This window comes from Euleptes europaea, chromosome 8, assembly GCF_029931775.1.
Source record: "Euleptes europaea isolate rEulEur1 chromosome 8, rEulEur1.hap1, whole genome shotgun sequence".
NCBI lineage: Eukaryota > Metazoa > Chordata > Lepidosauria > Squamata > Sphaerodactylidae > Euleptes > Euleptes europaea.
Genome location: NC_079319.1, coordinates 78,683,598 through 78,755,686, shown reverse-complemented (window position 1 = coordinate 78,755,686; position 72,089 = coordinate 78,683,598). Strand labels below are relative to the sequence as shown.

At 42.7% G+C, this 72,089-nt stretch overlaps 1 protein-coding gene across 1 annotated transcript; it reads left to right on the top strand.

The window, feature by feature from the left end:
- Positions 1-30,530: 30,530 nt before the first annotated feature.
- Positions 30,531-70,692, top strand: CAP2 (cyclase associated actin cytoskeleton regulatory protein 2). The gene is made up of 12 exons (XM_056854805.1): positions 30,531-30,658; positions 33,488-33,588; positions 42,198-42,275; positions 49,637-49,780; positions 50,046-50,131; positions 51,250-51,355; positions 60,689-60,887; positions 61,966-62,141; positions 64,367-64,490; positions 65,426-65,508; positions 67,731-67,871; positions 70,480-70,692. Exons 1-12 carry the CDS (start codon positions 30,535-30,537, stop codon positions 70,561-70,563), a joined length of 1,446 nt encoding a protein of 481 aa, XP_056710783.1. The 5' UTR covers positions 30,531-30,534; the 3' UTR covers positions 70,564-70,692.
- Positions 70,693-72,089: the final 1,397 nt, after the last annotated feature.

The following is a 72,089-nucleotide window of genomic DNA, read 5'->3' as shown; positions in this document are numbered from 1 at the left end:
AGTCGCTTCCGACTCATGGCGACCCTATGAATGAAAGTCCTCCAAAATGTCCTATCTTTGACAGCCTTGCTCAGATCTTGCAAATTGAAGGCTGTGGCTTCCTTTATTCCAGTATTTTTAGGGGTATCAAATGTCTGATTTTTACTGTAAAGCAAGGCCAGAAATGCAGCAAATTCTTTATTCCCAAAAGAAGCAATATACCTTTACATATCCCATTGAATTTTTAATTAATTCCACAAGCAGCACAAGCGTGTAATTGGTGTCAGTGCATAATGGTAAATAACACATTGCTGCTACATTTACAGTGCATTCCTGAGATTTGGCATGGGGGAACGGCAGGGAGGAAGCGCAGCTGCTCCATGGGGGCCTTTTCACCCCATAGAGAAAAGTGAGGCTGTGCCTGCTAAAAAGCAGGCGCAGCCTTGTCTTTTCTTGCCGGTGTTCACGGGATGAAAGAGGATAGGAAGCTGCCTAACAGCAGCTCCTCCCCCTAGCCCCCCCCCCAGGAATGCCTTCCGGGACGCTGGCGGACGGCCCCACTGGCGTTCTGGGGTGGCGCTGCACCCAGCAACTCGCGTCCAGGCCTCCATGCTGGTGCTGGGCCACTAACGCCGATGTAAGTAGCCTGGGCGCTGGCACAGAGGGGCTGAACACCAGCACAGCACCTTCCTGGCCTCCTAAGGGCTTTCGCCCTCAAGGCTCAGGAATGTGCTGTAAGAGATTAAAAAATACTGTTTGTTCATAGTGTAAATACTGGTCCACTGCACAACCTATCTGAAATGGTAAGACTGGTCAAGTTCCAGCAATCTTTTAGAGAAATCTGCAAACTTTATGGATAGAAGGGGCTAACATAGAGGGTCACTGACTTGCTCAAGGCCATCACCAGACTCAGCTTGTTTATATCCCCCTCCCCCCAGAGAATCTAACGGGCGCCAATGAGATCTGTCCCCATTCCAATTTGAAGAGCACTACCTGCAGTATAAGTTCTTGATTAGGATAAAGTAAAAAAAAATAAAAAGAGCCCAGGAATGGATTGATTGTGTGTGTGTATGTTTAGAATATTGAATGAAGATTTTAATAATATGGGAAATTATCCATAAATAGAGCTATAATTTATTGATATAATCCATTGGTTTATTAGGAAAGATTTCTGAGGACCTTATAATGGGAGACAATGTTTAGATTTACAGCAAATATATGATGCTAATTTATTAAAAACATTTGGAAATGGTTGGTAATTTATGTTTTCGGTTACTCAGACATTATTATCCTCAAGTTCAGTGTAAATAGGTTAATAGGGTGTTTTTTGGAGGAAACATCCATTGTCCTTTCACCGTTTTAAGTAAGTGAAATCCCTACAAAAAGTCCAGTTGAGTTCAGTGCAGAGTGATCTTTTAGACCCCCGCATGAATCTAGTGACCCTTTTATAGGATTCGCTGCATTACACCCACAATGTTTTTCCAAAGCTCAGGTTTCACAGTTCTACTCAACTCTTTATTTATTGGAGGGGGGGATTGTGAGTATAATCATCTATGACTTGATTTTTGCTATGATGATAATTTGTAGCTCTGCCAAACTATCAAGTGCTATCAAATAATCCATGACAACATGAAGAACTCTATTAATAAGAAATGCTGTTAGGTGGAAAAGATGAAGCCAATGGTGTCCTAGTTCCAAAGAAACTGAATACTCACTGTAACTCAGCATCTTACCTTTCCACATTAGGTCATCTAATATATTTGACACAGACAAATTAGAATGTGACTCAAGTTCATGCTAGCCAAAATGTGGAGGGTTGTTGAAGTAGTAATTGTGGGAAACATATAGTAGAAATAAGTTAGTAAAAATTTAATAAATACAAAAGTAATATATTCACAAGGATGCAGAATACCTCAGATAAGAAATAACTTCAGGAAATGTTTGTGATATTGAAAGAATTTTTTTAAAAAAGGAGATAGCATGTTCTGTATACACGATGCATACAGGGAAAAGTATAAAGTATAACTCCAATTACATTTCCCAAGTGGTGGAATCAAAATTATTCACGTAACAGAAAAGGGGCATCGAAAAAGGTAACTATAAAGAACAAATCTAAATTTCATATGAACATTAAGACAATCGTATGCGATGGTATTTTATGCACGGCTGTTTCCCTCGCTGTCACCCCACCAATGACTCTGGGTCATTGTGTTGATTATGCATGCTGTTTCTGTCAGATGTTGTCTCGCTCTCCCGCTGCATTTCCCCGTGTTTTCAAATTCGAGATAAAACAGCTCTTTGAAAACAGGTGCAAACCCGGGGAAATGCAGGGGGTGAGCACAGGGAGAGCAAGGTGACCTCTGACAATCGGAAACAGCATGCATAATCAACACAAAGACCTGAAGGTGTTGGAGGGGTGACAGTGAGTGAAACAGCCATGCATAAAAGACCTATGTTGAATGAGGAAGATATACATTACATTTACTTGAGGTAAATCTGCAGCAAGGCATCAGTACAATTGGAGGAACACAATGGAAAACTCCAACACCCTCCATTATTACAGCAATAGTTAGATTTTCATGGATTGTGTATTTCATAGCAATTTACACATTTCTTTCAGGTTGTGAATCCAGTAATCTATCCATTAAAACAACCCAAATGTTTGTTGTGAAAAAAATACATCTCATCCCTTACAACCTTTGACTTAAATATCAACTGCCAGGTGTTAATGTATCTCTTTGCCCTCCTATTCCAGAACTACAAAAGTGCAGAACACCCTCAAACACAAGTTTCTCATTTTAAAAATTGATGACACATAAAAGGAAACGTCATAAATCAGCTTGGCAGCCCTTCACTTGTCTCACCACTGACCTTCATGTTAATTGGATTGTGTTTATCTGTGGCAACTTGCAAAACCCATGAATAAAATGTGTGTTTATTAGTAATGTTACACAGAATCGCTAGGTTTTATCCTATTGCTCCACTCAGCAAAAGGTGGTGTGTCCATTGGTCCAAGTAATATCCCACCAGCCCGCTTCTGTTGAGGCAGCTTGTTCTAGGACAATGGATTGCCCATAGATGTGTGAAGTGGTGGTAGAATCCATTATTTTATTACAATTTGTCATTGTAAAGGTTACGTTTTATGCTTGTTGTGAGATATTAATTCCCCACGTAACTAGTAGCCATTATTCTAGGGAAGAATGAACAGGGTGAGATTCCTAAGCAGAGCCTCCGCTCCTAGTCTTCATCAGCTATAGACCTTTTCTTCACACAATCATTGGGAGACAGCAAGCTACTGGCATACAAATTAGAGCCATGGCAACAAAGCCTATTTATGTAGTGAGAGAATACCAGTCAGGCATCAGTGTCTTCGCACAAGTGGATTAGAATGCATCTACAAAGGAAAAGGGGCCATCAAACCTAAACTATTGGTCTTCTTTATTTTCTTAATTAACCCCATGTAACAGTTTAAGTGAATACGGAGCATCACCAAGAAAAAATGGGCTGGGGGGGGTTAGTCTATTTTTTTCCACCCAACAGGGCAGCAACATGTATGCTGCTCAGTTGTTTGTCCATCACTAGTTGCAGTGTGTTGTGTGCCAGACAAAATATATCAATGTGCATATATCTGCAAGAAAAAGAAGCTCTGGATTAACTTCTGGTTGACAATAGCTTGCTGACATCTGACTACTGATAATAATGTGCTGTTGATTCCTATGCAGACCAGCATGAAGTACCGTGTCTGAGCTGTTGATCCCAACAGATTACCCCAGAGTCCTTTCACATTTGCACTGACGCACAACCCCAAAACAGCTATTTGGGGGGAAAATCTTCCTGAAACCATTTGCCCACCCCTTAAATATACTATGTTGGATTACTTATGACCAGGTTTTTAGAAATATGATCTATAAATTGTGTTTTTTTCATCTGCCAGTATTTATGTAGAAATTTAATAATGGGAACACATGGCCACAACTTCCCTCTTTACAACCTCCTGCTCTTCTCATTGTGTGCATGGGGCCACAACTAACCTGTCTTATGAAAAGAAAAGAAAAAGCTTTATAACCAGCCGTACTGGCTCATGTAGAATCTAAAACAAAAACCACAGTTCATGAAATACCTTTTATTAGGGCCAATCAAAATTACACAAAATATTATGCAGGCTCTCAAGTTTTCCAGAACTCTTCATCAAGCACTAATTCAAAAGTCTGCACAGCATCTCTCGCCACATCCTGGTAAGACCAGGCCTTAAGATTATAGGCTAAGACATCTGCCTTTTTTCGTCCCTCAATTTTTTTAAAAAAATTGTAACATCTGGCCCAATAAAGAGTTCTGGTGAGTTTTAAAGCTTGCACAATTATTTATGTAATTTTGGTTGGTCCTAATACAAGGTATTGTGTGTGTGTGTAAAGTGCCATCAAGTCGCAGCCGATTTATGGCGACCCCTTATGGGGTTTTTATGGCAAGAGTCTAACAAAGGTGGTTTGCCAGTGCCTTCCTCTGTATAGCAACCCTGGACTTCCTTGGTGGTCTCCCATCCAAATACTAACCAGGGCTGACCCTGCTTAGCTTCTGAGATATGACGAAATCAGGCTAGCCTAGGCCATCCAGGTCAGGGCAATACAAGGTATTATGTGGATTTATTTATTTATTCGTTCATTCGTTGTGAAAAGAGAACCACCCTAAATGGCTAGGGATTTTAAAGAAGCCCTGTGCTTTTTTGCAGGAGTTCCCATATGAGTGGGACACTACTGTAGTTTGCAGTTTACACAGCATAATATTTAATCCAGCTTCTGTGCCAGTGAAACCATACAGAGAAAGGAGAACTCCCCCATCCATCTTGCATAGATGGATCAATATGAAAATGGACTGTTGCTAACTAAGACTAGATGAGAGTTTCTCTTTCCACAATAAACCATTAAGCGGTGAAAGAGCATCTTAAGATCCAGTCCAACACCCTTTCGTCCCCCTCAGTGGAGACACTGAACCCTGGGAAAAGATTAGCTTGGGAAATGTGCTATCTCAAATCAAAGAGATTAATCAAGACACATTACCGTATATACTGGAGTATAAGCCGACCCGAATATAAGCCGAGGCACCTAATTTTACCACAAAAAACTGGGAAAACTTACTGACTCGAGTATAAGCCTAGGGTGGGAAATGCAGCAGCTACTGGTAAATTTCAAAATAAAAATTCTTCTGCTCTTGACACAACCTTAAGTTTGAAACCAGCTTCGTATGACCTGCGTTTTTGTTTTAGTCCAGGATTAGAAGTATTGGGATCCATTTGTAACAGGATAAAAAAAAAAAAAAGACTTTGAAAAAGAAGTGCTAACGCGACACATGCAATAACACAGTGCGTACACAACGCAGCGTGTATATTATGAGCCCTAACACAGGCTGCTCAATGCAAGCATAGTCAACACTGGGTCCAGATAGGGGTTAATAAGAAAATAAAAAATAAAATATAGCAGACTAAGTACTGGGTGTATGGCGTGGCCTTGGTGGCTGGCAACCCTAGCCCCTCACGCCATACTTGGGGCAGGTCGAGGAGAGCTTCCTCGGCCTCAGAGCAATCCGACGGGGAGTCTGAACTGTCCTCCCCGTCAGTAGCAGCCAGCTTGCCCTCTTGTCGCCGCACAGGGTTTGGGCTGCTGCTGTCAGTGCTGCTGCTCTCCTCCCCGGCCTCAGCTCTTTCCCGCCTTTATTTCCCCATCTGCCCCTGTGGCCCCTCCTCCCAAGCCCTTAAAGGTCCTCCCTGGCTCGCTCCACCCTCTCCCTCCTTCCCCTGTCTGTGGCGGCCACGGGGCGCGCCCCCGCCCCGCCCGTGCTCGCCCGCCCGTCAGCTGGGTGGCGCTGGGGCCTCTAGCAGCGATGGAGACCCGGCCCAGAGCCATTGTCAAGGCGGCACGGGGCTTGACGGCCCCGCCCTGCCCGTCGGCCCCAGACGGCGCCGTCTCGCCCCCACATGCTCCGGGCGGCGGCGGTATCTCTGGCGTTGGGCGGCTCCTGGCGACCCCGCCCCTCCCACGGCGCAGAGTCTCCATGGTTCCGCCGGGTTCCCGGGGGGGCACCTCTCCTCCCGGGGTGTCCGCGTCTCCACGGGCGTTGCAGGGAGGCACCCTGCCTCGCCAGGCAGCGGCGTTATCCTCCTGCTGGCCCTGCCCCCAGCTGCCGTGTCCGGGCCTCCCGTGGAGCTGCTGCCCGGTAAGTGCAGCTGGAACAGGGTGTGTGCCGGCCGCCGACCCAGGACAGTGGGACCCTCACTCGAGTATAAGCCGAGGGGGGCTTTTTCAGCATAAAAAATGTGCTGAAAAACTTGGCTTATACTCGAGTACATACGGTACTTCCTTCTGAGGTTTATACTTAGCAGTTTGCAACATCCTTAAATAACCTTCAATAACGTACAAGCTGTGTTGCTAAAGGACCGCAGACAAAGCTTTCTTCTGGGCCCATTCTTATAACCAAAGCCCAACCCAAATAGACCAACCTCGTTTTCTTCTTTGATAGAGTGACGAGCTTACTGGATTGAGGGAATGAAGTTGATGTTGTTTACATGGATTTCAGTGAGGGTTCCCCATGATGTTCTAATGGGTAAACTAGAGGACTGTGGACTGGACCCTAGGATAGTCAGGTGGATTGGGAACTGGCTGGAGAACCGCACTCAAAGAACAGTTGTCAATGACATTTCATCTGAATATAGGGAGGTGTACAGTGGGGTGCCACAGGGTTCAGTTCTGGGCCCAGTACTTTTCAATATTTTTATAAATGATCTAGATGAGGGTGTGGAGGGACTACTCATTAAATTTGCAGATGACACCAAATTGAGAGGAGCAGTGAACACACCAGAAAACAGAGACAGAATTCAACAAGATCTGAACACACTGGAAAAGTGGGCGGATGTGAACAAGATGCAATTAAACAAGAATAAGTGCCGAGTTCTACATCTGGGTAACAATAATGAGGGACATGCATACTGGATGGGGGATACACTTCTGGGCAGCAGTGTGTGTGAACAAGATCTTGGGGTATGAGTGGATCATTAAGTTAAATATGAGCAGACAGTGTGACTCAGTGACAAAAAAAGCTAATGCGATATTGGGGTGCATCAACAGAGGCATAACATCCAAATTGCAAGATGTCACGGTTCCACTGTACACAGCATGGGTCAGGCCACACCTGGAGTATTGTGTGCAGTTCTGGAGGCCTCAGTTCAAAAAGGACAGATTTGAGCAGGTGCAGAGGAGAGCGATAAGGAGGATCAGGGGCCTGGAGACCAAGCCCTACGAGGAAAGACTGAGGGACTTGGGAATTTTTAGTCTGGAGAAGAGGACATTGAGGAGGCTCTCTTTAAGTATTTGAAGGGCTGTCACTTAAAGGAGGGCAGACAGCTGTTCCTGTTGGCAGCAGGGGATAGGACTCACAATAATGGGTTTAAATTGCAGACAGAGAGTTACCGGCTGGATATTAGGGGAAAACTTTTTACATTGACAGTGGAATCAGCTACCTAGAGAGGTGGTAAGCTCCCCCTCAGTGGCAGTCTTTAAGCAGAGGCTGGAGAATCACTTATCAGGGATGTTCAAGGCTGATACTGCATTGAACAGGGGGTTGGACAAGATGGCCTGTATGGCCCCTTCCAACTCTATGCTTCTATTATTCTATTCCATGATTCTATGATCATGTGAAAATAAATAATATAACTTGCCTGGTCCCATGGGTATCCATAACCTCCATAATTTTGTCCCCCTCTCTTGACTGCCTTGTGTATTAGTGATAACCTACAATCAGGTCTGATGAGGGAAAATGGGCCTGACTTCTCAAAAGGGAAGTCGTACCTAGGGTTGCCAGCTATGGTTTGGAACATTCCTGACAAAGCCTAAGGAAGAGTAGTTTGAGGAGGGGAGGAAGCTCAGCAGGGAGGTGGTGCCATAGAATCCACCCTCCAAAGCTACAATTTTCTCCAGGGGGACTGATCTATGTAGACAATTCTACCAACTATTTTGTCAGATTGCACAGAGAAGGCATTGAAATTCATAAACATCAGCACAACTTTAACAGAAGAGAGTTTAAGAATGAATAAGGCTTGGCTTCCTTTCCTGAAAACCTCCAGACTAACAAAGACTACAGTCCACAATAGCCATGCGGGTTAGCTTTGGATTTCACACATTAACAGATCACTTCAGGATACAATGGTTCCATATTAACATACCACACCCTCATTAGCACATTATCTAATGATTAGTACATTACCTTTGATACTTTTTTCAGGACAATGATTCAGCTCAAACCCAACCCCTTTCTGACTATATATTACTCTTCCTACACTTGACACTGAGAGACACTGTCCTTCAGTGTTACTCCTCTGAAGATGCCTGCCACAGCTGCTGGCGAAACATCAGGAAAGAAAATACCAAGACCACGGTCACACAGCCCGGATAACCTACAAGAACCAATGAACTCTGACTGTGAAAGCCTTCGACAATATCTCAATGAAAATGTTGACCTAGTGTGCAGTAGCCATAAAAAAGGCAAACTCCATGCTAGGAATTATTATGCAAAGGACTGAAAACAAAATGGCCAATACTGTAATGCTTTTTTATAAAGTAGGGTTGCCATACTCCAAGTAGAGACTGCAGAACTCCTGGAATTCCAACTGACCTCCAGAGATCAGTTCCCCTAAAGAAAATGGCTGCTTTAGAGGGTGTCTATAGCATTATACCCCATTGAGATCCAGCACATCAACAATCCATGCCCTCCCCAACCTCCACCTCCAAATCTCCAGGAATTCCCCAAGACAGAGTTTTGGCAACCCTAGTATAAAACTATGGTGCAACCTCCTTTGAAATACTTTATGCAATTCAGGGAGCTGTATCTCAAAAAGGATATTGTAGAACTGGAAAAAGTACAATGGAGGGCAACCAAGATGACGATTAGGGGATTCGGAGCACCTTTCCTATGACGAAAGGCTGGAGAGTGGGATTTTTCATTCTAGAAAACAGGCATAAGGGGAAACATAATGGATGTTTATAACATTATGCATGAGATGAAGAAAGTGGATAGAGAGAAGTTTTTCTCAGCAGCAATCCTCTGAATACCAGTGCTGGGAGGCAGCAGCAAGAGAACATTGGGGTCATTCTTGATGCTTGCAAAATTCCAGGCACATTCCATTAACAGCAGGTGGAATTTCTGATAAAAATACCTCTCTGTGACCAGCTGTGGAAATAGCCCCTCTTTCTTGGTGGTCCAGTTCGACTCTGGCCCAGACCTGCTGTTTAAATCTTGCCACAAGTCTTTCTCTGAGGGTATATTCTGCAGGACCATCAGGATTGATCTGCTTAAGACAGGCCATAAACCTCTTCCCACCCTCCCAGGCACATAAACAGGACAGGATTCCAAAACAAACCAGACTGATTCCTCTTTTGGCCACAAAACTCACAGGAGTCTAGATGGCTCCCAATGGAAGGATCTAGGGTACATCAGCTGTAGGGTCTTAATCCCATCTTCTTTGGCAGGGGTCTCCAGCCTTTTTGAGTCTCTGGGCACCTTTGGAATTCTGGCACAGCATGGTGAGAGCAGCCACAAAATAGCTGCTGACTGCAGCAGGCAGATCCAGCCACAGAAAGGCTGCCACAGCTTACCTTCAGTCACCTAGTGAAGATCCTTGTCCTGTGATGGCAGCTGCTGCCAAAGCAATGTTTTAAAAAATCTACTCAGGCAATCAAAACTCCAACGGACAATGAGATCAGAGGAGTATGCCTATTATCTTAGGTGCGGTGGAACACAGGCAGGATGGTGCTGCTGCAGTCGTCTTGTTTGGGGGCTTCCTAGAGGCACCTGGTTGGCCACTGTTTGAACAGACTGCTGGACTTGATGGGCCTTTGGTCTGATCCAGCAGGGCTTTTCTTATGTTCTTATGACTTGCTGGGCAAAAGCCCCACCCACTTTCTAAAAACATTTGGCAGGTGCCAGAAATAAGGTTGCCTGTAAGCTCTAGTCCCGTGACAGTTCCATAAACAGACTTCAGCAGACAGGCAGTCCAACAAAAGCTGATTTATTAGAAAAATCTACAAGTATCAGAAGCCATAAGTCAAACGGACACTAGTAAAAGCTATGGGTACAGTACAGGGCATATATAGACGAGCAAAGGGCAAATCTGGGTAGATCTGGATACCATGGCAACCCCCCTCCCTGGAGCTGTCAGGGTGCTAGGAGAGTTCCCACAGCAAGGAGTCTAAACACACTGTTCACAAGGCACGAAGCTGGCCTTGGCCGGCACCTGGGGAAACCACAACATTCCTTTCTCAGGCCCATGCCTGACATTGCCAACCACCAGGTAATAGCAGATCTCCTGCTATTACAACTGATCTCCAGCCGATAGAGATCAGATCACCTGGAGAAAATGGTCACTTTGGCAACCGGACTCTATGGCATCAAAGTCCCTCCCCTCCCCAAACCCCGCCCTCCTCAGGCTCTGCCCTAAAACCTCCCGCCAATGGCGAAGAGGGACCTGGCAACCCTAGCCAGGAAAGGTGTCAGTGCACATTGGGGACCCCTGCTCTAAGGTAACCACCCCGTAAACAAAGTCTGCCTTGGAAATGTCAGGATGTGACGTCACCCCATGGGTCAGGAATGACCCAGTGCTTGCACAGGGGACCTTTACCTTTACCTTTTTAATTGCATTGAATCATGTGTAAACCTGCTTCTGAAGGTTTCCTGTTTTGCAACCATGTATAGACGTACCTCTCTCCAGGAGCAGGTGCACGTGTTTTTCTGTTGTGCATGTGAGCTTTGTTGCTTCCTGACTTCCATTCTCTACCCTCCCAAGATTCGGGAATGCTTTTGAATTTTTAAACTCTGCCTTCCATGTCTTCACATAACTTGCCAAGACCATTCAATATATGCTTCATTACGGAGCAGGATTCCAAAGCAGAGTCTCTCATCTCCTGTCTCAGGTCTCTATCCACTGCACTACTTGTAAATCAGCAATATGTTTTCAACGTTTCTGACTGGGACACTAGTCAAGGGAATCTTTAGAGATCACAGTAATTTCCTACCTAGATGCACTTCCTTTGAGTTTTTGATTAATGCATATAAACAAACAGAAGCAACTCAGTAAAAGTTCACTTTGCTGTTTCTCCTCCTTATTTCTGTTATGTAAAGGGAATAATTGTGAGATTTCTTTTCAATCAATTTCCCCCCCTTAATCTTCTTTCATGAACACTGTATCCTAATGAAATTACACACAAATGATAAATGAAATAGCTGCCCTTTTTGCTTTGTTGCACTTGTAGATTAGTAATTATTCCTATAGGAGATAGCTATGTATCGATAGATTGTGACCTGGCCACAGTCCCATTGAGGGAAGGAATGCTTTATTTTGTTTAATGCAAATTGTTGGAAAGCTGATGACTAAGAACTGGCTGGCTTCCAAAGAAGTCCGACATCTAGATCAAGTGAAGTTGAAAAATATCCTTATGAGATGTGCTTTCTGATCCCTACAGGCATATCCCAGCCAAAATTAAACAATTTGTAGTCCTATTGCTTACAATGGGAGAGTTAGTCACATGCTTATTATCTTCTACTGAAACCAATTTTAAAATACTTTTTTTTTGTTAATTTAATTGTATTGCGAGCTGCCTTGAGCAGGTCTCTGAAGAAGAGGCATATACATTTTCTAAATTAATGAATGAATGGTCTATGTTGGTCCACTGATTGGGGTCAGAGCTGGTGGTGGTGACTAACCAGGAAAGTTGTGGTGGTGGTTGATAACTCAGTGAACATGTCAGCTCAGTGAAGGTACATACCACATAGTAATGATTAGGACTTATGCCAATAAAGGAGATTGTTGTTGTTGATTAGGAATGCAAGTGTAAATAAAATGGACAATATTGTAAGGGGAGGAATCGCCTCCATTTTCTGATCATGGGATCTATGAAGAGGTATGTTGTGGGTGTAACAGGACATTGTATGTCTAAGGTGGTGAGGGAATGATGTAAAGAGGAGGAGAACATGACGTTTGTAACGACTGACATCTTGGCAAGTATATAATCTTATGTTGGACTAAAAGTGGTTGCTTCTGCCTTTGGACTAAAGCCTGTTATACAGCTGAATAATAGATTTGTAAACTTTCTCCTGCCTCGGTGGCTTTTATTGGGCTGCAAAGACACCAAGGGACGGACCTGTTGATTGTAAAACTGTCTCCAGTCAACACCTTTATGTATCCTAGGGTGTGGCTGCATTTGGAATACCGTGTTCTGTGCCATCTCACTTTTAAAATGAAATTGTAGAGCTGGAAAAGATGCTAGAAAAGGCAATTCAAAACTTTTTAGTTTATGTGGTGGAACGGGCCAGCTCAGACTCGCAGGCCCTATTCCACTCCTGCCTGCTCCCAGGGATTCTCAACCTCTCCTGGAGGGGGTTGCCTCTCTCTCTCTCTCTCTTTTCCAGTAACCGCTGCCACTATCTGACCCTTGTAGGACTTGCCCACTGGGGCAGGGGCAGGGTCCCCCCCGCCGCCAACGTCCCTTTCAAATCCTGAGGCCTTGCCTCGGTGTCTCCCGCTTACCACACTTCTGGGCACCACAGGGACAAGCTACTACCTGGGGTTGCCACTGGAGAAATAGCTGTTTGCCAGTTACCATCCTTCCTCCTTCCTGCCCCCCCCTTTTTACAACAGCGTGTTCCAAGCTGGTGGAGGTCTATGTGGTACCGAGAACTACGGTCGTCACTCAAAGTTAAAAAGTATTTATTAAAAATAAAATGTTTCCATGCATACTTTTAGCACAGCAACAGATTGAGCACGGGATTCAAAAAGAACTGAGAGAAACGCAACCCCTCTGTCCCACTCTATGTGCCCTATGAGATGTTTGAATGTAGGACAGGCTCTAAAGATTAGGATATTCTAAGTCTCCACTGAGTTTCCATTACCTGGAAGTCTTCTTCAGCGCCTGGGGCCAGCACATGGTCAAAAAGGCTACCTCCTCCAGGCCTCAGATGAGCTCTGTCTTCCCTGAGTGCCCAAGCCAAAGAGCTCTCTCCTGGCTCTCAGCAGTTTTAATCCTTCCCTTTCTCCACCCACTGACCAGGTCAACCTGGGTCAAAGAGGTTTTTCCTGGGGCCTCCAGATATTTTCTTCCTGGAGCCCCTTCTAGCATTTTAAAACCTCCAAGTCCATGATCCCTGCTTGGAGGGGGAGGGGCTTGACCCACTTCTTTGTCTCCTGATACCTCCAACTGCATTTCTAAGAAGGTGGCTCAGGTAGGGCCAGGAACTGTTTGCCCTGCCTCCCACCTTCCTCCTGCCCCAGAAAAAAAAATGGTGAAAAGGTTCCCTGTAAACCTCACGGGCAAAGAAAGCCGGTTTCTTCACAGTTTAATTTAGCAAAAGAAAGTTTGCTTGTGGTGTTGAGATTCTAGATATTTATCAAATGATGAATGGTGACGAGAAAGTTGAAAGAGATCCCCCCCTGGGGCAGACTGGGAGGCCCCTGTCCTCTCCTGCCACATCCTGCTGATGGCAGGAGAACTACCCCAAAGCTGGGTACCACAAATCGGTGGGCCAGCCGGACAGTCCCATAACTGAGCTGGGCACCATCTGGGCTGGTTGACCTGGTGGGGGGCAAGAGAGGCAGCCCTCCAAGCCATTGGCTCACTGGAATATTTCCTTGTGGCCATAATGGCCACTTTGCCCCTGTTTGTCACACACGGTAGAATTAAGAGGTTTGTGACAGACCATTTAAATTGACTGGCAATAAATTCAGGACACATACAAAAAATACATATTTCAAAGCCCCGAAGTGGTCGGCGGGGTGACCGTGAGGAAACGGCCATGCATAAATGGCCTAAGACAGTCTGTGTCCCACCATTCCAAATTCAGATCTGTACCATAATTCTCCTTCCCACAGTGAAATTCCAGCTTCTTTTGTAAATAGACTATTGACCCAGTTCTTTCACAAATAATAAAAAAAATGTTTCCCATTTTTACATCTCCCCCAGAGACCTACCATTATCACTTCATGCATTTACTCAAGCACCTTTTATGTTTCCTTTAGTGCAGGGGTGTCAAACATAAGGCCCACGGACCAGATCCAGCCCCGTGACAGCTCTTATCCGGCCCGTGAGCCAGCCGAGGCAGCCACTCTCTCTCTCTTTCTTGCTTTTGGCTGGTACGGCATGGCCTGACCAAGTGACATTTATGTCATACCCGACCCTCGTAACAATTGAGTTTGACACCACTGCCTTACTGTGTCTATCATGTAGGATACAGTTGATCTTACGGTAAATTGTTTTCAAATCAGATTTAATTAAAAGCGTGCAAAAAGATGCAACTGGGACACATTTTTCTTGGCCGTAAATAAACATAACCTTAGATTGGTAAGTGCCTCTCCTCCTGCATTACTACCACTTTCTTCGTTCTGACCTTAATTTTTAAAAGAGCAGTTACTGTTAGTGGCTTAGTGCAAGCAGCCCTGGGCTGAAAAAATGCTGTGCAAGAAAAGCACAAAGCAAAGTGATATGCTGATTTTTTCATGCACATTGAGGTCCACTGGCTCCGTCAGAGTTTAAGGTTATGAATGACATTTCACAGTTGGATTTCTTGAAAGCATGTCTTTCTAACCCGACAACAAACCATCTCATGGAACTGGGGATCCCTTATTGCAGAAAGATCACTACAGAGTACATGACAGATTCCCACAGAATCTGAATGGTGCTCCTGACACTGTCAAAAATCTAGTCTCCGTAAAAGGCACCTGCATAACTTGGTGAGGGAGTGAGGCGGGCAGTGCAAACATATGCAGAGAAAGATGCTTCGGTCTAAACCCATCGAGTGGAACTTAGACAGAAGCAAGCCCGTATTCTACACATAGGAGTAATCTTTGGGGGGGCTCGGGGGCTCGACCCCCCCCGAACTTGGCAGGGGGGGTCTTAGCCCTCCCCGGCAACCAGTGCCCATATGGGGGGCTCAGTTACAATGGCAGCTAAAGCACAGTCCTATCCTACCTTCCTGTTATATCATATTACAATTTCCATGATTCTTTGGAGCTTTGTTCCTGTTTGCTAGCATGTATTTGTTCCTATAATATGTCAAATTGCTGACCCCAAAGGAGTTACATTTTGCTTGCATCCGAGAGGAGCCAAGGTGAGAAAATGCCTGGGGCTCTCTGAGACAAGATAAATCTATTTGCAATTGCAAGACCATCCTCCGTTACCTTGACAACAAATGGCTTCCTGAGAGAAGCAGGGGGGTTACCTCTCTGCAGTTCACACACAGATGTAAATTGAGGGGTAGGTGGTAGACCTGGCAGCTACAGGGTTTTTTTCCCTCCTAGAAAGCCAATAGGTAGACCTGGCCTCCCAATGGGACTCAGCCGGAGACCAGGTCTACCAATAGGTTTTTATGGTGGTAGACCAGGCCTCCAGATGAGGACTCCAGACGGGGGTGGGGTGGGGGATGGCAGGGAGGCGTGCCAGAAGCCTGGCAGCGCCCACGAAACGACGGGGGTGGGTGGAAGAGAGGGCGGCCAGACCCCGCCAAGCCTGGAATGCCTGGGAGAGGAACGGGGCAGGTGGTGGAAGGGAGGGCCGCCAGGCCTTGAAATCCATTAATCTATACTTTATGATGATTTGCTCTACAAGACAAAGAAAAAATTCTGTGGTCTTCTATATTGTAGAACATGTGCAGGTTTCCTATTGTTCCTTGCATACCTATGTCACTTTGTGAACTTGTACTCCAGATCTTCCCCACCTCTCCTGTCTTCCCATTCATTAGATTATTCAGTTCAGGACTACCCTGGGACAGAAAGGGGTGCTATTTTGAATCATCCTTATGTGCTAAGGAGGGCACCTGAAAAGGCCTACTGGTGATTTTGTAATATTTGCTGAACTGGATGCTGAACCAGTTCCTTTTAAAAGTTAATTAATGGCCCCAGCAAGCCTATTAAGCCTTCTTTTTAAAATGTCTACACTCTAAAGAGTTGTTCAAGTAGGTTCTGCATTGGCAATTGTTCACCACTTAGGCAGCTACAGCTAACATTAACTGGTTTCAAGCATATACGAATATTATTACACTGTGGCTTACTTTGCATGGTGGTTGTTTGGATAAAGGCTATAAAATACTTTGGTGAATTTGAAATGCTATTACAAAAGGTTAGAAGCTGCAGGGATTACACCTGCTTTCACAACCCAGGCAAGCTTTTCATAGCAGACGTTTTCATATATTTGCCAAGGACCTATATATAGCATCTAATGTGTACATGCCAGAATATTTAGACTGTGTCCAAGGTTCTTTTGTATTTTAATTTTAGGTATGTTTGTTTTGTTTTATTTCAAACCTTTACCCCCTTCACGATGAGGTGGTAAATCTCTGTTCTCTGATACTATGATTAACATAGTTACCCCCTCCTCTTTTTAATATATAATTTCTCCTCCTTCAGAATCACAATATTTTTCTTTGCATTGAAATAAACAGTTTGCATTTTTAATTAAAAGTTAAAGTTGTATTTCAGCTCTCTGAAGATAATTTGTTGAAGCCCCCTTAAATTTCTGGGGATCCCTCCCTAAATTCCCCATGTCCCTGCCTCCATAGATAGTGGCAACGGAGGCTCCTCCCTATGATGTCATAGCAATTCCTCTGGCCCAGCCCCAGCCCCCTCCTCAAATTGGAAAGTCTACGCCCCTGATTCTACACACATGAAACCCTGCCTCAAACTTTGCCCCAAACAAAAAGAAAATGCTTCATAATCTACTAGCAGATCGGGATCCTGAGATCACAGGAAACGTGGCTAGATTCCTGCTGATAGCTGCTACTCAATGGGAACTCAGTCAGAAGACAGACTCTAACCACAAGGATTGAACTACATCCCAATTTTTAACCTGATTTAACTCCCTGTATTTTAAAACTGTATTATGCCATTAAAGATATTTGTATTGTATTATAGTGTATTAACCCTGACCTAGATGGCCCAGGCTAGCCTGATCTCATCAGATCTCAGAAGCTAAGCAGGGTCAGCCCTGGTTAGTATTTGGATGGGAGACCACCAAGGAAGACCAGGGTTGCTGTGCAGAGGAAGGCACTGGCAAACCACCTTGCCATGAAAACCCCAAAAGGGGTTGCCATAAGTCGGCTGCGACTTGACGGCACTTTACACACACATAGTGTACTGAGGCTGCATTCGATTGCTTTGTTAAAGGGTCCAGATTAGATGGGGAGCTAACGATGCCAGAAAACCTCTGGCCTCCTATTCTTGTCACTAAGCCGCAGGGGCTGTTACAGACTATTGCCTCTTCTTCACCCGTTTCCCCCAATCAGCCCCTTCTTCCTCGCCAGTCTGCATTTTCCTGTATCCCTGTTCTTTACAGTGGGTCGCCGTGTCAGTCTGTCTGCAGTAGTAGAAAAGGGCAAGAGTCCAGCAGCACCTCAAAGGCGAACAAAAATATTTTATTTCTAACAAAAGCTCCTACCCTACCAGAAAAATATTTTTGTTCGTCTTTAAGGTGCTGCTGGACTCTTGCCCTTTTCTACTACTGCAGACAGACGAACACGGCGACCCACTGTGAATTCCATCCGCTGTTTAGATACATTGGAAGTAGAAGTAGAAAAGGGCAAGAGTCCAGTAGCACCTTAAAGACTAACAAAAATATTTTTCTGGTAGGGTAGGAACTTTTGTTAGAAAGAAAATAGAAAGAAAGAAAAAGGGCAAGAGTTAGAAAGGAAAAAAAGGGCAAGAGTCCAGTAGCACCTTAAAGACTAACAAACATATTTTCTGGTAGGGTAGGAGCTTTCATGAGCCACAGCTCACTTCTTCAGATGAAGAAGCGAGCTGTGGCTCACGAAAGCTCATACCCTGCCAGAAAATATTCTTGTTCGTCTTTAAGGTGCTACTGGACTCTTGCCCTTTTCTACCCCTGTTCTTTAGTGATGCTCTAGGAGACCCACCCAGCGACCCACTCTGCTTTCATCCTCCCGCCGCTGCATTTCCACAGCCCGCCTCCTCCCGCTCGCTCCCAGCATCTCTCTCGCCCGCTCCTTTCGGACTTGTCTCTATTCGGCGCTCCCGGCCAACCGCCTGCGCCGCATCTCTCTCTCCCCCCTCCCCCCCCGCGTTGCTTTTGTGAGCGACTCCAGCTCATGTTGAGGAGGAGGGGACGAGGAGGGCGGGGGACGAAGGGAAAGGAGAGAGTGGGGAGGGAGCGGGCGAGCGGCTCCGGATTTTCGCGGCGGAGAGAGGAGACCGCGAGCCCCCACCCCACCCCCACCTTCCACTTGGATCATCCCAACGGTAACGCGAGAGCAGCCGTTGGCAGGGAGGGGCCGAGGTCAGGGCAAGGCGAGGGGGGCGTTTGGGGGCCGCGCAAGAGATACCGGGGGGGGGGAAGGCTGGGCGGGAGGCGGCGGCCGGGGACTGGGCGGGGGGGGGGCTGGCCTGGCCTGCGGGCAACGGCGGGGGAGAAGGAGACCAAAGCGCGGGTGCGGTGGGGGGTGGGTGCGGGCCCTTCGGCGCCGTGGGCGAGGGAGGCCATCTAGGCCCATGTGGAGCCGCGGCCCGACGCCCCTCGCTCTGCGCGCTTCCCGGCCCTGGCCCCCAGCGTGGCTCGATCCCCGGCGTCCGGAGGATCCCCTTTTTCTGGAAACGTTGACCTGGCGGCCCTCCCTGAGGGAAGGGCAGTTTCCCTTGGTTGTGGTGGTGATGGGATATGGGGGGGGGGGTTTACCTGAGGCTGCAGGCAGTGGGACGCTTCCCTATTTAGGTAATTCCCAGTGGGTCGCCGTGTTAGTCTGTCTGCAGTAGTAGAAAAGGGCAAGAGTCCGGTAGCACCTTCAAGACGAACAAAAAATGGTTCTTGTAAGGTTATCCGGGTTGTGTGACCGTGGTCTTGGTATTTTCTTTCCTGACGTTTCGCCAGCAGCTGTGGCAGGCATCTTCAGAGGAGTCACACTGAAGGACAGTGTCTTACTCCTTCAGTGTTACTCAGTGTCACTGCCCTTCAGTGTGACTCCTCTGAAGATGCCTGCCACAGCTGCTGGCGAAACGTCAGGAAAGAAAATACCAAGACCACGGTCCCACAGCCCGGATAACCCACAAGAACCGATGAACTCTGACCGGGAAAGCCTTCGACAATATTACTAACAAAAATATTTTCTGGTAGGGTATGAGCTTTCGTGAGCCACAGCTCACTTCGTGCGCACTTAAGTGTGTGTGTGTGTAAAGTGCCGTCAAGTCGCAGCTGACTTATGGTGAAAATATCAGAAAATATTTTTGTTAGTCTTTAAGGTGCTACCGGACTCTTGCCCTTTTCTGCTTCCCTATTTAGTAAAGTAATCTGGCCGTCAATCTTCCCACCCACTCCCGAGGTGATGAGAGCTGCCCATGTGTGTAAAGTGCCGTCAAGTCGCAGGCCAGCCTATGGCGACCCCTTTTGGGAGGTTTTCATGGCAAGAGACTAGCAGAGGTGGTTTGCCAGTGCCTCCCTCTGCACAGCAAGTCTGGTCTTCCTTGGCGGTCTCCCATCCAAATACTAACCACTGCTGACCCTCCTTAGCTCCTTAGCCCTGATGAGCTTGGGCTGAACTGAGCTATTTAGGCTGCTATGCTCTTAGCGCACTTGTGTGTGTGTGTAAAGTGCCGTCAAGTCGCAGCCTTTCTTTTATAACCAGAACTGCCACTAGAGCGTGTGTGCATGTGTGTGTGTGTGTTGTCAACTCTCAGCAGTGTGAAGGACGACAACACCGCAGCATCAGTACAAGACTCGATTTCTTTTCTTTTCATGCTACCTCGAAAGCAGTCACTTGTCCACTTGTTCTGATTTGTGTCAAGTGATGCTGCTATTTCTTGGACAGGATGTCTCTGTCTAATTTTCTTTGGGAATAGCATTAGTTTCAGTGTGGTGTCAACGGCTTAATGAACAGATCATTAAAAAGGTGTGAAACCCACAGCCACTTATGACTAGAAACCTTGCCACTGAATTATCTCTATCTTGGCTTATACTCAGAGCTTAAGTATTATACAGCTTAAGTATAATGTTTTGAAACAATGGCTGTTTTAAAGAGTTATGTGCGCTGTATAATTTCCGAAATAACTCCTGTCTGCTCCCCTCCAATGTGTAGGAAGTACTAAATAAATAAATAAACTGTATTTTATGAACTGTGGATTTTATTTGCAGAAAAGGGAAATAGTGTAGTGTTGATTAGAAAATTTGGACTCAGTTTTAAGGAAAGAATTTGCAGAATAACTTCATTGGTTATTGAAAACCCTTTACTGTGTGTGTGTGTAAAGTGCCGTCAAGTCACAGATGACGCATGGCGACTCAGTAGGGTTTTCAAGGCAAGACACCATCAGAGGTGGTTTGCCATTGCTTTCCTCTGCATCGCAACCCTGATATTCCTTGGCGTTCTCCCATCCAAGTACTAACCAGGGCCGACAACTAGAGAAAACAGTATAAATAACAGTATAAATATTTATACACCACTGTTTAAAATACTGCAAGATAATACAGAAGCAGTTCTGGTCCACTGGATGTTGTGAATCATTACAGTATGAATTTTATTAATTTACTTCATATATACCCACATTTCTCCCCATTGGGAACCCAAAGCGGCTTTCAGCATTCTCCCTTTCTTGATTTCATCTTCACAACAACTCTGTGAGATAGGCTAGGCTGAAAGTATGTGACTGGCCCAAGGTCCCCCAGGAAGCTTCTGTGGCAGAGTGGTGATTAGAACCTGGGTCTCCCAAATCGTAATGCAGTACCCTAACCAATACACCACACTGGCTCTCAGGAAACCATCAACTGGCTGAGATTTTACCCAACTTCTCTCCTCGCTACAGGAAACTTAAAACCAATAATCCATATTTTGGAGAACATCAGACTGGCATCCTTATACAATTGGAGAATATTAAATATGGAATCTAAACACTGACCTATGCTTGCCAATATAGCTTGGTTTTGCTGCTCTTGGTTTGTGGCTTGGCTTTGAAAGAAATTTAATTCTCTTTATTGTACAGTTTAGAAAGAAAAATAAAACTTAAGATTTAATAACACTGTGTATACCAGTAATAGTTCAGTCCTTAGAATGGAGTAACTATAGGATTGCGCTGTAAAATAAAAAAGGAGACATTTTAAAAACAGCTTCATAAACTGTGCAGGACTTTTTTCTATCACAACAAATAAAGAATATGAACATAAGCATTGTAATCTATAATCAAATGCATCATGGTCACCATAATCCTTTTGAGGGTCACTGCCTTCCTTCTGAATGCTGCTCAGACCTCAGCAATGTATTGTCCACAAGGGAATGAATAAAATATGTTCTCTTAATTAAATAAAAATGAAAAGGGCCTGTGCATTATTCACTGCTCCACTAATGCATGACTTACTTGGGCATCCAGTGGAGACTGTGATTCTCACTTTACTGAAAAAGGTATCCTTAAGGGAGCAGATGCTATTTCATATTCCTGGGGAGCCAATGAGATATTGTCAGTAGTTCAGTGGTTCAAAACAAGTATTTGTAACATATAAAACTACAAAACTCATGGCTGTATTTATTAGGGAGTGAAGGTACTGTACCATAATTCAGTCAAAAACATTTTAGGATTGAACAAGTTCCAAATGATGTGTGGGTGCCTTAACTACATGCGAGGATTGACAAACAAAATGACTTCCATTAATTCTCATTAGAATAATCTTCATTTTCTCTCATCAGGCTCCTGTAATTGACTGTACTCTCTACCACTGGCTGACACACTTTGATGGCATAAGGATAAACATGGCAGCCAAATAGCATGCTTGGGGAGGGGAGATTTGCCCTATAGTTTGCCTCAGTTGTTCTCCTCTTGCGCTGAAGAAAATGCAGAATATGTGCAAATAGAACACAAAAGAGCTGTGAAAGATAGGAGGAGACTCTGGTCGTTTATGCATGGGAGTTTTACCTGAGGTTCATTGCTCGCTAGACCCATACTTTCCTTTTGGGAATCTATGCACCAGCAGTCTCCAAGTTCAAATCAAGTCCCTGCCCCTTTCAGTGCTGCTTTGTAATTGACTTACTTTGTAGAGCTTACTGTGAGAGAAACCCCCCCCAAAACCCAATTGCTGCATAAAAAAGCATTTTAAGAACAAAAACAAAAAACGGAGCAATCTGAAAGGGGGGTGGGAGAAATCCAAGCCTCAGTTTTAAAAGCCTTTATTCCGCTCAGAAAGAGCGTCAAGGAAGTAGGAAGCACTTGAATGCCTGCCTCTTTACACGCTGCTTTGTAATTGGCTGTGAGAGAAACCAAGCTTGCGTGTCCCACGCTTTGCCTTGTGCACAGGGATTTCACCTGGGCTGAGCTCAGGGGAGAGGGAAGAATCAGGTTAACAGAGGAACGGGAAGTCCCAGGATTCGGGAGGGCTGGCAGCAAGGTCATCTCTAATGGAGGGAAAACTCATGCATAACTCCAAGGAACAACTGAGACAGACGGGACAAATGTGAGTGAAAGTACCCATGTATAATCAACCTTTGTTTCCCTTCCTTGTTTTATACTGACTCACAGTTCATGACCATAGGCATATCATGGCCTATTTACAGTTATCCTGAGATAGTTTGTATGCTGCTTCTTTACACACAAAGTATTGTTGAAATCGAACCACTCCCACCCCTCCCTATCTAATTTGTTGTTGCTGTTTGTTCCATGCTGAACAAAATGTATGGCTATCCCACTGCAAAATCTGCAGGAATATGAACAAACAGTTCTGGAAGTAAAGTACAGCTGTGGACAGAGCCATTGTAAGATATAAATGTCAGTACTTGCCGGCATACTGATTCTATATGGAAAACATCTCAGTAGTTGTAGAAACAATGTTAAGATCTAGAACACTGGGGCAGATGTCACACTGATGTGTATCAGAGAAGGATCATTAATTAATTTGTTTCTCGTGTATAATGCAATTTTTAAATTCTATTTATACCCCACCCTCCCCTGGCTAGGCCAGGCTCAGGGCAGCTTCCAACAATAATTTGCAATACTATTTCAATATAAATATCAAATTAAAACATTAAATTAAAAACCATTATTTCCAGTTTAATCTAATAAAATGGCATCCTATCGACATATAAAATAAAGAGAATAACTCCTCAGTGGTGATGGTCGTCTAAGATGGACCTGGATACCAGTGGCGAGCCGAAAACTCCAGGGTCCCCCAGAGGGTAGAGTCAGGTGGAATAAAAGAACCAAGAGGAAGGGGAGAATGGAACAAGGGAGGGAAGGAAAAGGAAGGGAAGGGAGGGAATAATTATAATTATTATTCATTATAATTGTAATTTATTTTGGAATGAATGTAATTCATTTAAAAGAATAATTGGTGGAACACTTTTCTATGAGTTCAATACAGTGTTACAGGTTTAGGAAATGTGTGTGTATATATATAGATGTAGATTTAATGTAATTGAAGATATTAAAGATCATTCTTATTTGAGCTGGTTACTAAACTTTGCCAGCTCTTATTTCAGGTATATTAGTATACTTTTTGTTCTCTGATTTCAGCAGGATAATTTGCTTGTACTGTTAATTGGACTAGGGGCATGTAATTAAATGGATTGCAAGTGCTTCAGAATGTTTAATTACATGAAATGGCCTCCTGTGCTCATATATGGCAAAGAAGGTCATCTAAACACTGCATATCCATTGGTGGAGGAGACGCTTAAAATGTTACACTTCATTGGATGTCAAGAGAAAATAAAACAAGATGAAAGATGAGCATATGTGCATGATTGTTAAAAACAGCAGAGATGAGGAATAGTCAAGAAGAGTGGTAATTTTGGTAATATCAAGTTATTCTTGCAAAGGCCGACTCTCTTAATAGCAGCTATTTATCGGATGATAAATTAATGAAAGTATATTTATGACGATGATTAGAAAAACATTAATCTGGAGTTGGGTATTTTTTTTTAATATATTAATATTCTATATGTGTCATGAGAAATTAAATTGATATTGGAAAGAATACATTTCAGAACATTCAATAAAAAAGTTCACAAATGTAAGGGTTCTTATGTGAGATTATTGTCGAAGGCTTTCACGGTCAGAGTTCATTGGTTCTTGTAGGTTATCCTGGCTGTGTGACCGTGGTCTTAGTATTTTCTTTTCTGGCGTTTCGCCAGCAGCGGTGGCAGGCATCTTCAGAGGAGTAACACTGTCCTTCAGTGTTACTCCTCTGAAGATGCCTGCCACAGCTGCTGGCGAAACGTCAGGAAAGAAAATACGTGAGATTGTTTAGTAATGATGATAATAATAATAGTTATGAGATCATTTAACAAAGAAAAAATTGCTAAAAATGTTCCCAAGCATATTCTCAGCCTTGTTCAATGTCTAGGTAGATGTTCTTAGATTTTTGTCACTACTATAGGATTTTCACACAAGGTGATCCACCTCTCTATTTTTTAAAGTTGTTTGGGTCTTGAAGGAGTAAGTCAAGTAAGCGGATAAAAACAAAGGTATAAGAAATCATTAAAAGCAGGTCTTGACTTTTTTTTGGCTCTAGGAGACAGACCCAAAATATATGATGAGTCTATATTTTCAGCCTTCAGCGTAATTATTGCTACCACAAAACCCAATCCTAACCTCTTCACAGTTTCTCATAATTTTAATAAATTATGACAAGAGCGTGGTAGTATACAAATTAAATATTGGGGTAACCCTTGTTGTCCTTACTGCAGCGAAAAGCTAACTTCTAACCCTAGCCTATCTTCTCTGCAGTGTCTCATAATACTATTGATTAAAAGGCTCCATTTAATTGAGTATTGGAGACAGCATAAAAAGCAACTAGTTAAGAAATGAATTCCTCTACTACCATTGAATGCTGTAAAGTTCAGTTTATATATAAAGAAGAACTAATAACTTCATGCTCAATCATTTTTATGTCGTACACCAAAACATTCTGATGCAAAATATTGTTGAAGGCTTTCACGGTCAGAGTTCATTGGTTCTTGTAGGTTATCCGGGCTGTGTGACCGTGGCCCGGATAACCTACAAGAACCAATTCTGATGCAAATTCACAGATAAGCTTTGGGTTTAATCCAGCTGGCTTTTTTGCTTAATCTTGGCCAATTCACCTGTTATTACAACCCCTGTTTCATTACTTTCCAGCCGCTCTTAAGCTTTACCAAGCAAAAACACTGGCACAACTGACATATGGGACTTTACTTGGGCCTTCATCTACTTTTGTCCCACTGGAGCGGGTTCAATCTAAATTATTGAGAGCAGCCCTCCATTTACCTCGTTGCGTATCAAATGCTACTGCTAGACTGGAGGCAGGACTGGTAAGGGTGGAGGCAAGGGTCTGTACTGCTTCCATTATTCTTTGGCTCAAATTAAATCCTATCCCTCAAGGACTGCTGCCCCTGCTTCTACAGGATAAGTTCCAGTCAACATGGCTGAAGATGGTCCTTAATAAAATGGCCTGCCTGGGCCTTTCTCCACCTACCCTGTTAGCCATGGGTGTAGACCAAGCATCAAGTTTCTTGAAGCAAAGGGTGGAAGACATTGAACGCCAGACAGACGTTGGAAAATCACCATTTTTCCTAGTACCTGATAAATCTAGATACTTGGTCTCCACTGCGGCTTATTTTTATCATCTTGAGTCTATTAATTATAGGAAGGCCTTTACCCTTGCCAGATGCCAGGCCCTACCATTGGCTGTTTTAGAAGGGAAATATAAGAAGATCCCTAGATCAGAGAGGTTAAGTCCGTGTGGAACAGGGGACATTGAAACCATCGAGCATGCACTGATATGTTGCCCATTCTACCACGAAGCTAGATCAAAGCTTATTTCCCCCCTACTTGGTAAATTCCCTAATGAGTCAGTTGAGCTTTTGGCAAAGAAGCTACTATTAGGAGCTTCTCTCCCTCAGCTTACGTTCCAAACTGCCAAGTTCTGCACTGTTGGTATTATAATACACAGAGCTTTATTAGAGAATAATTGTTAGAATATTTTACAATTTTATCAATTTTAATATGATAATTTTAACCAGGGGTTGCTTTTATTGCACCGCAGAATCACAGACTGCCCGTACATATAAAGGTGTAAGGTCAAAACTATTGTGTCTGGAAATGTTGATGTGTTGGCATGTGATTGGTCAGTCGACCATATTAATAAACTTGAAACTGCCAACCCGTTTCACATGGATTTTGTGCATGCAGATTCCATGGTCACAAACAAAGCTTTTTGGTAGTCAAAAGGGGCTCCTTTCTTCCCTTTTCATTGGTGGAAAAACTGGTTGGATCCAACCCTTTGTCCTTCCACTGAAAATTTGCTGAGAAACATTACAATAAAATGTTTGCTGGACGAGACTAGGTAGCACAATTAAATTTCTAGGCATCGTGATGACCTGGTGCCTGGGATTTGTCCTGATTTAGGGTTGTCTTAAATGCATACACCATAGCTGCATTTCGTTTCATGATAGCATGAGGAAACAGAAGTGTAAACCAGACTGTATATGGATATGTATCTGCTAGCATCATAGAATTTTCACCAGCTGCATCAATAGCAGGAATTTTTGCAGCTGCATCTGTATGCTGCCCAGTTGCACAGTTGGAACTGCTGGGATAAAAAGGACATTACTGCCTCAGTCCATGCGTACAACACCAAACCATAGGGGTGTGGGTCATTTCCTGCCAGGCTTTCCCTGCAGTTCATACTTCCTGGTGTTACCACATTCTGATAATTCGTCACTGCTCAGGTCATTCTAGTGGAAAATGTTCTGGTAAATTAAATATACCTTGTGGGCCTTGAACTGCCCACCCTATCAAGAGTTATTATAATAGATGCTATACTTTTAATTTACCCTAAATCTATTGCAGGAGGGATTATATTGGGTTTACTGTATTTATCTTATGCTAAATATCTAATATTCATGAAGATTCTAGTTCATGAAAACTAACAACACTAGTCTGGTATAGTGTTGGAGCTTGAACTAGGACCTGGAAGACTGAAGTTTGAATCCCCGTTCTGCCACGGAAACTTGCTGGGTGAGCTTACATCAGTCACATAGTCTTGGTCTAAGTTTTTCCCCCTCTTGGCCTAAATTACCTCACAGGATTGTTGTTTTGTTTTTTATTTATTTTTATTTACTTAATTTATACCCCTCCTTTCTTCCCAATGAGGACCCAAGGTGGTTTACATCCTCCTCCTCGCCTCTGTTTTATCCTTACAACAATCCTGTAAGGTAGGTTAGGCTGAGAGAGAGTGACTGGTCCAAGGTCCCCCAGCAAGCTTCCATGGCAGAGTTGGGATTCAAACTTTTTTCTCTTCCTGATTAGAAATTACCATTGAATTTTACCATTCAATTTTACCATGCTTGCTCTTTGCTCCTTGTGTGTGTGTATAAAGTGCCATCAAGTTGCAGCCGACTTATAGCGACCCCTTATGGGGCTTTCAAGGCAAAAGACAAACAGAGGTGGTTTGCCATTGCCTTCCTCTGTATAGCGGCCCTGGTATTCCTTGGTGGTGTTTCATCCAAACACTAACTAGGGCTGACTCTGCTTAGTTTCCAAGATCTAACAAGATGGGCCATCCAGGTCAGAGCTTTTTACCTTGAGGTATAGTTTTAAAGTTTTTTTTCTTCCCTTATTATATACATATAATTAAATAAAGAATAAACATTAACAGTTTGGCTGTAATGTGTACTCTTGGGCCTTTAACGCATGGCCGCTTTGTCCACTCTCCCAGCAATGTAGCGAATTGGCGAGGTCTACACACACGTGCTTCGCCCAAGCGCATGTTGACTCCTCCCCCTTTCGCTACTTCCCCGGGTTTTTCCAATCTTCTGTTGTCACGCCTTAAATGGAAGGCGCGCAACAGAGGAAGGAGTTCGCCCCTGTATGCTTAGTGCTCAGGTCGACTCCCCGCTGGGGGACTTCCAGGCCAGACAGCAGCAGCGGCGGCTCCTTTCCCCACCAGTAGAAGCTACTGCCCGGCCCCAGCGGGGGCAGAAGCGGCACCTTTTCTCCCCCCCCATCCTGCGCCTCTCCCCCTTCCCCCCCCCCGGCTGGAAGCATGCAGCAGCAGCAGCTCCTTTCTCCAGCCGCCGCAACCTCCACTTGCAGCCACCCGCCCACCCCTCCACCCAGGGACAGAGGAGTGGAGGAGTGCAAAGCAGCGGTGGCTCCTTCCAGCGCGGCCTTCATGTGCTGGGCCATGCGGAGCTGGAGGAGAAGCGAGGGCAGGCGTCGGCAGAAGAGGGGAGGCTGAGACACACTCGTACTGTTCCAGGGAGTGTCGGGAGCCCACCAGCCCCAGGGCATGGAGCTTGTCCAGCAGGGTGGCTTTGCAGCGCGCCCAGAAAGCTGCTGACTTGGGATCCTCGCCCAGGTCCCTGATACGGTGGGCCAGCTCCACTTGCTGGCCTCCCCTCGCCTCCACCCTGGGACAGTGGGGTGGAGGGGGGACGGCAAGGCTAAGGGGCCGAGAGTGGTGGCAGCAGCGGACCCCTCTCATGTGTACACTTTTTTGGTTTCGCTTTTGAAAAGTGTGTGACATGAGAGGGACAAACCAACCACTCTCAAGCCATGCGTTAATGGCCTTGGTCAGTAGTCTTTTATTTTGAGACCAAGGTACAAGGTAGACTATATACTGTTGACTGGGGAAAAAGCCTGGTAAACAGGGTGAGGAGGACTGGAAAGCTGTAGGAAGAGGGCACAAAAGCAAATTGGCTGGTAGACAGTTGTAGTGTGCATGGAAGCAGACCCCTGAGGAAAGGAGAGGTCTGAGGGAAATAGGACTGGGGAAATCATGGAGCTGTTGAACGTAATGGTCAGGCTAAGAAATAAAGTATACAGAAAGTACAGGAAAGGAAAAACTGGAAGTGGGTAGGCAAGTGAGCTTTCAAGGTGGGAGAACTGTGGGAGCGTGGAGGAACACCACCACCAAAGAAGTAGTAGGGCTGAATTATATTAAGCTGGGATGTGTACAAATTTGGCTTGTTGCTGGCCTTGCGTGTGCTCTGCTCTCTTCCCTTCTTGCTTGGAGAATCCTGATTGGAAACTAACCTAGGTTGCCCAGTGGGTTAATTAGTCTTCCCTCCTCCCATTTAGAATCTCAATTTGTGAGGGGGGAAACTAACCCTGGTTAAATCTCATGCCTGCATCCATATTCCAGGTGACTGGAGTTTGTTTGTAACTGGGATTCTCTGCATGAGAAGGGAGGGAGGATCGAATCTGCCAGGTTTGTGCAGATGTGGGCTTAATGTCAGTTTGTTGTAATCTCTGAATGCCCCCTTAGTCTCTGGCTAAAAGGGTCCACATTTCATATATTGGTTTGAACTAGCAAATTTAATAATAGTGGACGTCAAATTACATTTGTAAAATGTGTTTTGCCTGTTTTTCAATATCAGAAGGCATTGCATTTAAATGCAGGTGGTTGATGTTGTAAAGGGGAATGCTTACCACCTGAAAATTACATATGCAGGGAAGGATGCCATTCTAACATCTGCCAGACTAGCAAGATTGGTGAAGAAGAGTGAGCTACCATCACATCAAAAGAATGATGGTAGCTCTGTATTCCTGAAACAGCAGTGCCACATGTGGAAGAGTAATTTCAATGAAGCAGCTGTCCAGAAATCTTGGTATATGGACTTCAGAAGTCAAGAAAGAAACTGGGAAATGCTCTAGCTAGTTTAGCATAGCTGGTGAATGGTAGTGTGGAGATCAGTTATACTTCTGGGAGAACTCCAGGCCTAACCTGGAGGTTAATAGCCCTAACTCCGCTTCCTGTATTTTATGTCCCCTGATCCTGCTAGGTTTTTTCCCCATCCTCCTATGTAAATGTCTGCATAGTGAAGATCCACTAATTGCAACTGAAGAAATAGGCTCTAGTCCACAAATGCTTATACTGGAATAAAAAACATATTGGTCTTTTGAGTTCCACTCGACTTCTGTTTATTTGGGAATTCATTTTGGCTTCGATTGGTGTTATAACATACAGACTGTGAACTTTAGAGCTAGTTAAAATCCAGTCCTGTTAGTTCACCCTGATGTTCATTTGGCGCAGCTCAGTATCTGTAATATTTGAGATAATAATGTAAGTTTACAGGGTGGTCTTTAAGAATTAGTTGCATGAAGCATTGTGAATACTAGAACTGTATGCACTGTAGTCCTAGCTGTTTGATAGTTCTTAGGGATTTACACCTTTAGCAAAGATGTTTATTAGAAAATAACATGTGCATATCCTTTAAGTCACTTAGCAAGATAAAGCGTTCACAACCTTAAGTGAACAACATGAAATGTGTGGAACCTGTGAAATAGTTTTGGAATGTAGCCAGGGTTGGGTATTTTAATTGTTCTTATGTTTTATATCTAACAGAGATCAAATACTAACAAATGTGCATTTACTGTAAAATTTTGTATTTGGAATCTGATGTACTTAACAAAAATATAGTTTTGATGGTAACATATCAACTATATGGAAATCACATACTGTTTAAACTCAAAGAAAAATTGATCTAGATAATACGGTTCCACATTTCTCTGAATTCTGTACTTGAAATGAAACAGCAAATAATATTTGTGTGTTTATTTAGTTTTTCAGAATGGCAGAGGCACAGGCTTTGATGGAGAGGCTGGAAAATGCTGTGGTTAAGCTTGAGTCATTGTTGTCAAATTCGCACAAGGTTGCTGGAATGGAATGTGGAACTGTCAATGGAGTTGATGGAGGTACGATTCAGGATTTTTTAATTTGGAAAGCTGAGAACTTTAAATGCCATGTGATGGTTGCCATTTTTTCCTTAAGTGAATCTGAATGATATTCACCCACCTCCATCCTGCCAATAAATTATCAACAAACAATATGTTTTGGGCTGATATGGAAAATGCACATGGACAGGCTATGTGCTGTTGATTGGAAGGAAACCTGATAAACAGGCTGAGGACTAGAATGCTGAGCTGGAAGAAGACCCAGAAGCAGGACGGCTGGGAGAAAGCATGATAATTCCACAGTCTGTTACACATAGAATCACAGCTGACACCAGGTCTCTCTCTGCCCTGAACTCTTCCCTTCTTCCCTCCCCTTCTGTAACTTTCTTGATAAATATGAAGAAAATGATTTTCTCTTCATCGCATCTGAGAAAGTGAGCTCTGACTTATGAAAGCTCACATTGGAATAAATGTTAGCCTTTGAAATGTCACTGGATATCTGTTTTGTTTTGGTAGACAGCTGACATGTTAGAGAAGGAGGGGTATGATAGAGTCCTGAAGGTGTGCAGTTTGATAGCTTTTTTAGTTTTATTGTTTAGATCAGTGGTCTTCAAACATGGGGGAAGATTCTCAGGTGTATCACAAACCCCACCTGTTGGGTTGCAAGGCCCTAAACAGCTCAGCCCACTCCTCAGACTGTTGTTTGGGAAGCAGCGGTCGGTAATGTAATGTCCCCTATGGTTTCCTGGCCAAGGGGGTGTCTTTCCCTTTTGAGAACAGACCTGGCTGAACTCATAAGGAGCACTTTTGCAGAGTGACTTCAGACGCTTCAGCTTCCTTCCCCAGCTCCCTCCATGAGCAGTTCTCAATTCCCGCCCGATTCTTTGCAGCCACAACCCAGGAAGGAGATAGCAATCGTAAGCTAAGCTATTAAAGCTGCGAAAGGAACAGATAGCTCACTAAAGCAGCCCCAAAAGTGCCCCCTCAGGTGATGAGGATAGAGAGGAAGGGGAATTTTCTTCTGATGAGGAGACCCCAATGACTGAGGAAAAACAGACTAGGCTGTTTATGCAGGAGGATTTTCAATCTCTCCTTTCCAAGTCTCTAGCCGCCCTTGGTTTATCAGAGGATGCTGACGCTCAAGCTATAGGCAAGCTTAATGGGTCTAAGGAATTTCTTCATAGGCATGCTGCCCCATCTCAAGAGATTCCGGTTCCAGAGTATTTCCTTAATCTACTGAAGGCTGAATGGGGGGAAACCTATGGCCAGTAGACAGTTTCCAGCAGTTACTAAAAAGTTTCACTCCTTGGCTAGTAACATCTCTCAGATGCTGCAAGTCCCCCTAGTGGACGCTCCAGTAGCAGCACTACACTCATCTGCTCTGGTCTCCCAAGATGGCCTAGGGATGATTAGAGACTCACTGGACAGAAAGGCAGAGCTTGCCTGCAAAAAGTACCACAAAGCCTCCGCCCTTGCGGTGAGCACCTCCATTACTTCTGCCCTAATTTCTAGAGCTGCCATTGAGTGGACACACAAGCTAAAACAACTTATTCCAGGTGAGAATAAGAAAGCCTTACAAGTGGTAGCCCGGGTCTTGAAGGCTGTGACCTTCTTAGCTGACTCTACTCTGGACACCATGTCCTTTGTGGTGCAAACCATGGCCACAGAATCTGTGGCTAGATGGGCACAGAATCTGTGGCAGGCAGACCCACATTCAAAATCCATACTAATGGGGTTCCTGTACCAAGGGGGCAAGCTTTTTGGAGATCTGCTAGACTTGGTCCTGGTTGAGACAAAGGGCAAAATAAGTTTGTGCCTAGAAACATGCACAGAGATCAGAAGGGTTACGGTTCTCATCATGAGTTTCAGATTTTTGTTGTTTTCCTTTTATTTCCTGTGTCTCTTTCATGTTTTTCTGTAACTTCTGTTTTTATGTCAGTTGTTTATCATCTTTAATTCACTCTAAACAGCCTGGTTAAGTTTAGTAGCCCTTCTCCAAACTGCAGGTAGTTATGGGTAGCTTGTGGCTGCTCAGGAATCTGCCCTCCAAAGCTGCTTCAGTTGATTTTATTGGACAGAAGCAGAAAGGGGCATCTGGCCATCTATCTGAGCCCTCTCCTCATGGGCCATTTCAACATTGATTATCTGCACTGGGCTCAATGCTGTTGGGAAATTGGCTTTTTCCTGCTTCCACGTGGCATTCTGGGGTATTTGTGCACTTCTCAGGGTTCCTCTGCTTTTCTCTGATCTTTCTCAAACCAGAGAAACAGGATACGCACTTTCATCTCTTGGAACCAACCAGTCACTTCTCCTTGCCCCCATTAGATATTATCAACCAAGGCAGCAAGGATTGAGCTGACAAGTAGTTCACTGCACCTCTCCAAACATTCTGGTCACATCTTCAGGCTGCAGTAAGTGAAATATATCCGTGCACACGTGACCAGATGGTTTTCTAGGAACATCTTGCACTTGTACTGCATCCAGAATGGTGTCTAACTCAAACTCAAACTGGATGCAAATGATTTTGTCAGCAAAATGATGGACAAAAAAGTCCCCGAGGTCTGCCAGGAGTTTCCTCTGATCCATATCTCCATATCTTCCTCTGGATAGAATGCGATTGTGCCAATATGTTTGCTTTAAGATAAATGCATAATGTATAGTAGATATTATTGTGCCAGCCAACCGTTTTATATATATGCTGAGCGTATAACTGATTTTGCCATATTGATTCTGTGGCACAAATTCTGTGGTACAGAATATTGTTGCATTTCTGCATTCTCGTCTTGCATTGCCAGCTAAGGCATTCAAAACAGATAAGCTTTTATCAGCCAGTTCTGTTTTCTCTCACAGGAGTAGGACCATATGTTGAAGCTTTTGACAGAATCCTGAATGGCAGTGTAGCTGAGTTTCTAAGGAACAGTAAGATCCTTGATGGTGATGTCAAGATACATGTAAGTATTTCTCTGTGCTGTGTAATGACCAAAGGCCTAACTACAGGTTATACTGGCTATGGGTCTGCCTGGTGCCTGCCCTGAGCCTGGCTTTGCCAGGAAAGGGCAGGGTATAAATCAAATAAATAATGATAATAACTAATATTAATATGGTCTAAAGTCTCAGTTTTTCTTCCATTGTTTTAGTAGCTGTAAGATACACTTCTGTTATAATTATTGAACATTTATTTCATACTGGCAGGTTGCTTTTAACCAAACCCAGGGTAAATACAATATAGTCCCTGTAATTCACATCTTTCTTGAGTATATTTGATTTCCCCCCACCCTTTTCCATGAAGGTTAGGTGGCTCATATAGTTGGCCCCTCTTTATTATATCCTCACAACATCCCAGTGAGATAAGTTACAGTGCATTCCTAAGGAGAGTTACTCCAGTCTAAGCCCATTCATTTCATTGGGCTTAGACTAGAGTAACTCTCCTTAGGAATGCACTGTTAGGCTGAGGGGCAGCGACTGGCCCAAGGTCAGCCAGTGAGCTTCACAATGGAGGGGTGGTTTGAACCCAGGTGTCATTTAGTTATTTACTTACATTTATAGTCCACCTTTCTCACTAGTACTTAAGGTGGGTTACACAGAATGAGTCAGTACAATCAACAAGACGGAAGATTCAATGAATAGTGCAATAGGAGTAGGGTTGTAGAACCAACCAGAAATCTGAAGATAGAACTGAAGTATAAGTATTAACATTACACATTCAGTGATACACGTTGTAGGATCCTACATACAGCAAACCTTACACATTACTATAGAGCACAGTCCCTAATAGTTTCTCCAAATAACTTTGTGAATCATTTTGTACACTACGATCCTATTCTTGCTTGGAAAAGCCCTCTTGAATAATTCATTCATTCATAGTTTGCAGAAGGCCAGGAGAGTGGGAGCCTTCCTGACCTCCTCAGGCAGGCCATTCCACAAGGTGGGGGCCACAACGGAAAAGGCACGTGTGTGGGCTATTGTTGGTTTTGACTATTTGCATGTTGCCACCTGGAGAAGTTCCTTCTCTGATAACGCAGGTGTTGTGGCAGAGCATAGGGGAGAGGCAGTCTTGCAGATATGATAATCACACAGGCTCTCGCTGTTTATGTCTCCCTCCTTCACACACCACTTATCCTACAAACTATCCTGAGATATGTTCATTTTTATTTTTTATTCTTTAAATTTTATTTACATTATTTATAGTCACTCTGTTTACTGAGACTCAAAGAAGATTATACAGTGTAAGTCAATGCAATCCATAGGATGACATATAATAAACACTGTAATAGGACTGGGATTAAGAAATCTGAAACACAGCAGAATATGAACAAAGCATAAGTATTGAACGTGAACATAAAAAAGCAGCAACTAGTATTGAAATTTAAGCAGTACAGCAGCAGGACACACCTTTTTTTTCCATTTGGTGGTGGAAAGTGCTGTCAGGTCACAGCCAATTTATGGCAACACAGTAGGGTTTTCAAGACAAGAGATTAACAGAGGTGGTTTGCCATTACTTGCCTCTGCATAGCAGCACTGGACTTTCTGGGTATTGGATCCATCCAGATACCGACCACCGCTGACCCTGCTTAGCTTCTGAGATCTGATGAGATCAGGCTAGCTTGGGCCATCCAGATCAGGGCTTTTTCCATCTTAGAATCTCTCAAAAATTACACTGCAATAAATGACAGTATGATTGGAGATTGTACTGGCTCATTTAGCACATTATATGAAACTGTCCCATAATAAGAAGGGAAACTCAAAGCTGTATATGTGAATAATAAAGTGTCTAGCTTGTGAATTATTTGTTTGAGATGGCAGGAGTTAAGAATGTTGATAGGGAAAAAAGGTACTATTGGTCAATTATTTACCCCCTTAAAATGGGGAGGGGGGTGCAAAAGTGAAAATTCCCAAACATAAGGAGATTAATTTGACAAGAACATAATTGAGGCATATGCTCTGGAACTATGAATATTAATATCTGTTTCAGTGAATGTAGCTTGCTTTCATATATATCAAGAATTTCACTTTAGTTTAATGCTGTTCTGCCTTATTCTAGAAGACAGCAAAATACCTAATGATACTTCGTTTTACAGGTTGGAGGGGGGTGATGTTGTAGCCCAACCACCCTGGATTCCTGTCTTTTTGGCTTCTTCCATGTAAAGATTTGTCTCTACTTTGGTACCTGAACTGGAGTGCTTTTTTTTTTTAAGCATCTACACAGTGTCAGTTGAGGCTCGCCTGATCTCATCAGATCTCAGAAGCTAAGCAGGGTCGACCCTGGCAAGTATTTGGATGGGAGACCTCCAAGGAATAGCAGGGTCTTGACGCAGAAGTAGGCAATGGCAAACCACCTTTATAGCACTCTTGTCTTGAAAACTCCACCAGAGGGGTTGCCAGGGCAGTCACTGGGGGGGTGGTAGGGGGCAGCCACCATTTCTGTTGCATGCAGAGAGGGCGGCAGGACTCCTACCTGGCCCAGAGGCTCCTGTAGGAGAGGCAGTTCTTCTGCCCCTCTCCATGCGACGGGGAGGGCAGGCAGCTGTCCCCCTTGCCCCCCTAGTTATGGCCCTGGGTGTCGCCATAAGTCAGATGTGACTTGATAGCACCTCTCCCCGTAAAAAACACAATGTCATGCTCTAATTGTGCTCTGCTCATCCTTTCCCCTTCCTCGATGTGCTTTCCAAAACCTCCAAGCACATTATTGTGTCATCTGGACAGGAAGCTACATATTTAGCTAAGTAGCTGTGATTTGTGGCTTCCTTACCTACAGTTTAACATGTAGCACTGGAACAACTTACAGGTTATTTCTACAAGAGTGGAGAATCTTTTGAAAACTTCTCTAGAAATATTGGGTTGAATCACAAGGACTGAATGCAGAATGGAGCTTAAACACCTCCCCCTTCCTGCTGCAGCCCAACTTCACTCCCTGAAATGTTGTCCCTGGGGTAGGGGAACTCGCAAGGATGGTAGGAGGCATTTTATGTGTGGGAGTCTGCACTGGAACAAGTGAAAATTGGCCTCCAGCTCTTACGCAAGTGGAAATGCCGTTCTGCTAGCAGATGACTTTGAATGACTTTTACAAGAAAAGACCTGACTTGTTATGTACAGTTACAGATATTTAGCACTAGAAAGGGAAATGGAGCATGTTTGTTTTAAACATTGAAATAGATGAAGAAGGCTTGCAATAAAATAAAATAAACTTTATTAGGCATTTGAAGTCTTGCAATATAAATGTATGGCAGCATGAGTTCATTACAGGTTAATGGTAAAGTGGATTTAGTCAGATGAAACATAAATAGAATCATTTAAATACAGATAATGCATACTCATTATAAGAAATGAATGATTTATAATAGATGCATCTCTTGATAGCTTCCAGGTGTCTTGCTGAACGTATTTGCTCCTTGTTAAATTTGTCTGAGAGCTTAGTGTCTAAATCAGCATCATGAAACAGAGACGACGGTAGCCTTATGGAACTTGGTGCTGGCTCCGACATCTGCCCTTTACCTTAACAAGTCAGACAATGAATGTTTTTCTTCCACATGTCTTATAGACCATGTGTCTTGGGCATTATGATTGCAGCTGCTGCCTTGTTCTCATAGAGAGCTAAAAAGGAGGTTATATTTTGTTTCAGAAAGCACCTGTTGCCTAGAAAACCTTCACATACCTGACTGTTTGGGATTGCAATCTGCCAGAGCACTTAAAGGAAAACATTATATTATGTAAAGGGATATGAGTGGATTTCTGTATTGTAATTGGTCATGGAGCAAAGTATAAATGAACATGGGGATAAATATGAAGCAGTTTGTGGAGGCCTTCCCAAAAATGCTGGGGTTCATATTTTTGTTAAAAAGAGGAAAACTGCTACCACAAATTATAGTGATTATAAAAGCTTTGATTCATTAATTGATGGATGTTGTTTAGTTAACTCATACTATGAGGTCAGTTGGACTGGTACTTAATGGTGACTGAGTTGCTTTACTTCCTTGTGGTTTTGTTTTTAGTGACTGAATCTTATGAGTTTTAGTATGGGCATAAAATGTGTTGGAGTATAAATATGGCAAAGTAAGATTGTTTTATTATACATAATTTGGACTGTCAATTTTGCATTGTCTTGTGGAGCACAAGTCCATGGTAGATTTTTTTAAAGGATTTGATTAGTGGGGGGGGGGGGAATTCTTCAAAAGTCCAATCTGGCTGAGTTCTTGAACTTAGATTTTAGTAGATAATGAATATCTGCCATCTTGAAACTACTCTGCTTTCAAACATATGCCAGAAAATACTGCCATCCTTTATTTCCTCACAGACCGTAAGATCCATTCTTTGACTTCGTCATGATTAGCACAGCATTATGCTTGCACAAACAACCAAAGGCCCATGCCCCCGAGTTGGTCTGGCTACATCCAAAGGCCCGTGTAGGGTGGTTCTCGGGCCATAGTGATAACAATTGAGTCAGAACACAATGTCATTGTCCCCAATGAGAAAGGACTTGTATCTGCTCTTTTATGAGGAGCATTTTCTAGTGTTTTGAAGTAAGCATTAGAGAGAGGAGTTTCTATTATAGAAATGTGCACAATGAGAGGGAAAATAATGAGACAAAAATGTCATTTGAAAACCCTCAGAACAGAATAATACCATACAAAAAGTGGCTTCAAAAACAAAGAGGAGATCATTCTAAAGCATCGAGCAAATGGTGCTTAAACTAATCTACTTTTGAATGGGAAAGAAGTTGATCCATTTGATTTACGCTCATATATTTGAAAAGTATGAATTGTATAATCCAAGTAAAACATTACAGTTTTGCCTTTACAAAAGAAACAATTGTGTGCCTCTACCGTAGCTGTTCCTGTCTACTAGTTATATCAGACAGGCAAACTAATGCTCCATCACTGCTGGTTCAATATATTAGGAACGCTCTAGTAGGGAGGATGAAATGCATTAAGTTAGACTCCCTTACTTGACGTTTAGTGAGACCAGATGGGGAGGAAGAAAACAAGAGTTCTTTCTGTTTTGTACTTCCTTGCACATTGTGCCAGTATGAATCTTCTCAACATGTTCTGCAGTGTGCTGCTTCCTCCAGTGTAACTCCTCCCTCCCCCCAAAATAAATTCCTTACAAAAGTGTAGTTAGAAATATTATACAACTGTCAGATTTTCAGGGAGGTCCAGTGAAATCCCTGCACACCTTGGTGACTCTTCAGTTTAAAGTGACAGATGTGCTCATCCAAGCCTGAGCGCACACTTATGAACTATTGTCACTGAGCCCATTGAGTTACTCAGAAGTAAATTCAGGTGATTAACATTCCCATAAATTTATTAATTTGTTATTACCTTCAAAGAACCTGCAGTGGTGTCTTAGATTTACAACAGCACTGTGAGATACATTGGACTGAAATAATGTCTTGCCCAATGATTTTCATAGTTTAGTGGGGATTTGAACCTGGGTATCCCACAAGCAAACCAGACATTTCTGCCCCTCCACTCATCCTAGAACTGGAGCACTTCATCTCGCACACAGCCTGTAACAACAAATGTAAGGCAGTAGTAACATGAACAGATTTAATATTCTAATTAAAATAGTGCTCCAGATGTAACATAAAATTTATAATACACTTTCCTTTGCTATAATATAAACAGTTGCGCAAAGTTCAGTGCCAACAAATATGCCAGAGAATGAGCTCTGCCAGCCAAGGTTTTCTGCATCTTGATCCCCCGTGCAAAGGTCCATAAAAACTCCTTATCTAAATTATTAAAATGCGCAAATCAGGTTTTCCAAAAGTGGAAGCTGGAACATTGGTGTGATCAGGGTTAACAAGTTCCTGTTGTCACGGGTTCTTTGGCATGAGTAAGAAAGGCTGCCCCCCCACCCCCGGATGTGCAAAAAATGTTTTTTTTGGGAAGTTCGGATTTGAATATATTGGACCTGAATTTTTTTGGGATTCCTGAAAATCCCCAAATTCTCATACCAATATGGTTGGTTTTTTTTCAGTAATCCAAAAAATATAATTTTTTTTAAAATGGCTCCATTATAGCCTATGGGGAATCTTTCCAGGGCTCTTGGGGCAGTTTCTTAAGGTAGAGGCAGCAAATTTTCAGCATAACTGCTGGTGACACTCCTTAAAAGAACCCCAAAATTTGGTAAAGATTGGGTCAGGGGGTGTCCAATTTTATGGGCCCCCAAAGAGGGTGCCCCCATCCATCCTCCATTGTTCCCAATGGAGGGAAAATGGGGGCCCATAAAATTGAGTAATAAGTCAACAGAATCCGTATCCTATCCTGACTAAACATAAATCAGAGCTCTGCAACATAAAGATCCTGGTGATTGAATTCCAATAATTATTTACTTATTCAAAATACTTTTTTATTGGTTTTGTACAAATAAATACAAGACTATTTACAATTAAACTCACGGATAGGAACAAAAATAAAGCAAGAAGGTAGCTATGTACAATCTTTCCATTTCTTACTGTTTTTTAAAAAATGAGCTGCTGTATACATTAAGTCTTGTCGTCCCTATTTCAAACTGAAATCATGGCAGGTAGAGAAGGTAGTGTGAGAAAACAAATCCTACCATATTAAAAAGCCCCCCGACCCCAAGACTGTGGAATAGTATACCTGTTATTCTGCAGCAGAGCATAATGCTGTCTCTGCAGCTGCCTCATTTTTCCCCCTCACTCATAATTCATCAAAGCTTTATTCTTTCTGCTGCTTCATCTGTGGAGCTTCTAGCAATGCAAGCCTGTGGAAAAGCAGCTTCTTAATTTTTAACAGGGTGTTGAAAATTGAAACATACTTTAAAAGGAGAAGCATTATTTCTTGTACAAGGACTCTTCAGATTTCTCTTTTAAAAGCACTAGAAGACTGACCCTTCATTAGACTGTTGCAACGCAAGTTATTATTGCAAGCTGTTATTTCTGTTGCAGAAGGGGGCTTCATAAGTTTTCGCTCATAAATCCTCAGAGTAGTCCATGACGTTCATTGTGAACCATGGTAGGCTGCGAGAGGGTCATACTCAGAACTAAATTTGTCTAAATCTGTTACTAAAGGTAAAGGTCCCCTGTGCAAGCACCGGGTCATTCCTGACCCATGGGGCGACGTCACATCTTGATGTTTCCTAGGCAGACTTTGTTTATGGGGTGGTTTGCCAGTGCCTTCCCCAGTCATCTTCCTTTTACCCCCAGCAAGCTGGGTACTCATTTTACCGACCTTGGAAGGATGGAAGGCTGAGTCAACCTTGAGCCAGCTACCTGCTACCGACTTCCATCGGGATTGAACTCAGGTCGTGAGCAGAGCTTGGACTGCAGTACTGCAGCTTTACCACTCTGTACCACGGGGCTCTAAATCTGTTGCTATCATGGGTTTATTGACATTTGACTAAACCAGCCTTGTAATTCATTACATCTGGATCAGGTAAGTAGCTTGTGAATACTCAGTACTGCTTCTGAACCTGGAACTATCATGGTGTCTGGATTTGAGCTTGCAGCAATTCTTGAACTGGTGGCCTGAGGAATGTCTTCCTGTGAACAACCTGCCATATCAGCCAAGTAATTTCTTTGCAGCAATAGGCCAGGATGGATCAGATGATACTTGCTGATGCCTATAAAAACTTCCTGGGCCACTGTGCTTACTAGTCTCAGCAAATGGGAGCCCTGTTGCAGCAGAATTTTGGCGAATTGCTGCTATTGTATTTGTCTTGCCCTACCCCTAATTTGCACCTCTAACCTAAACCCTTTTTATTGATGTATATATTGGTTTTAAAACTGACTTTTGATCTTTTGTTTCACTTTTAATCTGTGTATTTTACTTCCATTATATATATTAGAGACACAGAGCCCCGTGGCGCAGAGTGGTAAGCTGCAGTACTGCAGTCAAAGCTCTGCTAACGACCTGAGTTCAATCCTGACAGAAGTCAGTTTCAGGTAGCCGACTCAAGGTTGACTCAGCCTTCCAACCTTACGAGGTCTGTAAAATGTGTACCCAGGCTGCTGGGGGTAAAGTGTAGACGTCTGGGGAAGGCCATGGCAAACCACCCCATAAACATAGTCTGCCTACTAAACATCGTGAAGTGACGTCACCTCATGGGTCAGTAATGACTTGGTGCTTGCACAGGGGACTACCTCTCTCTCCCCAATGGGGACCCAAAGTGGCTTACACCATTCTCCACTTATCCACTTTATGCTCACAACAACCCTGTAAAGTAGGTTATGCTGAGAGAGTGTGACTGGCCCAAGGTCACCCACCAAACGTCTGTGGCAGAGGGGGGATTTGAACTTGGGTTTCCCAGATACAAGTCCGACACTTTAAGTACTACAACATGTTGGCTTTCTAAGTAATAATGAGTTAAGTAACGAGTTAAACTACAAAGTTCTCTGTTTATAAATATATTTTGCCTGTTTAATCTGTTTTGATGTTAAATCTATATTTTTAAAAGGGAGGCTAGTAGAAAATGTGGATTTGCAAATCGAAGCATATTACAATAGTTTCACTTTCACTTATAAAATGCCTGGATATGGCCAAGGGATAGTAAATTTAAATATTCATCATTCCACTTGTTCTCTTTTTTCTTTTTTAATCAGGCGGAAATGGTTCGTGCAGCTTTTCAAGCGCAAAGAGCATTTCTCTTGTTAACCTCACAATATCAAGAACCTCAGGAGGTAAGATGTGTGGGAGATTTGATATTGGGTGGTAGTGAATATATAGGTGCTCTACTGACTTTTCTTGAATGTTAGAAACACAAGTGGGCAGTGCTGATACTCTCAAATTTGTTCTGACAGAACCAAGTTTAGATTGTGTATTTCTGGGTGCTGTGCAGGCACAAAATGATAAATTTATTTATTGTGCAGGCATGAAGCTTGCTACTTGTACAAAATAAATTGGTGGAAGAAACTTCAAAAACCAGGAACTTGTTTGCTTTATTTTAATCTTGAAAATTAAAGATTGTTCTTGGTCTCGTACTAATATCACAATGCTGCAGTCTGTCAGTTGTAGCAGCTATTGGCTTTTCAGTGCTACTGTCCATTCCCTATGTGATACTACTTTTTTGGATCTTGGAGGATAGGTCTATCAACCACTATTAGTCATGATTGCTAAAAATGGAATTTCTGTATCTAACCAACCATGTCCTGCATATGAACTTCCTGGGAAGCCTCTAGCTGCCATTGTTGGAGACAGAGGTTGCAGTCCTAAGAACGGTTTCTTCAGAGTAAGCAGGACCTTCTCAGTCGCAGCACCAAAAACTCTGGAACTTTCTCCCCAGGGAGATACACCTGTCCGCTTCTGTTGCTGTCTGCCACCATTGTCTTCTGATTAGGGTTGCCAGGTCCCTCTTCGTCACCGGTGGGAGGTTTTTGGGGCGGAGCCTGAGGAGGGCGGGGTTTGGGGAGGGACTTCAATGCCACAGAGTCCAATTGCCGAGGTGACCATTTTCTCCAGGGGAACTGATCGCTATCGGCTGGAGATCAGTTGTAATAGCAGGAGATCTCCAGCTAGTACCTGGAGGTTGGCAACTACTTCTGTTGCCAGCTTATTTGTGTGTATTTTAGCTGTTTTTGTTTTAATGATGTGTGTTTTTACGGGAGTTGGTTTTAAATGCTTTTAAAATGTGATTTTATTAAGTATAGTTTAATTTGCTAGCTGCCATAGCGGCCCTTGTGAGGGCAGAAAGGTGAAAAATAAATTTTGAAAATGAATTTATCTTATTTGCGGTATAGGGTCCGAGTCCATGAAGGGCTTTATATGTGGTAGCCAATCATTGAGTCCCGAGACTGATGGGCAGCCAGTGGAGTGTGACTGCAGAATGGGAGTAATAAATAAAATGGGACATTTCTGAACAGACCTGCTTAGGCTTGTTCCCATAGAGTTGCCTCCATAGAGTTGCCTCCAACCTACATTCCGCCAATGGAAGTAGGTGAGGAGAACTGCTGTGAGTCCCCTTCCTCACTGCAGTCCCAAGACCCCTGTTGCTTTTTATCCATGAGGATCCTGCAGACCCTCAGCACCAGCTGTTTTCAGGCATTGCAAATTGTCGAAGAAGAGGAGAAGTAGAAGGTGGGACCCAACCTGCTTCTACCAACAAAATCTGGCAAGATGCTGGACTAAATTTTATTTTGTCTCATCCAGCAAGTAAATTCTTATGTGTGACACTGTTCCTCCCATGCACTTATCAGATCCACAGATGGTCTAATGGTTTTAGTTCCAATGGTAAACCAGTGTTTTATTATTATGCTTTACCAAAGATATTTTTAAGTTATAAAGGAAGGGTGGGGCAAGAGGCTTCCCAAAATGTGCATTAATACCAAAAGATGGTTAGAATGAACATGCTGTTCTGCTTATTCTGGTCTCCTTCTTACCACATTGCAACAGTGTGTTATAACATTACATGCCAATGTTCGAAAAATGATTGCTTCAGTGAGACAACATTTATAAATAATGCTTTGAGATTCCGCGGGTGGAGGCTGTGACCAGGACTGCTTTTTATTAGCCTTGGCTGATAGGTCAGCTGCACTCCTTCTTGGTGGTGCTCCCTACATGTGAAGTTTCATCCGCCAGATATATGCCATGGGCTTTTCCACATTCTCTTCTTTGTCTCCAAGTTCCTGTTTCATTGGTGTTTTTTAAAAGTTCCACACGTGTTTTGCTCCCTCTAGTGGTCCATTTAATATCACATCTGATTTTATCAAGAGGAAATATCTGCTGCTTAAATCAGCAGGGAAATAAATTAGATTTAATCTTTTGCTATAGTGAATCGACCACTAGAGAGAGTAAAACATGTGCAGAACTTTAAAAAAACACCAAAGAAACAGGAACTTCGAGATGAGCAAAAAGAGTATGTGGGAAAGGCCCATATCAGGTTGCTTGGGGTCCATTCAGGAAAGGTAGTAGAATTTTGTTTCCAGACAGGACTTTGGTCTGTGAGTTTCGGAGCTACAGCCAACATTTATACTCTGTCTGGCTCAAAACCCCTCAATTTTTTTATAAGTTTTTATTAAGTTTTTGGGATACAGAATAAAAAGGGAAGTGGGAAGAGGAATGGGGAATGGGGAAGCAAAAAAAAATTGGTTTCTGTGTCCAAGTATATTCAGTACAATTGTCGCCATTTACCATATTATGGAAACCCCTCCTTATTAAAGCGACTGTCTCACATGGTTTTTGTCCATGCAGTTCTCACGATTCCCCCAGAGTAGCGTTTTTGGTGGACTAAAGGGAACCCCTCTTCACTTTTCCATGGTGGAAAAGCTGGTTGGATCCAACCCTGTATTTGCAATAATTTAGTATTCCCAAATCCTGTTTAACTTTCATAATTTTAGATGAGAATTGTGAGTTATATTGTTATCCATTTCAGGGAAAAATTTTAAAAATTAAACGGGAATTTAATTGGCTGTAAGTTCACATTTTGGCAAGGTTTGTCCTAATCGTTCCAGAGTGACCTTAACTATATGGAGGGACAAACGAAGCAGTAATGAAGATGCAGTATCACTAATATTAGGGCACTTTTCAGGAAATCAGCCCAACCCAGGGGAAGGATCTGTGGCATATGACTTGGATATATGAGTACCCTGTCTATGTGTGTGTGTGTGCTGTCAAGTTGCAGCTGACTTATGGTGACCCTGTAGGGTTTTCAAGGCAAGAGACATTCAGAGGTGGTTTGCCATTGCCTACCTCCGTGTGGGCTGAGAGAGTTCTGAGAGAACTGTGACTGGCCCAAGGTCACCCAGCAGGCTGCATGTGAAGGAGTAGGGAATCAAACCCGGTTCTACAGATTAGAGTCCCACCGCTCTTAACCACTGTACCACGCTGGCTTACTTGCTCTTTACTGTGTGAAAAATAGAATTGCTTTTCTTTTTTAATATTGAAATCTGTGACTTGTTTTAAATTCCAACAATGGATTGAAAGGAACTAAAGATTAGTTGGGCAAAATATGTTTTGTGTGGCAGCTGCCTGAGTAACATTTTCCATGGCAAACAGCACAGACCCAAGCATTGTGATAGCTTTTCATTTCTCTGTGTCACAAGCAAGAAATGGCTATGGTTGATTTCACTGCGGTCCACAGGCTTGCCAGGTGGCTTATACAGCATAAAGAAAATTTGATATGCATAGAGCAAATCAGGAGAGAGAAGAAAAGGAGCTCCCCCTTGACTTTGTCAATGTGATATCATCTGAATGTGCTTGTGTTTAAAGCCAATGTGGAATCCAAACAGGAAAGCCAGCCATTAATTTGCCAAAATTCACAGATCAGGGAAAAGCCAATGAAGATGACAGCATGTAAATGCTAGAGAAAAGCTAGCAATTGTGTCATTCAGCTGTCTAGACGGTTTGCTTTAGTAATGTAAAGCTGTGAATGGGCCAGCTAAGTTGCCTGGTGATGGTATAGCAGCTTTACAGAGTTTAAGAACCAGTAATGTGGAGACAAGGGGATTTACCGAGTTCCTGTCATGTTGGATGCAGGGTGCCTTTTTTAAAGGGGGAAATATTCCGGGGGGGGGGGGGAATATCTGTCCTGTGACTATGCAAGTGAGCTCAGCAGTGATTGTAATAAGAGAACTGCTGTCATTTGACTATTAGAAGGGTCAACTCTAAAGAGGAAACAAAAGAAACAATCTTGTATTCTACTTTTTTTTCTAGATCATGAATTTCAGTATTTTCTGTGGTACAAATGCTGTACCATATCCAGCAAGTCACAAAAATCACCCTCTCTATTTGGTTTTGTTCAGACTAGCTTTTTTGTATTTTATATTTTTATATCCCTTTCATCCTGAAGCCCTTTATTCACTGTATAAGCAAAAATAGCAAGAGCAAAGACGGTAATTCCAGCTGGCATGCCAATCCTGCATCAACTACAATAAATTACTTTGCAGGGCGAATGTTCTGTTACTTTTTATGGTCATGTTCTATATTTGTATGTGAAGTGAAAATGATCATGTGACAAAACCATCACCTGATATTACGGCTTATGTATACCAGCCTATTGCTGTTGCCTGTAGAATCTGCTCTTTAGAAAGCTGTGATTGTTTTCTAAAATTCAGCCACTTGCTAGAAATTGATTTCTGATGCTTCATATTCAGCATTAAAATCACAAAATTAAATCTGAAAATAAATACAATTACTATACATTGTTTAGATTTCAGAGTCACAAGTAAGAGCAAGAAAAGTTAACAGAATGATGGATGCCCCAATAACTTTTTTAAAAGAAGAAAACAATGTAAGAAATTAAATAATTCCATTTAGAATTCAGTCTTACCGAACAAAGTATAATTATTTTGTCACTGATTCCTGGATAGGTTAGATTGTACCTATCAATTTCTTCAATCATTCTCTGAAAATCCGTCATGCTGATGTGTATGCACAGTGATTTTCTTTTACCTTTAAAATGATAGAAAATATGGAGAGGATAATACTTGTGTCGTATTTCATTTTTTCTCCTGGAGTTAGCTTTTTATATTAAAAAAAAATCTGTGTTACTTTTGGTTACAGAATTATCAACAAAACCTAAGTTATTGCTAATTACATACAGAACAGGATCCGTCTTAGTCCTGTTACATGTACCATAAGCACATAACCTAAGAGATGTCTCAGTGCTTAACCAGCTTCCCACTCACTGTTGCCATGGTGCTAGTCCTGATGTAGCATCAATATCCTGAGAATTGTACATTGGGAAGGAGAGGAAGGGCATCATGGCACCGGGGGTGGGGGTGGCGAGACCACAGAGACCTTGTTAGATTTTTTTCTCCCTAATTGCAGCTGCTTCCCATGTCCTGTATAAATCCATTGAGTGGATTACACAATTACGCATTTTGTGAGAGATCTGTGATCAGATTTCCTGACCAATTTTTTAATGATACAAAAGGGGGCACCATGCAAGGTTGGAGGGGTTTAAACCTTTTTCACTTGCACCTTTTCCAGAAAACACATACACATGTCCTCGTGTTGTAGGGGGAAATGGCAGGTAAAATATGAGTGCTTGCCTTTTTTTTCTTTCCTTGGCTGATACCATGATTTCTATCAGTAAAACTGCATATGGGGAAGGTGTGAATTACTCCTCTCCTGTACTGCAGCCCCAATCCAATACCCTCCCCAAGCATCCGCTCCTTCAACATTTAAAAAAAAAAAGGTAGATCTGATAACATGGATCTTCCACATAATAAAAACCTTTAAAAACTGTTCCCAGATTTTCCCAGTCATTGGCAGGGTGTGTGTGGGATTGTTAATTCTCTTCAGCACTATTTATGAGACCAGTGTCAGAGATGTACGCTGCAAAGGCTCTAAGGATCTTGCACACAGGGCCTGCCCAAGTTTCTGCATACTTGGGATGCTGGTTCCTTTTCAGCAGGCAAGTAACAAGAAACAGATGTCACTGAAAAGATAAAAATCATTCTCTTCCATCAACAAAAATGTGTTATTCACGGCTGTCAATAACACAGCTCGTTTCACATTAATGTTCCGTAGACAAACTTTTTTTTTTTTTTGGCCATCAAATAGCAGACAACTTATAGTGAGCCTGTAAGGTTTTAAATCAAGATACGTTTAGAGATGGTTTGCCATTGCCTGGCCTCTGCAAAGTGACCCTGGTATTCCTTGGTGATCTCCCATCCAAATACTAACCCAGCTTAGCTTCCAAGATCTGATGAAATCAGGCTAGCCTGGGCTATCCAGGTCAGGAGAGACAAACGTACCTATCATTTATGTGCTGTTTCTGTAACAATATGAATAAATTAAGCTACTAAAAACAAAAAAACAAAAAAGGAACAAGCTTAGCAAAACAAAATTCTAGATTTGGCCTGTGTAATTTAGGATGAAAACCTTCTAGACTAGGTAGTATATGTCAGTGCAAGACAGCCCCCCGTTTTATGCCCTTTAGATTTCCTCTCTAACTCTTTTATAGCTCACAGTGGGTAGCCATGTTAGTCTGTTTGCAGTAGTCAAAAAGGGCAAGAGTCTAGTAGCACCTTAAAGACTAACAAAAATATTTTCTGGTAGGTTATGAGCTTTCGTGAGCCACAGCTCACTTCTTCAGATACAGCTAGAATGTGAATCCATCGGTCTTTAAGTAGAGGAACAGTATGTAAATGTGAACAGCAGGCTTGATGGGATTAGGTGTGATATGCAGAAGAGTCTGTGATGTCCAGGGGAGAGATGGGTGTGGAGAAATCAGCATTGGTAATGGGCCATGAATGCAAGGTCTTTATTCTTTTATAGCTGTGGCTTAGAGATAGCTTACTACCCCAAAATTCTCACCGTAAGCAGAATTTCTCTTTGCTGTTTCTTCACTTGTTCTGCTGTAAAATGCATTCCACTTAATTCTGTAGGACATACATACCACTGAATCAAATTGGGCTGATAATCAGCAAATTTAGAAATTACTAGTTCAATATCAGAGATAGCCTTTATATTTGAAACTGAATTGCTAAATTCTTCTCTTAAGCAGCCTGTGCCACAGCCAGGGCCTCAGCCTTTTCCTTTGCTGCTGTTAAGCTGAAAAAAGGCAGGAGATCTTTGTTCATGGATCTCCTGATGTATGTCTAATTTGTAGGACTGCAAACCTCCAGGTGGTGGCTGGAGATCTCCCCCTATTACAACTGATCTCCAGGTGACAGAGATCAGTTCACCTAGAGAAAAAGGCTGCTTTGAAGGGAGGGCTATGTGGCATTATACCCCACTGAAGTCCCTCCCCTCCCCAAACCCCGTCCTCCTCAGGCTCCACCCCCAAACTCTACAGGTATTTCTCAATGTGGAGCTGGCAGTCCTACTAATTTGGCACTGACATTGTGATAAAACATGCTCCCCTGTCAAGTAAATGGCAACACGTATTAGATAAGAATCTTTTGATAGTAGAAAGCAAATCACAAACAGGTAACTAATAAATACGAACCGATGAGTGTATGCAGCTATTCAGAAAACACTACAGAATCTCTACATGCACAAATACTTCTGGGTTCACTTTGTTTAGTATTTTTCTCTGTAGGTCAAGCCTGTTTCTGTTCTGCGAACATTAACAACAATTTATTTTTAAACACTGCAGAGTGAAGTGTCCATTCTTTTAAAACCAATATCAGATAAGATCCAGGAAATTCAGACGTTCCGAGAGAGAAACCGGGGGAGTACAATGTTTAATCATCTGTCTGCTGTTAGTGAAAGTATACCAGCTCTCGGGTGGATAGCAGTGGTGAGTTCCAAGCTTTAGAACTGGACTTTAAAAAAATATGTTTCTGGTGCTTTGCACAAGACCAAGAATAAATTAGAGTTGTTTTTACTCACATTTTAAATTCTTCATTTCTTCAATCTGAAATGCCGTGGAAGGTTTGCCTTATGATTCATTCTCTCTCTCTCTCTCTCTCTCTCTCTCTCTCTCTCTCTCTCTCTCTCTCTCTCTCTCTCTCTCTCTCTCTCTCTTTCAATTTGTTCCTGGGACATTCACTCCATGGTCTTAGGCTCCTAAACCAGGGCCGTATGTCAAGGAGATGAATGATGCTGCTACCTTTTATACTAACAGGGTGTTAAAAGACTACAAACATAGGTAAGTCATACAACAAAACTAGCTACTTGTTTCTGGTGATATGTCTAAAACAGTTTTATCGAAATTTAAAGATTATTTTAAATCCATCACAAAATCTATTTAGTATGTTTAACACACTGTATAATATAACCAATATTGTTCTAATTATAGCACCATAATAAAAGATTGGTTTATCAGAACCAAGAGGGCTGTCAGGTGAATTTAAATTTGAAAGGGACAGCATGTTGCATTTTGCCACGTTTATTTTTAAAGATCTGCATGAACACTCCCAAAGTTGGGTATCAGGGTAGCGCAATGCTGTATCCAATAAATTAAAAATAAAGAATACGTGAATCTGCCTTATACTGATTCATGATGGCTGGTCTAGCAAGGTCAGTATTATCTACTGTGACTGGCAGTTGGTCTCCAGGGTACCAGACAGAGGTCTTTTTTATCAACTACCACCTGACCCTTTTGCCTCGAGATGACCTTCTGCATGCAAATAGATGCTTGACTACTAGCCATAGCTCATAGGTTACAGCATACTGTGGGCTTGACAGCAAGACTAATGAATTCTAGGAGCATGAGCTCACTGCAGTTAAGTCCCATTGATTTCAATAGGAGAGATTAAGTTCAGTGGGAAGTATGTGCTTAACTTTGGACTTAAAAATGCTCTACTTTGACTGAATCACATCCTTGTTAAATAAAATTTTGTTGCTCATGCCTAGTGATAATATCTCAAGCATTATTCAATAAGAAGCTTATTATGTTCATGAATCTGCATTCCAAAAACAGCATGGACAGTTGCAATGAATACAGAAAGGGAAGGATGAGGTAAAGAAATGAATAGCGCTAAAATACTATGGTTTGACTTGCTGGGGAAATGAGATATCCTGCAAGAGAAGTCTTATCCAGAAGAAAGCCTAATTGAGGCTAGCAGTTTGCTAAGGAAGACCGAAATCCTCAATCCACATGTAACCTTAAGTACATTATTACATTTTCCATGGCAAATGATACTTTGAGTTGCCTTGAAAATCTGTTTATGTGTGATTTAAACCATTAAAGTCAATTCCAAAGTTGTCCTGACTTTTAATGGTCAGTTTGGACCCTCCATGTAAAAATTTTTTTTACTGTTACAGTGACTTGCGTCATGTTGATTGGGTGAAGTCGTATTTGAATGTCTGGGCCGACCTTCAAGCATATATCCAAGAATATCACACTACTGGGCTTACCTGGAGTAGTACTGTGAGTTATTATTTCCCCTTTCTTCCATTGGTTCAAAAATAATATTTCTTTTCTCTGATTATGGAGTGTTTTATTAGGATAAGATCCAAAGCTCTTTCTGGTCCTTGAGAATGGCAATCCTACGCACAGTTATACGTATCTAAGTCCATTGGAGTCAATAGGTTTAGAAGGGTGTAACTCCAAGCTGTTGTGAAACTTAGTGAAAAGCAAAAGAAGCTCCAAGTGTAAAACTCTTAGGTCTTCCATTACTTGACCTCTGTCATAAGTGGGTAGTGAAATAGTTGGTAGTACTGGCAGCTGAGCTTAAGATCATAGGTTTTTGTATCAGCATGCAAAGAGCACCAAAGATTCCCTACAATTTCTATAGACTAGAGCTTGATGCACCCTGGTGTGATTTTCTCCACTATTTGCAAGCAAGTCGGTGGTGGTGGAAAGTGCCATCAAATCGTAGTCGACTTATGGCAACCACGTAGGGTCTTCAAGGCAAGAGATGAACAGAGGTGATTTGCCATTGCCTGTCTCTACATAGCAACCCTGGATTTCCTTGGTAGTCTCCCATCAAAGTACTAACCAGGGCTGACCCTGCTTAGCTTCTGAGATCTGATGAGATCAGGCTAGCCTGGCCCAGCCAGATCAGGATAATGTGATTAAATTGGCTTGCTGCAGTAGCAAGGCAGATGTGACACAGATTCATCATGCATCTTGCAAGTAACTGTTGTAAGTAACTTATCACACCATCCACTATTGGCAGTTTCCCACAACTCAGCCTGAATCTACTGAGTCCACAGGATTGCGGTACCAATTTGGTTCAGTTACCTGATCCTGAGGCACTAAAGAACTGCTTCTGAAAAATGTTTAGACGTTTTATGCAGGAGCTGTTTATGGTCGCACTATGGAACATCAGAACAAGGCAGAGCTGACTCAGAAACTGAGGACTGACGGCAGTGGTGCAGATATGACCTCCCCCAGCATTCATTTCAGCTTGGGAAAATGGTGCAAGAGGGAAGTCTGAAGCCCCTCCTCCTCCCACACCATGCTACTGAGCTGAATTGGGCCCTTGGGAACAGTAGTCACATCTAACTGCAAAAAGAACGCAGTTGGGTTGGGGGAACTCTCATACAACATGTATCAGAGGTAACATCTAGTTACCCTCAGTTGTTAGTTCCATAGATCTGCTACACACAAACTTATTGGAAGGTGAAGATCAAAACTCAGCAATTTGGCTGAGGCTTCTAAACTGCTTCATTTGGATTACTTTGTGGGGTGTTTTCATCTTTTTATGGTGCTCTATGATGTTGAGTATTTCAGATTTGGCAAGAAGCCACATCAGCATCTATAACAAGAAATTCAAGTAACTGTACTTTAATTTGGTGAAAAGTTACCAAGCCTTTAAACAGGCCTTGATGTTAAAGATGCCAGGATTTATGAGGCACCTGGTTGGCCACTGTGTGAACACAATGCTGGACTTGATGGGCCTTGGTCTGATCCAGCAGGGCTTTTCTTATGTACTTATGAGGGCTCATTTCCACAAAGTGCAGCATTTTAGCACTGTGGGATCATTACTAACGAGAGGAATAATCTGTTATGAAACAAATCATTAATTTCAATCTATCTACAGTTTAGCAGTGACATTTATTTTGATAGAATAACATCATGGTTATGGAAAAGGCAGAATCTGAAAATGTCAGTGTTCAGGCTTTGTGCTACAGAATTTGCCATGTGTGGTAGAATTAATAACAGCAGGGGCCGCCATTCAATCCTGGGTTGGCTCCCTAATCTAAACAGTTTGGCTAAATGCGGCTTTTACTGATGTACAGGCAGCGTGGTAAATCTTCAACAGGTGATAAATGGCAGTAGTCTTTTTTTTTTAAAGAAAAGTCTTCAGACAAACAGATAAATAATCCAGCCAATAGCCAAAAAACGGGATGGATTATTTCCCAGCTGTTTCACCTTGTAACTTACATATCTTTGGGCAGCAGGAATGCTTGCAGACAGGTGGTTTAAATGTTCACAAACAGCAACAACATTAGGGTTCATTTACAGAAGAAACACCTTAACAAAAGATCTGTCTCTGTCATTGCCCACCTGTTCCTGCAGACTGTTACATGATATTTTGAGCTTCACAATCCTCATCTTTCTGTGTGCATGTGTGTGAAGAGAACAATACAGAGCACTGTAATCATATGAAGTATGTAACAGGGATTATAAGGATTTGGAGTGCTTGCGTCCTTTTAAGAGGTGAATGTAAACTTCTCCTTTGAGACTCCTGCTAAGTGGTTGTCTTGGGGGCGTGCGGGGAAGGATATTCAGTTCATTTATAGCACTGTTCACTTCACCTGTCCCCTCATTCGCAACTCAAATGTCTATATGTTGATTATACATACATGTACCAAATATAGCTTCCTGTCGTATGAGGTAATGCTGAAATTTAGTTTATGGCCACCATAATTATTATTTGAAGTTTAGGGACATTGTGCATACAGTTTAAATAAATAAACTTTATTCACATGAATTTTTTTTCAGTAAGTATAATAATATTCCATGCCACAATCTGTCAGACTCAGGTGTTTGTCCTCAGCCTCCTTCAAGCAAAACTCATCAGGCAAGGCTCGGAAGCAGTTTAGACTTTATTAGGAGCAAAATCAGACAAAGTAAGAAGCTGGCTGCCTTCGGGGCATAGAAGGCTACTAATGAGGAATCAAGGCAAGGATACAGGGTTAAAATACAGTTCAGACTTCAGAGATGGATAGGGCAAGGTACACAGGCAGCTACAACACATGATAAGCTTTCTCAGGATAGGTATAGACATAACATATCCATGCAGCTGGGGTGATTGTGGTAAACAGGATAGGCAGAAAACGCAGATACTGTACAAAGGCATGGGAACCAGGAACACATGACCAGGGCCCTGACTCCGAGCCAAACTCTGGCCTGCTCGGGTCAGGAGCCTGGGAGCAGTAGTGTCAGGCTAAGGCTGAGACGCAGGGCCTGACACCATCTTTTTAAAAGGTATAAATATTACTGAATAACAGTCATGGGTATATTTCAGTTATTCTTCACAATAACCCTATGCGATAGGTCTTTAATATCTTATTTTACAGAAAGGAAGCTGACAAAATAGCAATAACAAACACAGCCGAATGAGAGCTGGAACGTGCGAGGCCTCCTGGATGCAGGGAAGCAGGACCTGAGCAGAAGCACCAGGCCCGACTTCCGGGGGGCCCACCCCCTGGGAGCCTAAAGCCTGATTGGCTCACTCCAAGTGAGTTTCCCAGTACCCGGGCGAACACGTGGCAAAGCACACGGCGTCGCGCTGAGACGCCCCCCTTGCTTCGCCGCCGACTGCCCAAAGAACGTGGGAGAGCCCGTCGCCACCCGGCAGCCCTGGGTTCCCTGTGCTCCAGCGGCCCCCACAGACTCCGGCTCGCTCTCACCCTCCCCAGCACCGGCAGGCAACCTGGGGCTCTGCAGGTTATTCGGAGCCTCATTTTCCCATGGGCCACCCAGAATTGCTCCATGGCTAGGTTGGAAGCTGAACCAAGTTGAAGCCCAGCAGTGTGCCCTGGAGAATTTGGATGAAAAGCAGACAAAGCTGTAGGCCTGAATTACCCGTTTTTACAATTGAGTGGTGTCAACTGTAGTAGTGCTTGATGAACGCTTATTGGATATCATTCTTTTTAATGTCTATATTTCTTTCCAAGCTTAATGCAACTGGTACAGACAAATGAGGATGGGAATTGTGTGTGGTGTGGGGCTGACAGGGCAAGAAACGACTACTAGTTGAGAAACATCTTTCGTAGTCTGAACCTCTGAAGAGGCAGCGTCAGTCAGAGAAAACAGTACTGAGATAAGTGGTCCAATGGTTTGATCAGTATAAGCCACTTTCATATATTCACCTGCACCTCCCATAGATCAAGGTAAGCACAGGTGTGGGATCAGAATTCATGCAGTTGCCACCATTCTCCCTTCTTAACCTGATCTGCCTCAGGTGGGGACAGGAGCTGAGAAGCAAAGCATTTATCCTTGGAAAGTTGCCTCTTGTGTGTCTTCAAGACTTAGGAAACCAGCCCAGCTGCATTCCAAAGGCAGGCATTTTATAGTTTATTAGAGATCAAGATGGGATTGACTGCCCAATAGATACAGATAAAGTTAATCTAACACTCTCCTATATATTTTTCTCCAATAAAACCCCCAAACAGTATATTTAATAATAAATTATAATGTGCGTCTTTTCAAAGTATAATCATCCTTTTTGCATATTTATAAGCTAGTAATTATGATTCGCTTTGTTTTTCTTTTAATTAATTCACTTGCAAATAATTCCACTGTTGGTAACAATGGACCTTACTTACAAATGAGAATGACCACCAAAGGATATTTGAGCACAAATACTTTCATATCTTACTTCACTAAATGTATGGTAATGAAAACAGCTGTTGCTAAGCGAGGCAGCTGACATAACCCTAAAAGACAGACGTTCTAACCATTTGTGCTTGTTAAATAGCTTGTAACATACTTTTCATAAAGATCGATTGTTTGAAACATCTGCTCACACTTCATGTAAAGAACTGTTTGTAGTAGCAAAGGTTTGAAGCACCTGTTTGTTTAAGAACTGATGAACTTTTGAGAACATTCAGCATGAATGGTGCATTTAAAAAAATTTGTATTTGGTACTTTCCCTTTTAAGAACTTGAGTCAGTTTTTTTAACATCAGAATTAAAGTTAGTCTTATTAGAAAATTTATTCAGTAGTAATTTCTGTTGGTTTCAAAGGGAAACACATTTCTGGGTGTAGCTTCCTTTCCCCTGCACTCAGTTGAGATGGAACTCAGGAGCCTCACTGCCAAATTTTGGGCTTAATGGGGAAAGTATCCCTGCTTTTACAGGCAGTTCAAATTCACATTTGTAGAGTGAGCACAATGTTTGAATGAGCTTTTCCTTCCTTCTCCAGGAAGCTAAATCCTGATCCTTACAATACCTTATTTTGCTGCATTTTCAGTATTTTTGTTCCAGCTCAGCTGATGTTTGGTATCAGATTCTGGCTAGGAGAAAATATGCTTCCAACCGCAGAGAACAGTGAGGTAAAGCAAAGAGGAAGCAGGGTTACCTCTTCCCTTACCTGCATACTCCAGTTTTGTTTTAAATATGTATATTCCACCTCACAATTAACACATGAACAAGTAGATTTGTGTATGATCAAGTCTCTTGTGGCTGCTTTAAATACAGTAAAGAAGTTAGAGAGATCTTGAATCAGTGGCTCTGTCTTTACAGGCAAATAATTTGATCCTTCATCATCACTAATCTTTCTTGCATCTCCTAAATTTGTGTATGTTTGTGTTTGATTTTGAATGGGAAGGAGCCTATATTCCTACTCTCTGACTCCAGGATAGGTGGGCTACCTGTTGCTGGTGGAGGGCAGAAGCTGGGCATCAGCCTCTGTTTCTTCCTCATTTTCTATAGCCACTCTACCTGGCAGCCAGCATGTCCAAGCCAAACCTTTGCCTCTGTCCTCAGCAATCTTTGAGGACGGGGCATGGAGCTGTAGCCTCTGCCTTCATCTACTCCGTTCTGTTTTGCCTATCTGCATGTGTAAGCAAAGCATTTGTCCCTGCCTAGCAGTTGTAGCCCCAATGAATGGAATAGCTCACACAAACACAGATTTGTGTTTACATAAAAAAGAAAACCCTTCCAAAGCCTTAGTGGAATAATTGGCAGACAGTGAAAAATCTGCAAACACGAATGCCAACTGAAATTATCCTGTTTGGTAGAAAGATCAGCTAACTGTTCTGGTTGGATAACAACCCTGTCAGGCCCATATCTGCTGAATCATTTCCTTGATGCCCCTCCCATGCATGGAAAGATGAAACCATTTTCCAGTTGCATCTGAATATTTGAAATAATAGTACTCGGATTAAAGAATTTACTGTATTTACAAATGGGCTTTGTTTGGTTCCAATCTTGATTATTAAAATTATGATCTCACATCCCTATTTAACATGCTTTTTCCTAGAGTTTTTTCCCCCCTGAAGTCTAGACAGGATTTATGTACACTGCTGAAGCTTCTGTAGCTCTTCATGCAGCAATCAAATAAACAGGCTTTTGTATAAAAACTGAGTAAATGAGAACAAACATCCGCTAACCTGCGAGAACATATAACACCAATGTTGAAACAGCTGTACTGGCTCCAGCTGGAGTAACGGATCAGGTTCAAGGTGCTGGTTTTGACTTTTAAAGCCTTACACAATGTGGGACCGCAGTACCTACGGGACCGCCTCTCCTGGTATGCCCCTCAGAGAGCCTTATGCTAGATGAACACCAATCTACTGGTGTTCCCGGCCCGAGGAGTGTGCAGCTGTCCTCAACGAGGGCCAGGGCTTTTTTTCAGTCTCCCTACTAACATCAGGGCCCTGTGAAACCTAAATGAGTTCTGCAGGAGCTGTAAAACGGAACTGTTCCACCAGACCTATAACTGAGGGCAGCTGCGAGTTTTCTTACATAGTTGCTGGCCTCCCCATCCTCCCCCCCCCATTGTTTTCTTTATGGGGGGTTTCACTCCGACTGGGTCTCCAGTGGCTGTTATTTACTACTGATGTATGCCATTGTGTTTTATTGTTGTTATACTGTGACTGTAGTTTTAACTTGTGTTTTAATTTATATGTCATGGTTTAAAATGTTTTGACCCACTCTGAGCCCAGCTCACCAGGGATGAGGGCAGGCTATAAATGTGAAGGAATAAATAAATAAATAACCCTGATATCAGAACTTCAGTTGTTTTTATTCAGCCTGTCTTCATACAAGTTTCCAAGAGAGTATGCTTCCTGAACTACGCCATAGAGATTTAATGACTACTAGCGGAATCTAAAGGGAGGGTAATTTCACTGTGGCAGGAGATGGCATAGTGACAGCACAGCTGTGCCTCCTCCTGAGTGGTTTGCTGCACCAAGGCAAGCAAGCCGCCCAGGAAAATTCCCCCAACGCCTGTGAAACTACTGTATGCAGTTTCATGGGCTATGCCACCATTTTTTCTGGTGTAAGTTGACGCCAGCAAAAGGGGGCGTTCCCGGGGTGAAAGGACTTAGGGAGCTAATGTCAGCCCTGCCCCCGGGAACGCCCCCCTTTGGCATGGGCACAAGTCCTTGCACTGGAGGAAAGTTATTGCCGTGGCTGCGCCAGCACCCTGTGCGATGCTGGTGTAAGTAGCCTGGCGCCAGCATAAGTGCCCATTTGGACAGCACAACTGGCATGCCGGTGCTGGGGTCATGCCACCTCCAAAGCCCTATTGCCCCCCCTTAGGATTGCATTGATAATGTTGAAAGGGTAACAAGCCTCTCCAAAGATTCTGAAAGTCAACTTTAGTTGATATTTTCTAAATGATTGCCTTGCATCTATCCAGTTGCAAATTGATATCTGAACCGTCATAATGGAAATTATTTATCAAATTGATTAGCCACTTGTCAAAATTTCAGAGCATACAAAAAGATAACATTTACAAGTCTTAAAAAATTGAAACAGTGTTAAAATGACAACAGTTTCGATAAAAGATGGGTTCAACTATACAGCTGAGGATGACAGCATAAGACAAACAAAGGTGCAAAAGTTGTTCAGCAGTTCAGAAAACATTTAAAAGCTTGGAAAGCATAAATTCCTACATTTGTATAATTGTTAGTGGCAATTTTTTAAGGTATATGCTACCTTTATAACTGGTTGTTTTATTTGAAATGGCATGTAGCATTTTTGACTTTGATATTTCCTTGCCTTGTAGGTAAATATGATGAAAATATTATGGGGTTAGAGATATTTTTATAATTATTTTAATAAATCAACCAAGAAAGTCATATTTGATACTGACAGTGTTTCTTTCTTGTATGGCAGAGGCCATGAACACAAAGTGCCTTAACCCCCATAACCAGGCAATTTATGACAGCAGGAGATGCCCTGAGTTGCACTGGGCTAAGACGGCAATAACACTGAATAAAAATTACACTGTAATACAAAACGACATTGATGTATCCAGATTTACAGCTCTGAGAACCTTATAGATTACTGCATTATCACTGTGTTCCTGGTCGCTTATATTTCAATGATGGAACCCATTCTTATTTTTTAATTACATCAATGTAAGTATATAAGAAGGGAGGGAAGGTGGCATGGTATAGCCCAGTCTCATCAGAACTCAGAAGCTAAGCAGGGTCATTACATGGAAGGGAGACCACCAAGGAAGACTCTGCAGAGGGAGGCAACGACAAACACCTCTGTTTCTCACTTGTCTTGAAAGCCCCTTGCTGGGGTCGCTGTAAGTCGGCCGTGACTTGATGGCACTATACACACAAACAAGTGTGTAAGACATCTTCCCCATAACCATTTTTCTCCTGGCACTTCCATCATGTGTGCAGATTTTACTGTTACATTTTTTGCAATGGAAAATCTCTGATGTGGACTCTGTGGTGTTCTATAGAGCACATTGTAAAAACTCTCTTTCAGATTTATAAAACACACATACATATAGAATCACAGAATTGGAAGGGACCATACAGGCCATCTAGTCCAACCCGCTGCTCAATGCAGGAACAGCTTAGAGCATCCCTGACAAGTGATTATCCAGCCTCTGCTTAGACTGCCAGTGAGGGGGTTCAACCTCCCTAGGTAGCTGATTCCACTGTCGAACAACTCTTACTGTAATAAACTTTTTCCTGATATCCAGCCGGTACCTCTCCGCCTGCAATTTAAACCCATTATTGCGAGTCCTATCCTCTGTTGCCAACAGGAACAGCTCCCTACCCTCCTCTAAGTGACAACCCTTCAAAAACTTAAAGAGAGCAATCATGTCCCCCCTCAACCTCCTCTTCTCCAGACTAAACATCCCCAAGCCTTTCCTTGTAGGGCTTGGTCTCCAGGCCCCTGATCATCTTTGTTGCTCTCCTCTGCACCCGCTCAATTCTGTCCACATCCCTTTTGAAGTGAGGCCTCCAGAACTGCACATAATACTCCAGGTGCGGCCTGACCAATGCTGTGTACAGCGGAACTATGACATCTTGTGATTTGGATGTTATGCCTCTGTTGATGCACCCCAATATCGCATTAGCATTTTTTGTCGTTGCATCACACTGGCTGCTCATATTTAACTTACGGTCCACCCGTACCCCAAGATCCTGTTCGCACACACTGCTGCCCAGAAGTGTGTCCCCCCCATCCAGTATGCATGTCCCACATTTCTGTTACCCAGATGTAGAACTCGGCACTTATCCTTGTTGATTTGCATCCTGTTCACATCCACCCCTTTTTTATGTGACATTGTTTGTTTATGTGCTGTATACCTTCTCCGTCTCTCTCACAGGGCCCTCTTGCCTCAGCAGCATCTCTGCTATCTACACTAGCAAGCAGCCAGAGTCCTCCTCCTCCACCACCGCCTCCTCCTCCACCACCACCACCAGGGCCTCCTCCTGTCTTTGACACTGAAAATGCAAAAGATGATACCTCTACAACTCGCTCAGCCCTATTTGCCCAGCTGAATCAAGGAGAAACAATTACCAAAGGTGTGGAGAAAAAAATTAACATATTTGCTATCTTCAGTCAGCTGCTCCTAGTGTCTTCCCTAAAAAACAAACATGTTTTCATTAACTCCCATACTAATCTATGGCAAACTGTTTAACTGTGAAGCAGAACATGGCTGAATTAATTCGTGTTACTGGCCCAATGTTCAGATAAGCTAATATGAAATTCTCAATCATATTAGAATACTTTTGTTAAGATCAGGTTATTTATTTAAGTGCTTCAGTTATTTAGGCTGATGATCATAGGCTTTGTTATTTATTTTCTCAGGTCAGACCTCTTTACTTCTCTGGACACTTTGCATAACTTCAACTAAGTGCACCAGGAGCATGATCCACACACCTAAAGTGATAATCTAAAGCAGTGGTTCTCCAGCATCTGGGCTGAACCTGATCAATTATTTAGGGCCTGTACCACATGGCTGGGGTGGACTGAAGAAATCTTACTTCACCACCACCATTGGGTCTCTTCACAGGAACTTTTTGTTCAGGTCCGCTAGTGGTGTGCTTCACTTTAGCCTTCAGGAAAATTATTTGCTTCAGTCTGGCCTTTAAGAAGTGGAGTTAGGGAGAGAAATCCTGATAGCGTGCTATGACTAATTTGGTAAACATTTTGCAGATAAAATTACCTTCATCCACTCCAATTTAAGATGCTATGTTAGATACAGTAGATGTGATGATTTGATTTTTGATGAGTACTTTTTAGTTTATGCAACCTGAGGACATAGACAAGATCCTTGCAGGTGTGAAGCCAATGCTTAGCATACTCGACCCTTGCCTTTCCTGGTTTCTGAAAGCAGTCAAGGAGGGCATTCCATCTGGGAAAGAAAACACACTCTTTATGTTTTCAGCCATCATTACTATAGGCCAGCCTCCAATATACCATTATCGGGCAAGGTGATAGAACATGTACTGTCTTCTCCCCAGTCCTGCATGAAATGGCCATGAAAAATCTGTTTATCTTCAAGACTGCATAAGACTTCTTTTTGATTTTGCTGTTAATATACTAACATGGCTACTCTCTTGATTTTGGGGTTTGTGTGGCTGCTTGTGGTTTTGTTAGGACTTCGCCATGTCTCTGATGATCAGAAGACCCATAAGAATCCCAGTCTTCGTGCCCAAGGAGTACTGGTTCGCTCTCCTACAAGAAACCATACTTCAAATCCAACTACTCCCAAGACACCTCCTCGACACAGCTACTGTCCTGTGTTAGAACTTGAGGGAAAGAAATGGAGAGTGGTAAGTTCAGCTCACCTGTAAATAACATGACAAACTCATTGCCAGCCCTTTCCTGGGCTAAACAGACTTTCCATTAGGCATGACAATATGCCACACAAAATGACACACTAAAGCATCTCACTGCAAATAAATGTACTCAAGGAGAATAATCTTTGAAATTCAGGTGGCAGACTGCTGCTCTTTTCTTTGAACAAATATTATTGAGAGCAGGTACAGCAGTGCTACATGAAACACATATAGTGTCGCGCCCCAGGCTAGTTGGCGCTTTGCCGAGGCCGGAGTCTTGTGCGGCTACTCGGGGTTGAGGAGTTTCCTCGGCCTCAGACCACTCAGCCGGGGAATCTGAGCTCTCTTCCCCATCTGAGTCCCCCAGGGTTGTGGGCTACTCACAACTAGCCCGTCCCAGCTATCCTCCTCATCCTCCACCCCACAACCCTTTTTGAGCACTCCCCCTCTGGCTCCGCCCTCTCGAGCCCATAAGGCCCTGGGATCCCCTTTACTTCCAGGGCCCCTCTGGCGGCGAGGCCATCTCTGCGACCCCGCCCGGCTCTCGCCCTGGCGCTGCTCAGCTGGCTGTCGGGCGCGGTTCCTGGCGCCCGACCCCGCAGCGGTCCGTCGCGTTCTGGGGGCCTGTCCGGCTCTGGGCAGCATGTCTCCCCAGGACCTCTGCTTGATCCCCCGTCTGGTTGCCGGCCTGCAGAGAGGAGAAGAGGGTTCCCTGAGGAGGCGGAGCGCCGACCCGGCTCTCGGGGTCTAAGACCGCCGGGTTCCTCCGCCGCCGCCCCCTTCATGGCCGCCCCACCGTTTGGCCTCCTTCCCGGTTCTCCCGGGTTCCAGGTGAGCGGTGGGAGCGGGGACGAGTCTGCGAGGCCCGGGGAAGGGTCGGTCGCAGGACATATAGCACATCACGAGTAAATTTATACAAGAACAAGTAGGGTCCTAATCAGGGATATAACTTGGAACGATATGCAGGTCTAACCTTTTCGTTAATCATGTATTCCCGTACAGCTGATGCAGACATAACCTATTGCACCGAAAATAATATTGTAACTTTTGGGAAGAATGTTTACAGTCGCAACAAACCACATTGGGAAGTTTAAAAAGGAATTAATTTTGAACAAAATCAGACTGTTAGTATAAAATTTGGATGTCATGACCCAAGTCTAGATTTGCAGTATATACAAAATACATCTAGTCTGTGCACCTGTCCGTGAATGGTTTCTTTAACTATGCTCTATCATAAATATTTAGAGTATTAATATTTCAACATGTTTTTCTTGTCAATATTTTCAAATAATTGAATTTCAAAAGCTCATAAGGGAATTGGTTCTAGTAGGTTATCCGGGTTGTGTGACCGTGGTCTTGGTATTTTCTTTCCTGACATTTCACCCACAGCTGTGGCAGGCATCTTCAGAGGAGTAACACTGAAGGACAATGTCTCCTTCAGTGTTACTCCTCTGAAGATGCCTGCCACAGCTGTGGGCGAAACGTCAGGAAAGAAAATACCAAGACCACGGTCACACAACCCGGATAACCTACTAGAACCAATGAACTCTGACCATGAAAGCCTTCAACAATATTCTCATAAGGAAAATTCATGAAACCAGAACAGACTCAAACAAATTACAGATTCTGTGACCATTGTCCATTATTAAAGCACAGCTTTGGCATATCAAAGCACAGCTTTGGGGAGGGGTTGTGGCTCAAGGGTAGAGCATCTGCTTGGCATGCAGAAGGCCCCAGGTTCAATCCCCGGCATCTCCAGTTGAAGGGACTAGGCAAGTAGGTGATGTGAAAGAACTCTGCCTGAGACCCTGGAGAGCTGCTGCCGGTCTGAGTAGATGATAACTACTTTGATGGACCAAGGGTCTGATTCAGTATAAGGCAGCTTCATGTGTTGACTAATCACTTGCAATATGAAATTCTGATGGTGGAACTGCAGGTTAAATATTCATCAGTTTTGCGATGGGGGATATTCTCTGCCAGAGGACTTTTCCTGTCTTACTGTTCCTCATCTTCGGAGAGCTTATATGCTAGCCCGTTTTAACGTTCTTCCTTCTGCTATTTTGTATGGGAGATGTAAGAAAATTCCATACTCCACTAGGGTGTAAATATTCATCAGTTTTTGTGAGATCTTTTTGATTGGAAGTATTGCTAACTCATCGAGGCCTGTTAGTAATTAATGTATTGGTTGGTTGTATTATTTGTCATAAAAAAAAATACAGGAATACCAGGAAGACAAGAATGACCTTTTAATTACTGACACTGAACTCAAGCAAGTTGCTTACATTTTCAAGTGCAACAAATCTACATTACAGATAAAAGGAAAAATCAATTCCATTACAATTGGTGAGTACACTTCCTCCTAGGCCTAAATTCAGCAAAAATGCTGATAAGTTATATGTTTTAAAGTACAGTCAGTACTGCTGTCAAAATATATTGGGGATAAAAATATTCATTCATAGCCTTATTTATTGGCATAGTAGCTAAAAGATCAAGTACAAAAATGGGACATCCAATACAAAATACAGGGCAGTTATAAAATGGCCATACTTTGGCCAGATCTATACAAATAATAACTACAAACAGCTTTAATGCCAGGGAGACCATTATATAACCTGAAACCTTCATTCGTGAACTACATTCACTATTACTTCAAAGTAACCATAAGAAATTTAGCAACCGCTTCAGAGAGCTGCGAGTTATGATCCTTCAATAGTCGATGGGCTAGCTGTCTACTTTCACTGTCCTCACCATTTCTGGATAATAATATGAACACTCTCACCAAGTGGATTAACCTTTGTTAAGGTGGGTAAAGTGTAGACGACTGGGGAAGGCAATGGCAAACCACCCCATAAACATAGTCTGCTTAGTAAACATCAGGATGTGACGTCACCCCATGGGTCAGTAATGACCCGGTGCTCGCACAGGGGACTACCTTTACCTTTAAGTTCATTTAGGTGCCAAGTTAAGATGTAAACATTTATTTTAGTTTTTATGCATTGATTGATGCTTCTGATGTTTGTGTTATTGATGCTGATTGGATTTCATCTGGATTTAAAGATAGTTTGTGTTTTATTTTGTTGCTTTTACTCTTTTAGTTTTATTATATGTTACTTCCCTTGTTCCTGGTTTTATTGTGCTCAAGTATAGATTTTTTTAGTAAATAAAATAAATAAAAATTATTCTCGTTAACCAGATTCATTGATGTATGCTTTATTATATGGCAAACAATGTAACTGAACAAATGAAGTCACTGATCAATCAATAACTTTCCCCCCCAGACAACTGCAAAAAGTTTGGCCTTGTGTTCAACAATGTTGTGGGTATTGTTGAAGTGATCAATTCCAAGGACATTCAGATACAGGTAAACATTCATTCAGAACACTGATACCAAAAAATAATCTGAACAAGAAAAACTTGTTCCATGTGATAGTCATAACAACTGAAAACTTCACCAAATTATAAGGAAGGTGCCCAGAACTAGCTTTCACCAAAATTAAAAAGCGCATTAAAGAGCTTGATTATAACAGCACTACTTTTCGTGCTTGCCGCGTTTGTTCATCCTAGTTCTTCAAAATACCACCACCACGTGGTTTGCCTTCTTATACATATTATTTGACAACTCCTCGTCTTTCTAGAGCCTTCTGTTTAGCTAGATTGAATGCTAACCCCTCTATGGTTATGCAGGGCAGAATTTTGAATATACCATACCCAGACAGGACCTGTCCTTGCTCTTCTGGCTCTATCGATTCACTAGCTCATGCCCTTTTGGAATGCCGCTTTTACGAGGAACTTCGATCACATTATATCTCCCCCCTTTTAACATACAAATCTAATGCCTCTGTGTCTGACATATTGCCTTTTCTACTAAGCGATAGGGATCCCAAGGCTACATTGTTAGTGGCAAGATTTGTTTCAGTCCTTATATCTCTCAAACACTAGTGGATCAAGGAGCTTCTAAGGGATAAAAGGAAAGGAAAGAACTAGCACGATTCAATGAGTCCCTGGTTTGGGAATCGTTGTCCAGTAGACCTTCAGAGGATATTTACCAAAGTCAGCTATTGTGACACTATCCCCATAATAATCTGCCAAAAACACAGTGTAGACCAGGGGCATCGAACTCAATTGTTACAAGAGCCAGATATGACATAAATGTCACTTGGGGGGTTACCGCATTAGGTATTCCCAGCGATGTATTAAGAGTTTGAAAATGTTATTAAAAACATCACTTTAAAAAGGGTTTTGGATGCCACGGCTAAAAAATGGTTGGAAGACGTCTTCACAGCTAAAGGGGCCAAACAAAGTGCGAACAGTATTTTTTATAACTTTTTCAAACTCTTAATACATCACTGGGAATACAAGTGCAGTAACCCTATTGGTCGGGCCAGGCCATGCCCAGATCGGGGGGGGGGGAGGTGGCTGCCTTGGCTGGCTTGTGGGCCAGATAAGAGCTCTCAAGGGGCCAGATCCAACCCATGGGCTTTATGTTTGACACCCCTGGTGTAGACTGTATGTAGAGAGTAATGTAAGGTAGTGTTCATTATCAATTAGCTGGAGTTCCTCAGACCAAATCTCCCTCATCTGTCATCTCTCAGCTGCGCCCCCCCAAATCTGTAATATGGGGACAATAATTCTGGCCTCCCTTACAGGACCATTGTAATAATTAGTGGGATAATATTTGGGGATTAGTTAGGAAGTGTTACATAAAGATTAAGTACTATTACGTAAAAAGGCTGCATTCAGATGTCAAAAAAAGCTGTAGTTTGTTCTTGAGGACAATGAACCTTGCTGGGTTGGAGGGGAAGCAGCATGTCTGTAACGTGTAGGCATTCACACCTCGACCCCCCTAATCGGCTCCCAAGAAAGAAATCACATAGTAAAACTCAGTCTAATCCAGTCGTTAGTACCCTAATGTTGCCCTCACTGCAGAGTCCACCAGTTTAAGTTGTGGAGCTGTGTTCATAGTTCTGCAAGAACACAAGTCAACTCTATGTGTGTAATGTTATGTGCTCTTCATCCTTTCCATTTTATATATACACATGTGCATTTGCTGCTCATTATGACCGTGCACAACCTCTGCTCTTTCATAGAGAAAGGAGGTAGGATAGAAGAAGGAATGAGCATTCCTCCTGCCAAGTAGTGACTCAACCCCTCTGTTTGTAAAGCCCCTTCCTTACATTGGTGGGATTGTTGGAAAGAGTTGGCTGTTCTAGTTTTCTGGGAAGTCATGTTGTAATACTCCAATTTCAGAGATTGACAGGCAGGATTGCTGATACCTATATCTGGACAGATGACTGGGGTTGCTCTAAATTAGGTTGTATGAGCACTGGATCCTTACAAAAGTAACATGGCCTGTTTTTCTTGCCACGTATGTGTGTACTTGACATCGGTGCTTTATAAAAAGAAGTGACACCGTTTTATAAAAAATACAGTGCCATTTGTCAAGAAGTTGTTTCTGGTAGACTGGGGTTACCCACAGAAAATGAAACATTAGCCAGTTGGGGGGATGGATTTGGTTTTTGTTGTTAACGGCTTCTTTAGTGTGCACGTTTTTATTTGTTATAAACTCATTCTGTTGTCCTGCAGGTACTAGGGAAAGTGCCAACCATTTCAATTAATAAGACTGAAGGCTGCCATATATACCTCAGTGAAGAATCATTAGACTGTGAGATTGTGAGTGCTAAGTCATCTGAAATGAACATCCTTATCCCAAAAGATGGTGATTATGTAAGTGCAATATTTTTACGTTCTCTGAGATCAGGTAACAAAATGCATATGGGAATCATGCACTGTGTCACTTTCGCGGTCCTAAGGGCAGGTGGGGCACCATAGCGGAATAAGGGTGAAAAATGGCAAGAAATGAGGAGGCATGGTGTGACGGATAAGGGGTTAATCTGCAGCAAGAGCTGACAGACCAAGAGTGGGCAGAGCCAGAGAGCTGACACTCTGAGCTCTGAGAGACAGAAAAGTATTTGAAGCTTGGGATCCAGCCTGAGAGGAGGCTGTGATGGTAGCTTGGAACCAGCCTGAGAGGAGGCTGTGAAAGGAGTCCTAAGATTGGAACCAGCCAGAGAAGGCTGTGATAGATTCTGAGCTTGGTAGCGAAACTGAGCAGAAACCAGACTGTACTCTGTGAACCTGAGGGGTTCTGTTAAAGCCAAAGCTACTGAAACACACAACCTGTGGGAGTGACAGGTTCAGCGGATTTAATCAGATGCCCAAGAAACTCCTCCAGACGGCAGCTTATACAAAAGTGCTCCTTTATACAGTTAGTATGCTCTATATACAAAATTCCAGCAGAGCCTCCGGCTTAGCGGTATATTTAGTCCAACACTAAACCCTAGAGGCTGTGCTCCTTATATACATATCTCTGGTATAGTTAATTATCTGGCCACCTGGTGTATTGCATCATACCACCGGTTCCATCCAGTTCTCTCCAGTCCACTTTGCTGGGGCAAGTCATTACTACAACTTGCATCAGCAAGATCAAGTGGATCTGACAGCTCCTTCTCAGCTGTACTGTCAAAATAATACAGCATGCTTGTTTATTCTTGACACTGCTTCTCAAGCATCTATATTATTTTTACCAGTTGTTTAAATCTGTCACAGGTTACAATCTTAGTGAACAGATCTGCCACGTTGTCTTCACCTTTACATTTCATAATACATACATCATTTCTGTTTACAGCATCTACCACATTCCCATATCTTATTCTGATATGCTTGCTTCTATTCTTGAAACTTTGCTCTGTTCCAAGCTGCATGGCTGCTGCATTGTCTGTATATATTATTATTGGCATTTCCACAGTTACATTCAGTTCTGTCAATATACATTTGAACCATTCCATTTGTGTTACAACTTCACTTAACGCACTAAACTCGGCTTCACATGTACTTAGTGCCACAAATGTTTGTTTCTGCGACCTCCAATGAATTGGAGCTTTGCCTAGATATATTATGAAACCTGAAGTGGATTTTGCTCCTTTTTCATTACCCCATGAAGCATCCGCGAAACCAAACAAGTTCCCACCACTTGCATCTAGGCACAGTTGTTTATTTGTTGTCCCCTTAAGGTACCTCAGGACCCTTTTTGCCGCCTTCCAATCACCTTGTGTTGGATTTATATTTTTCTTGCTCAGGCAATGCACCGCCTGGAATATATCTGGCCTGGTCCAACATGACAGGTACAACAGGCTTCCCACCAGGGACTGATACTCTGTCCTGTCACAAGCCTGTGACTCTGCTGTACTGCTTTCAAAACCTGGCACCATAGTGGTTTCTACTGTGTTGGCATCTAGCATACTGAATTTCACCAGTAGCTGTTCTATTTTATCATCTTGAGACAAAGAATACATTCCATCTGAGTCTCTTCTCACTGTCACACCTAAGTAGTGTTTTATTGGCCCCATAAACTTCAGCTTAAACCGGCTGCTTAGTTTCTCTTCAAAGTATTCCTTCTCACTTTGATTATTGGTGGCTAAACAAAGATCATCTATATACACCAATAAATACGTTTCCTTTGTTCCAGAACACCTTTTGAACAAACAGGCATCAGCTTCACACTGTTCAAAACCCATTTGCTTAATAGCCTCAGTCAAACAAATGATTAAATCCGCTGAACTTGTGATAGGGCTATGGGCCCAGAAGGAGCCGCTGTACCACAGGTGTGAGTGTGGTAGTAGCACTACAGAGTCCAAGACGTCCAGAGACCACAGTTGCAGGAGCTGAGCCAGGAACATGGCACAGGCACAGACTGGAGGAGAAGGACAATAATCTCCTCACAAATATACTCAGGCCAACGCTTTTCCCTCAGCATATATATAGACGGGCTGAGAGAGTGGGATATTGAAGTGGTTGAAAGGGGGGGTGCGTCATACATGGCAAAGGAGATGTAGAAAACTGATGAAAAAAGAAAGTATTGGCAGATAACAACATCTAACACTGAATAACACCCCTAATTCGGTAATGTATATGAACTGCAGATTATATGCTGCTAGCGCTTCATTGTGCTGCATTAAGTAATAAGGTTCGATTTTGAAAGATAAAGAAATGCTAAACAGAGCAATTTCTGCCCTCGGTAGCCAACTTCTGCAAAATCAAGAGGAAACCTGCCTAATAACAATGACATTGTGCAAATAAGATATATACTTATTTGAACTACTATCTATGCAAGAAATTGCGCAAATGTTATATGGTTTCTCTGAGTGGTATTGAAGGGGCTGTCTAGATCATTATAATTCAGGCGTGCCTGAGTTATACAAGCTCTGTTAGCTTTACTACATCAGTTTTCTCAATATAACCACTGTTTAACCCTCTCAATCTTGTCTCCATACAGAAAGAATTTCCTGTTCCTGAACAGTTCAAGACATCATGGGATGGATCCAAGCTGGTCACTGATCCTACAGAGATTGTGGGTTAACTTGCTGGTGCCAACCAGAAATCATTGACCACAATCTCCAAAGAAATTCAGCCTGCAGAAAACAGCAGCATAAAGAACCTGAAGTAGCACTAGTTTGTACTACAGTTATAGGCTTTCAACTGGCTACTTTTGTGGCCCAGAAACCATAGGCTGCACTACATACACTGTTTTTCCTCCACAGAGATCCTCTCTGTGGAGGAAAAAAACCCCACTTACACCAATATACACAGTCATGTTTGAAAATGGCATTAATGTTTATTTTGTCATGGTTGCAGATGTTTGGGAGCTACTCTGCACAGCCCAGTACAGTTTTTTTTTGTAGGCATTCTGATAATTTTTAAAACATCCACAGTTTGCCTTTGTTTGCAAATAGGTTCTACATGATGTCATACAAACATATACAGATTTTAAAAATTGTTATTGGCTGTTTTGCTGCATACAAAAAGCCAAAAGTCTGCATGATACACTTTGTCACATGTTTCATTGCATTCCTTTTTATGCTTCAACTGGTAAAAAAAATCTTAATATGGTAAGATGTTAACTTTAGGTTTGAAATTATTCATGTATTATATAGCGAAGCTGGACCCCAGAAAGTCTGTAGTTCTTCATGCTTTTAAAGGAAAGAAAAAAACAGAACAAAGCAATACAGTTTGCTAATGGAAAATAAAAACTAAATATTATGATCACGCATCTTATTAATCCGTCCTTTTTTCAACCACATGCATTTACAGGTGTCTGTTTTTGAACCATTGTTGTTTGTTTCATTGGTTCAAAAATGTTTCTAGAAAACACTACATTAAAAAAACACTTCATTTTAACAGCTTTTTCACTTTTCTGTTGATCTTTATAATATTTCCATACTCCTGACTCTTGTCTTTTGCAAACAGTGTTTAATTTCCTAACCTGGACAATTGAGTATTGGTTATTCAAGGCATTTACTAAATGTTAAAACTTTTTTAAAATCTTGGGTCTGTTAGATGATCAAAAACAGTCTATTTCAGCAGTGGCTAGTTGGTCACCCACAGGCCAAATCTGACCCATTGGGACTGTAAGTAATTCTACCAAATATAATCAAGAAATATTAATGAGTACGTTTCCCATGTAAGGACTATGTAATATTCCTATGTAATAGTCTTCACACATCTGCTCCTCATCCTGAAGCCCTTCTGCTAGATGGCACCAGCATAGCACATGATTATCAGTAAGGGAGTCAGTTTTGGCAATAAAATACACTTCCAACCTCCAGACTTCTGCCTGAGCATTAAAGCAGCCCCCAATAATACTGACCAGGCCTGTTGTTGATCTTATTGTGTGTGTGTGTGTGTGTGTGTGTATGGGGGGGGGATATAATTCTGGTTTTTCTCCATTTGTAAATTGTGCATGCAAATCTTCAAAACTGTATGAGAAGAAAAGCCATAGATTACTTCTGAATTAATTCTGAACTCAGACTAAAAGTATTGTGTTCTGAGGGAGGCTTGACTTTATAGACCATATCATTCATTTTTACCACTAATGTGAAGTGTAGT

What these genes read in the sequence shown, in the direction of transcription:
- CAP2 (XM_056854805.1), top strand. Translation starts at nt 30,535, where the DNA reads ATGGCAGAGGCACAGGCTTTGATGGAGAGGCTGGAAAATGCTGTGGTT. An exon ending in AATCAATTCCATTACAATTG is followed by an intron (nt 64,491 to 65,425) that starts GTGAGTACACTT and finishes TTTCCCCCCCAG; the next exon opens with ACAACTGCAAAAAGTTTGGC. An exon ending in CCAAGGACATTCAGATACAG is followed by an intron (nt 65,509 to 67,730) that starts GTAAACATTCAT and finishes GTTGTCCTGCAG; the next exon opens with GTACTAGGGAAAGTGCCAAC.